General features: G+C 51.5%; 1 protein-coding gene and 1 long non-coding RNA gene across 3 annotated transcripts; one reads left to right on the top strand and one right to left on the bottom strand.

The window, feature by feature from the left end:
• Nucleotides 1-9,850: 9,850 nt before the first annotated feature.
• TGFBI (transforming growth factor beta induced) lies at nucleotides 9,851-47,692 on the bottom strand. Of its 2 annotated transcripts, none has more exons than XM_025860994.2 (17): nucleotides 47,460-47,692; nucleotides 36,941-37,039; nucleotides 27,989-28,053; nucleotides 26,181-26,341; nucleotides 25,719-25,883; nucleotides 25,313-25,459; nucleotides 23,131-23,272; nucleotides 20,174-20,386; nucleotides 19,206-19,343; nucleotides 18,528-18,673; nucleotides 17,502-17,638; nucleotides 16,620-16,750; nucleotides 14,082-14,206; nucleotides 12,736-12,838; nucleotides 12,091-12,170; nucleotides 10,983-11,007; nucleotides 9,851-10,481 (listed from the first exon to the last, which is right to left on the bottom strand). In XM_025860994.2, the coding sequence occupies exons 1-17, from the start codon at nucleotides 47,474-47,476 to the stop codon at nucleotides 10,441-10,443; spliced, it is 1,935 nt and encodes a 644-aa protein (XP_025716779.1). In that variant the 5' UTR covers nucleotides 47,477-47,692; the 3' UTR covers nucleotides 9,851-10,440. The 2 variants fall into 2 exon arrangements, with proteins under 2 accessions (XP_025716779.1, XP_025716778.1); XM_025860993.1 differs by lacking the exon at nucleotides 47,460-47,692 and adding an exon at nucleotides 41,657-41,825.
• LOC141370260 (uncharacterized) lies at nucleotides 41,715-46,945 on the top strand. The gene is made up of 3 exons (XR_012374160.1): nucleotides 41,715-41,843; nucleotides 42,108-42,260; nucleotides 46,489-46,945. It is a non-coding gene; the product is annotated as an uncharacterized lncRNA (long non-coding RNA).
• Nucleotides 47,693-69,018: the final 21,326 nt, after the last annotated feature.

The raw sequence follows: 69,018 nt of genomic DNA, 5'->3' as shown, positions 1-69,018 counted from the left end.
AATAAAACCAAATTCACAGGATCATTCCCCAAAGTGATTTTGGTAATATTGGAAATATAATTAGAAAAATGATAAATGTGTTTCTCTTTTTAGTCGTTTACTAGTTTAAAGGCCTATATTAAGGTCTATGGCCGTGTAAGAAGTTGCCACAAACCTAGTGGCTTAAAACAACATCAATTGCTTCCCAGTTTCATGACTGTCCTGGGTGGGCTTGACTGGGTTCCCTGCTCAGGGTCTCCCAGGCTGACATTATGCTGTCAGCGGAAACTCCGGAGAATATATCCATTTCCAACTCCTTTAGGTGGGTGGTAGAGTCTAGTTCTTTGGGGTTGTAGTTTCAAGGTCCCCATTTCCTTGCTGGCTCTCAGCGGACGATGCGCTCACTCCTAAAGGCTGCCTGCACTGCTTCCCACTTGACCGGCTCCAACTCCAAAGAACAACCCCGTGTCCAGCCCTTCTCAAACACCACCGTCTGCCTGACTTCCACTTCTGCCACCAGCTGGAGAAAATTCTGCTTTTAAAAAGCTGTGTGATTAGGTCGGTCCCACCTGGATTATCTCCTTTGGGCCAAAGAGGGAGTAACACTAGAGAGCCAAGGTCACGGAGGCCCCCTCCAAAATTCCATCTACCACAACACCTGTTTTGTTTTTGTTTTGAAACTTATTAATAATTTATTTTGGCAGAATAAAGGAAGTTTATGATACGTCATGTATGCTCACATTTGCCTCAAAAACAAAATCTGAAAGAATGTGCTCCAATCATTTGACAAATGTTGTCCCTGGTTGGTAGAGTTAACAGGCGATCTTTACTTTTTCTTTCTGCCTCTATTCTCTAAAACTTTTACAAGGAGAAAGTGTTAATTTGCAGAAAGAAAGAAGTTACCTTCAAAAGCAAAGAAATCTGAGATGTTAAAAGACGTTAAATTAACACCAATTTGAGGGGTGTGGTACAGGCGTGAGCACAGATAATGTAGATCAAAGGAACAGAAAATGAGAAAATATGGCCCCGAGACACAAGCTGATACAAATAAAAATCAAATGTATCTCGGAGAAGGCAAAACAATATAACGGGGCAGGAAGTAACAGTTGAATTCCTGGTGCTGGGATAAACATTGGGAGGCGCCGTTGGTCATGAAGACCCTGAATTGTTGTCTTAGAGTAACTCAAATTCAAATCGAATTTAAACATTAACAAGAAAATGATGGGTGCGTTCGGAAATAAAACTAAATTCACAAGTAAGAGTTTCCTAAAGCTAAGAATGGGGTTAGAAAGATGACAAAAGGGCTTTTATCTTTAATCAATTACTGGTGTAAATTCTGTGATTTCCAAAAAAGGCATAGGCTATTGAGAAATACCTTCAAAGATTTACTTTCCCTAGGGGCTGTTCCTCCTGGTGGAACTGTCACAACTGTCTATAAACCACAGATAAAAGTGTTCCCATGTCACTCGAGGGCCCGGGGGGTTCCCATCCGTGTGGACTCTGTCATGTTGAAAACGTTTTGAGTTTGGAGCGAAGGTCTTCGCACGCTCCTGCCGGCCGCGGGGCTGCTCACCGGTCATGTTTGCCCCCCATGTGGGCCGCCCCGAGAGCCCCTGGAAGGCCTCTCCACCTCAGGCCCGTGGCAGTGTTCCCTCTCCTCTCTTGCTATCGTGTGCAGGCTGCCACTGTGCCACTGAGGGGCCGCCTCTGTGCACTGTTACAGGCTTAGAAAGCGGGTTCCTGGGGCCAGTCCACTCATTTTATATTTATCAACGTCTTTTTATTGACTGTGTGTCTGAGTGGGATGCTTTGGCGGCAGAGGACCTGCTGCGCCCCAGAAGCTCGCAGCGCTATAGAATTCAGGTCTGTATGAAATGTAGGTAGAGTGGGGCTCAAGGGGGAGTGGTCCTCAAAACTGTGGTACAAAGACCACCCACCCACCTTTCCCGAGGACAGGGGCCCAGCCCAAATCCAGAGCTCCTGGCTCAAGGAAGATCAGGAACCCCTGCTCTAGGCCGGAAGTTAATAGGATCTGAATGGTGGTGTTTCCTATCAGAGGAGGGCTGGGATTGGAGGCTGCATCTTGGCAGTTCAGAGACCGTTCTTGCTTTGCTCTCGGACATGTCCTGAGGAGCTGTGCCTGTATGTTGGAAGAACTGAGGATACGGTGTGTGTGTGTGTGTCTGTGGTATGTGGTATGTGGTGTGTGTGTCTGTGTGTGTGTGGTATGTGTGTGTCTCTGTACACCCTAGCCCCATGTTGTTCCCCTCCCTGACCATGGTGTGACCAGGCCACCCCCAGGGCTGTCTCCCTCACCCTCCACTTCTTGGAGCCAGACTGAGAGCTGTCACCGGGGAAAGGTCCCCGCATGCAGATGGCTTCCTTGAGCTCTAATTACTTATGGGCTGTTGCCAGGAAGCCATAGGGACTTACAGGTCCCACTGACAGGGGAGAGAGTGGTTTTTCCATCTGTTCACTCAAAAACTCATTTCCGCCCAAATGAGGATATTTAATCAAAAGTCTTTCCCCTCTGTCTCTGCTGCTCCCAAACCTCAGACCTTCTTCCTTCAATACAACTGGAAGATGGTGATCCTAGGAGTGGGGAAAACTACGTAAGCGCGAAATTTCCTCCCCAGGGGAGTAAGAGGGCCAGACCACCTGCTCCGGATGAAGTCACCTGCTCCGTGGTGTGATTAACCAGCCTTTTGTCTGTTCTCAGGACCAGATGCTCTCCTTCTCCCGGGGCCTGCTGGCCCACAGGTGCCCTCTCTCAGTTGGGGGGGGGGGTGCGTCTCAGCCAAAGTGACCGAAGCAGAGCAGAGCGGGCTACCTTCTGCTTTCCCGGGTCAGAGCTGAGGAGAGCACTGGAGCCAGGCTTCCTCCAATCCTCATGCCTAACAGCCTTCCGGAAGGATGCCCTCAGTGTCTGGGAATTCGCCCCTTCCTTTTCAGAGAGCAACAGGGGCCCGAGACCACCTTGTTGAATAAAGGGGCTATTGCCTGTCTGGAAACGAGGCTCTGCGGAAACTCCTTTTGAACTCTTACTGTGGGCCAGGCCCTGTGCTAGATGCTCACACCCTCGCAAGGGAAGCAAGAAAGCAAGTGGAAAATGACTCTAAATAAGTTATCAAGACGATGGTAATAGATGCACAAGGGATGGTGGAAGGGGCTTCGGAACCAGGTGTGAAGGATGAAACTGAACGAGTGGACAATTTCCAGGTTTTCTTTTACCTGCAGGGTTCTCATTCTCTGAAACACTCAGACCACAGAGTGTATCCATCTCGTCCTTGTTTCCTCCACTCCAGACGCAGTCCCCTTGTCTCCACTGACCACGGGCTTGCCGAGACTCCTGATGACATTGAGGCGGCCGAATCCAGGGGGCATACCAATAACCTAACACGGCTGGCACTCCATCCCCCTTGGAAGGCTCTACTCCCTGGACATCCAGGGCTCCACACACAAGTTCTCGGGTCTTTCTGCAGCTTTCTCTTCCTCTCCCAAGCCTCTGGATGCTGGAGGAGGAGCCCAAGGCACTCCTCTTTATCTGTGCCCTCTCGCTAGGTGATCTCACCCAGGCGCTGCGTGTGAATAATCCTTGTAGGCAATGACTCCCCAACACTTCAACTCAGTCCTGACCTCTTCCCTGAGCTCTAGACTTGGATGTCGAAAAGCCTCTCTGACATCCCACTCGGACGTTTAACTGGCTTCCCCAACTTCAAATATGTTTAGTAGAGCCATTAGTTTTCTCCTCCTGACATCTTCTCCCTCACTCCTCTGCATTTTAGAAAAATGGGCACATCTTTTAGCCCGCTGTTTGAGGTAGAAACATTAGCACCTTTGAATTCTCCTTTTCTTCCACACCACTCCTCTAACCCAATTCCAAAACCCGTCTGTCCCACCTCCAGGTTAGACCTCATCCCTCCACGTCCTTCTGTCTCTAGTGACCACCCTCGTCCTCCATCATCTCTTGCCTACATGGCTGTGCCAGCCTCCTGACTGGTTTCCCAGCTTCCGTTCCTTCCCTCCACCCTGAAGCCAAAGCAATCTTCCAAACACAAACTGGGAAATTAAGAAAGCAATGCCATTTACAATAGCATCAAAAAATTAAACACTCAGGAATTAATTTAACCAAGGTTCTATGAAGGACTTATATGTAGAAAAGAGCCAGAAATGAAAGAAGACAAAAATAAACCAAAGGCATCCTGTGTTCATGGGTTGGAAGACTTAACAACACAAAGACGTCTATACTATACCACAAAGTGATCTACAGAGTCCCTGAAATCTCTACCAAAATCTCAATGATGTCTTTTTGCAGAAATAGAAAAATCCATCCTAAAATTCATAGGGAATCTCAAGGGACTCTGTATAGCCAAAAAAAAAAAAAAAAAAATCCTGAAAAAGAACAAAGTCAGACAACTCATAATTCTTGATTTTCTTTTTTTTTTTAAAAGATTTATTTGTTTATTTGAGAGAGCGAGAATGTACATGAGAGGGGGGAGGGTTAGAGGGAGGAACAGGCTCCCCGCCGAGCAGGGAGCCCGACGCGGGACTCGATCCAGGGACTCCAGGATCATGACCTGAGCCGAAGGCAGTCGCTTAACCAACTGAGCCACCCAGGCACCCCATAATTCTTGATTTTCAAAACTCACTACAAAGCTACAGTAATCAAAACAGTGTGGTTTTGACATAAAAACTGACCTATAGACCAATAGAAACAGAGTGCAGGCATAAAACCTTGCACATATGGCCATGATTTGCAACAATAGTGGCAAGACCATTCAATGGGAAGGGGACAGTCTTTCCAACAAATGTTACTGACAAAACTGGATGCCTGCATGAAATGAATGCAGACCCTTATACCACACACAAAAACTAACTCAAAATGGGTCAAAGATCTAAATGTAAAAGTTAAAACTATAAAACTTTTAGAAGAAAACATAGGGGAAAATCTTTACGACACTGGATTTGGCAGTGATCTCTTGCATATGACACCAAAAGTATAGGGAACAAAAGAAAAACAGATAAATTGGACTTAATAAAAATTAAACATTTTTATTCATCAAAGGGAACTATCAACAAAGTAAAAAGGCAACCCACAGAAAGGCAGAAAATATTTGCAAGTCATATATTTCATGAGAGATTAATATCCAGAATATATAAAGAACTTCTCTAACATATAAGAAGCCAACAACCTGATTCAAAAATGGGCAAAAACTTGAATAGATATGTCTCCAAAGACGTACAAATGGCTGATAAGCACATGAAAAGATGCACAACATTGCTCATCATGAGGGAATGAAATGAAATCAAAACGACATCCATTAGAATGGTTGTTATAAAAACAGAAAACAGCAGGGCAAGGATGACATGGAGAAACCGGACCCTTGTGCACAGTTGGCGGGAAATAAAATAGCACAACCGCTGTGGAAGCGGGGGGTAGCAGTTCCTCAAAACCTTAAGGACTTTAGTTATTTATTTGAGAGAGAGAGTGCGCGGGAGGAGGAGGAGCGGCAGAGGGAGAGGGACAAGCAGACTCCCTGCTGAGCGCAGAGTCCAACGCGAGGGGGCTCCATCCCAGGACCCTGAGATCACGACCTGAGCCCGAATCAAGAGTCAGGTGCTCAACCGACTGAGCCACCCAGGCGCCCCATTTCCTCAAAAAATTAAGGATAGGATTACCTTATGATCAAGCAATTCCATTTTTGTGTGTATACCCAAAATGGACTCAAATATTTGTACACCCACGTTCATAGCAGCATTATTCACAATGGCCTGAAAGTGGGAGCAACCCATCCTCTATCGATGGAGAAATCCATGAACAAAATGTGGCATAGGTGCAAAGGAATATTCCTCAGCCTTGAAAAAGAAGGACATTCTGACGCATGCTATCACATGGATGAACCCAGAAGGCATCCTAATGAAAAAAGCCAGTCACCAAAGAACAAATACTGTACGATTTCATTTATATGAGGTACCTGGAGTGGTCAAGTTCATAGGGACAGAAGGTCGAACAGTGGTGACCAAGGCCCCGTAGAGCAGGGGGAGTGAGAACGCAGAGCTTGTGCTTGGTGGATTTCGGTGTTGCCCAGTGAGATGAAAAGAATCCCGGAGACGATTGCACAACAATGTGAATGTACTTAATGCCACTGAACTCTACACTTTTATTTATTTATTTTTTTTCTACACTTTTAAAAATGGTTGAAAAGGGGCGCCTGGGTGGCTCAGTCACTTGAGGGCCTGGCTCTTGGTTTCAGCTCAGGTCGTGATCTCATGGGTCATGGGATCGAGCCCTGCATGGGGCTCCCCACTCAGCGCAGAGTCTGCTTGAGAGTTTCCCCTCTGCCCCTCCCCCCACTCATGTACGCTTGCTCTCTCTCTCTCTCTCTCAAATAAATAATCTTTAAAAAATGATCACAAAGGTAAATTCCATGCTATGTGTGTTTTACCGCAATGAAAATCTGATCAGGGTACACCCCTCCTCACCCCTATCCCTCGGGTAAACCCTCCAGTGGCTTCTTGTCCTGGGGATAATGCCTCAACGTCTCACCACGGCCTCCGAGGCCAGGTGGGCTGGCTCCCCGAATCTCCCTCGCTGGAGGAATTTTCTCTGCTCTCCCACTGCAGGCACAGGACTCTAGCACGTGCCTCAGAGACTTCACGCACACCCTTCTTTCAGCCCAGAACCCCCTCCCCAGCCCCCCGCATTCTTCAGGTCTCGGGGTGCTCCCTCCACCACCTCTCTCACCAATGACCAGCTCTGGGATGGCAGGGGCAGCACAGTCACAGCCTCCTGCCCTGGATGGCCCGTGTGGCCTGCCTCCAACAAGCCTGAGGCCACAGCCAGAAGGTTCCTAGGGGGCAACCGTGGCCCTACCTTCCTCTTCCAGGACTCAGAGTCCTCTCCCCACCAGAAGTTACCTACGCCTGAGGCTCTGTCTGGGGCCCTTTAGGCCTGCACAGGGGTGTGTGTGGGAGCAGGGGGTGTGCGTGTGAATGTGTGACTGTGTGAGAGTGTGTGCATGTGAGTGTGTGAGCCCTTGTGTGTGTGTGTGTACTTCCCTGAACCACCTCGGCCCAAGATTTGGCCACGGGATCCCACAGAACGGACGTGTTTCTTTCCTTGCCAAGCAGGCCTGGCCAGAAGTGGCCTCATTTGACTTCTTGGGAGAGGGCACTGGGCCCATCCTTCATTCCATGGCCTTCTCTCCTGGCTTTGGAAAGATTTCCGAGCACAACATTCCGGGCAGCTCTTCTCAGACCGTGACACTGAATTATGGCTTCGAGCACAGAGGCATTTTCCGCCGCTTGAGAAATCCCCTTCCTCTCTCCTATCCTGACGTCCATGCGGCCGGGACATCCGAGGCTGTCGCTGATCCCCTCCCGGCCACCAGCGGCACGTAAACAAGTTATGGCCTAGGCAGTGCACACAGAGACCAGGCCTGCCGGGGCTTCTCAGAAGCGGCGGGGGTCTCATGCCCTTTCTGGCCGCCCTGGTGCCCGAGTCCGACTGCCCAGGCACGCTGCTGGGCGTGGGGCAGAAGGAGTGGAACGCTTAAGAGTGTGGGGTCTGGAGTCCCATGGGCCCGGCTTCCGTGCCAGCGTCTGCCTGTTTCTTCTGTGGCCTGGCAAACTACCTCTTGAAGCTTCCACAGCAGTAAAATGAAATCTATTCACACCTACCTATTAAAGAGGACTGTAAGGAAAAGAAAAGACGGTGCATTTCGGAGCACAGCCCAAGGCAGTGGCCCCTCCTCTGGCCCCAGAACCCAACTGGCCTGTGGGCGGGCCAGTAAGGCCAGGTCCAGAAAGCCTCGGCCTCTGCTGGGAGAGGCCCAGCCCAGCCCCACAGGAGCCGGGGCCCCCGTGCTCAGGGTCTTCGCGGTGCTCTCTACCCCAAAGGCCTGGCAGCCGAGTGGCAGCAGAGACGGAAGGGAACCAGCAGAACGCCTGGCCCTTCTCCCTCTCCTTGCTTTGCCTCGCTGGTGCTCGGCGGGCGGGGGTGGGCCCGGGCCTGCACAACCTCCTGGCTTGGGCTGCCCTCTGGCCTTCTGTTGGAGGGGGACACAGGACAGGCACACACCTCCCTCCAGGAGCCCCCCCCCCAAACATCCAGGCCCTGGACATCCATTCCCAGATAGGAGCCCCTAATGCTCAGCCCGGGGTCTCCCAAGAAAAACACAGGCAGGGGTGAGGGGTAATCAGGACCCCAAAGACGAGAGCTCGATCCTTTTTGGCTGGGAAGGGAAGGCAGGGCCAGGCAGGCTGTGTGTGGTGCTCAGTCTACAAGGAGGACGGTCCGGCTGAAAGAGCGGAGCCCCCTTGTTGGGGAGGCTGGGATGGAGGCAGGGCAGGGATCGCAGGCACAGAGGGAGGGGTTTTGGCATTTTTAAGGAACTTGTGTTGGTTTTTATTTTAAATGAAGGGATCTCTAAAAGTGAAACTAACCACTTCTTAGGGTTCCCACGTTTTCTTGGAAAGCCAGGGCTGTGCATTTCGGGTGCTTAAATGAAGCAGAGCTGCAGCATATCCAGCAAGAACTAGCTGGCACGGGCTGCCGAAGGCTGTGTCACCTCTCAGGACACCCTCCTGTGAGCCCTTCACCTCCAGGTGAGCTCCTGCACCTGCTCTCATCTCCCTCCTCCCACTTCTGAGAGGTCCCTGCATCCCTTCCTCTGCCCCTCCTTCCTCAGATTCTTCCTCATCTGTCGCGCCCGAAGCGAGGGCGGTAGTGCCACGAACGGATTCCCAGTTCCCTGCCCCATGCGCGCGGAAGCATCCCGAGATCGCGGCCTCACCCAGTTATCTGTGGAGCGACCGATGAGTGCCGTGGAGCAGTGGATGAGGGACTGTAGGTATGACAGGTAGTGTCTGTCTTCCCTAGACTGGGCGGGAGGGGCCCCCTCTGTGCCTCCACTGGCTCTAATCCCAGCAGTGGCTCTGAGTTCCAAGGGTCTCTGCGTCCTGTAGGTGGAATGAGCGCCACCTGCTGGAGGCGGCAGGTAAGGGGGCGCTGTCTCCAGGTAAGGGGGCGGCCTCTGGCCGAGGCACCGAAGAGGGCTCTCAGCTGCACTGATCCTGAGCAATCCCAGATAGCAGGATAGGAATCAGGCTACCTAATGCCGTGCTAGGCATCTTATGAGGATCATCTCGTTTCTTCCGCCAGACAGACCTAGGAGAGAGATGCTCTGGGCAGCCCCCTGGTACAGTTGAGGGAACAGGGCCTCAGAGTTCAAGGCCATACTGCCTGCGCCTGGGAGCAGTGATGCCCCGGCTGCACTACCCTGTCAGTGCCGAGGACATTTCAAAATGGAGAAGACAAGGAGCCGGGGAAAGGATTTGCGTGCAGGTTGGCACAGGGGCTATGGGCCTGGAAAACCCAGACTGGCTCCCATGCTGAATGGGGGTCCCTGGGAGGCAGGAGGCTTGCGTGCCAGTCCCGGCTCAGCTATCTGCTATGCTGCCAGGGGGCTCTCCCTCTCCTGAGGAAACCCTCAGTCTCCTCATCTGTATAATGGGACCGTGCAGGAACCTCTTCACAGGGTAGTGCCGAGCATTCTAAAGTCCAAAAAAAGGCAGGGGGGTCACAAGGCTGGAAGGGAGATGGGCACTTCTGGCCAATAAGAGGAGTCCAGGGAGCACAGAGGACTCCAGCCCCCAGGGCCCATGGAGGCTGAAAGGAAAGTGAGTTCAACAAAGACAGAGCATGTCCCACAGATGGTCCCCTCGGGGCTCCTTGCCATGCTGCTCCTGGCTGCAGTCTCGGTAGGAAGGACCAGCACAGCCCCAAGAAACAGAGAGCATCCCCCCCCACCCCAGCGCCCCCTGCGAATACCCAGGCCAGGCCATCACGCAGTTCCCATCCACACGGGCATACATTTCTTTGGTTTTATTATTACAAACACACGATGGCTCTGCCACACCTGGGAAATCCTGGGCTCGGCATGCTCTACCTACCCTCCCTTTTCTACCCGGACAGGGCCACCAAGAAGCGTCCAAGCCACACGCAGGCACAGAGCAGTTCAACCCATAGCTTATAATGATGCCATTTCTCCAGTTGTAAAAGAGCTTTACAAGAACTGTGTCAGAATCCCCGCCCCCATCATGCTAGACTGCCTGATTCGTGTTTGGTGAGTGCCACAAAACTTCAGCCCCCCTTTCCAGAGCACTTGGCATGGGTGGGAAATTCCACGTTCGGAACAGGTCCTTTTTAGGAGCGACTATCAGGCAGTGATATCCAGGTCTCCGCATGCAGTGGGTTAACAGCCATGTTTGGGGGGAAAACCAAATAAAAGGACATCTCCTTCCCTCCTCCCTCCACCCACCCAGGGCTCAGATCTCATTCCGGTGCAGCCCAGGCACACTGAAGTGTGACATTTGGTTTCAAAAACATTCAGTCTCTTTGGTAAACTCAGAGAAAGTGGTGGTGAGCTGCCGAAGTGCGTTCCTCCCGCATCCTCCGCGCTAATGCTTCATCCTCTCTAATAACCGCTGATACACGGGGGCTGGAAGAGAGAGGTTTCAAGGTGAAGAGGAATCGGGCCACCCTGTATCTGTCTAGGACACCATCAGAGTCACGAGGGCAGGGCCCGCGGCCCCCTCCCACCACTCCCCTGCCCCCTACAGGTGCTTTTTGGTTTGGGAGACTTCCTGTCTTAATGATACAACGAAGATCATGATGTCTCACTCCATGATGTAACAGGAACTGGGATTTCCTCCATCCACCAGCTTCGAACCAAGCCACTGTATGCTTCTGCCAAGTCACCGTGCAATATTCCCAGGTTCCCAAAGCCCCAAACTCACAGCAACCTTAAAAGGTTGGTACTTTTACTATCTCCAGCTTATAGAGAAGGGAATTGGGTATTCTGTGTCTGACCCCAAAGGCCATGCTTGTTTTATTGCACCATGATGTTGTGATCTATATACAGCAGAGGGCAGGTTTGGGCCTGCTTGGGGGAAAGGCCCAAGCACACATACAAAGGGCTTTAAACCCAGGCCAGACTCACCTAGTTTCACAGAGGTCTGGGCGGCCTGAAAGAAAACACCAAGAGTCAGGTTTCTAGTGAAAGTTGCACCTGCCCCTGCTCATGGCAGTGGCTTTGCCCACGGCCACCCCAGAAAAAAATGCTGGGGGTGAGGAAGAAGAAGGGGGACATGTAATTGCTGGGTCCTAGGGAGCCCCTCAGTTGGTCATGGCAGCCCCAAGCGAAGTGTAAGCCCCAACCAAGTGGAGTCTGGGGTAGATAATTCTGGGAGACTCCAGAGTCAGGCTTCCACTGAGTCCACAGCCTAGAGCTTGGGGAGCTGGGACGGCACAGCAGGTGGCCCTCAAGTGTAGGAGCTCAAGGCCAAGAACCCTCCTCAAGGGGCACAAAGGAAACCCCTCTATCCAAAAGTAAAGGACATATTCCAGCTCCAAGACTCTGGGTAAGAACTACCTCCAGCAGCCTCTTCTCTTCAAACGCAAACTTTCTATAAGGTGCCCAGGTTCCCAAGAGGCTCCACCTCATGCGAAGCTGCAAAGGAGCCTGAGTGGGGCTTCTAGGCCCCGGGGCAAGCCAGGGAGCAGGAAGAGAAGTGCAGGAAGAATCAGAGAGGTTCTAAGGGGAAAGCAGAGCAGAGGCGAGGAAGGGAGAGATGCCCCCCCGCCCCCACACCTGCCCTGTATCCAGGACCCACACCACTGCCTTGAAGAGCCCCAGCATTCCCCAAGACGGGCCATGTCATGAAAAACAGAGGGTGACTTAGAGGCCCAGGCTCAGGCCCGGCAAGGCCACAGTAAGGCAAATTTGGGATGCGCTGCCTTCCTTGGACAGATGGATTCCAGAGCTTTATCTGTCCTCACCAGCAGTGGCTTCCTCATGGAATGAGGCTCAGAGGCCTTGGTTTAAAGGCCTGGGTTTTTGCTCACAAAGGAAGTGGGGGCTGCCTGGGTTCTTTCCCCAGAACTCCACTCAGGCTGGCACTGAGGATACCTGCATGGCAGTGGGGAAAGTCTCACGGGAGCCCTGGGAGTGCTGCCAAGGAAGACAGGGACCCGGGGAGTCCTCTGCCTGGGCCCAGGCAGAGGACCCAAGGCTGCTCAGGCCACGGGCAAACCTAGCAGCATCTTACCCTGGAATATGCTGACGCCTGTTTGAAGATTTCAAGGGCAGAGTCTGCAAGTTCATCCCCTCGCTCCTGAGGTCTGTTGGCTGGAGACGAAAGAAAATGCAACATTGGTGAGAGCATGGCATTCACAGCAAGCACGACCGAGGGGCACTGTTGTGCCTGCTGGCTCACATTCTCCCATGAATTTTTCCTTCGTAACTTTTCCTAACTCACGGTGGAATTTGGCCCATGGGGAAAGAAGGCAAAAAAAGGTGAATGCACAGTGCAGGCAGCGGCTGGACTCAAGTTCAACCCTGCTGGAGGTAAAGAGAACTCCCATGAGGCGCGATGCTGTCAGATGTGTGCTCGGAGCCACGTTCACCGCATCCACGTGTGACAAGTAAGTGGGCCATGTCTGAGTGGGGCTTAGACAGGCAATTCAGCAAAAAGAAATGTGTCCTTGAGTTTCTGGTGTAGCGCATTTAAAACCAACAGTTCCTAATTCACTTTTCAATCGGCCACAGCGACGCTGTCCATAAAGGCTCAGATGGCATGTTGCGCACTATTCTTATCTTTGCATCGAACAGTTTTCCCGTCGAGCACCGACTGCCGTGCGTGGAGAAGGGTCAGCTGCAGGCTGAGCGGGGCTGGGATACTTTAGGGCCTTACCTGGAGGCTGCAGGACACTGGAGATGGCATAGACCACCCCATTGGTGGCCATGATGTCAGCTTCCGCAACCAGCTCCTTATTGACATTCACTACGTTGTTTTTCTGGGAGAAAAAGAGACGACATAGACCATATGTATCTTACTCACTCAGTAAGTGTTTACTGAGCGCTTCCAGAGGCCAGATACTGGGTTAGGTGTGAGGGAAACGCTGGGGAACGGAACGGCCCCCGCCAGCCACACGCCTTTAGCCCGGTGGACGCCTTCTAACGCCGGCGGGTGGCTCAGTGCGGTGTCATCTACAGAAGAGCCTCGCGCACCTCTCACTTCGTCCTTACAGCAGTGTGTGCTGAAGAGGCGGTGTCATTGCCCCACTTAGCAGAAGAGGAAACCGAGACCCAGGACAGGCCCGGTGCCTCCTTTAGTGGGTGGGATGGCGGGGAACAGAAGCCAGGCTTCCAGCCCCGGGTGTAGGGCTCCTTCCACTTGTCCTCAGCGGCCCGCCTTTCTCACAGGAAGTGCACCCAGGCGTCTACCTCAGTCCTTCCCGAACGGCTCATGGATCAGACCCAAGGGGGAAGGGGGGACGGACGCCTGTGATGGGACCCCAACACCCAAAACTAGAAGTCAACAAGTCATCACATTCTGGCTCCCTCCGTGGTTCCTCAGGCTCCGGAGGGAAAGTGATATGCAAAGGGATGGCTGAAGGTCAGGAGAGAGGAGCCCCGAGCAGAGGCTGAGCCAGCCACATTCTGGAAGAGTGGTGGCTCCACAGGGGAGCCCAGGGAGCCTGGCCAGTGCAGCCAGGAGGCCACGGCAGCTTCACTGAGCTCAGCTGCCTGTCTGTTCTCTCTCTTCAGTGAGGGAATCCCCCGAGGCAGCTTCAAAGCGGAATGTGTGTCCTCAAGGTGCAGAGCAAGGGAAGGCTCGCAGACCACGCCTCTGCAGAAAAAGCCTCGTGGGATGGTCTGGCTCATGGTGGAGCTCGGTGAGCCCCAGATTTGAAGGGATGGGGTAGGAAGGGGACTGGGGATCGATCCCTCAAGCTGCATGAGTAATTGCCTATCATCTCCTTAAGGGAAGGAAGATCTAACGGCCTCTCCCCCACACCAGTCAGATGCTTGATTCCCCAGCAAATCTGGAAGTTCTTATTCGTGTCTAACCACAATCTCGCCTCATTTCCCCAAGACCCTTTCCTCTTTTCTGTCTTTGGACAGAATGCACTCAGAGATGCAAGGTGCATCTTCAAGACTGTGTGTGAGTGTCTAACACTGGCCCGGGGGCTGAGAGGTGCCCTGGAACCCCAGTGGCAGTACATGGCTGGCCTTTTAGTTCTTAGGCACACTCACTGAGCTGACTTCCAGCTTGTCCCCCTGGAGAGACTTCAGCCGCACCAGGGCCCCGATGCCCCCGCTGACCAGGATCTCATCGCCAATGTGGTATTTCAGGATGTTGGCCAGCTCTTTGGCATTGCCTGCAGGTTTGTGGCAAAGAAAGGAGGGCAGAGTTCATCGCAAGGCTGGTAACCGGCACGGTCGAGAAGGGCCGAGACGGGGATGCAAGTGGTGATGCCTGAGACGGAGCCCCCCCCCCCCCCCCCGCCGACCAGGTGAGCAGCACACAGCTGGTGCGCTCAGCCCTCTGACCTGGAGCCTGCAGGAGAGGCTCAGGGGATGGAGGCCCGTGTCTGCCTCTACAGTCGGGGGGCTGCTAGGTTAAGCAAGAGCTCTCTGTGCTGCCGAGAAGGAGTTAATCCATACTCCTCTGTGAGCATGACTCATTTTTCCATGAGCTAAATATTTGCTTGGAAAGCCAGGAACCTTTCCAGCACCAGCATCTGGGACATTTCATCAGCAGCGTGGCTCCTGATGGTTATAACACAGTAGTGAAATATTTACACGTTCTGCCCTCAAATGCATATTCTGGGGCGGCCGTTTCCTGCAGGGAGAGCTTAAAAGAGTCAACAGCTGCCATCTGGGGGGGGGTTGGGCAGCCGATGAGGTCAGGGCTGAGGGGGGCACTCCCTCCGCAGCATCCCGCTCGTCACGTCTGGGCATTCCTTCCAGCCCACACCAGCTTCTCCACCGACTGGGGAGAGCACCCGATTGCTCATAAAGGTGCCCAGGCATTTTCCAAATGGAGTGTGGGAGGCGATCCTTAAAGCCACCGGCCGCGCTCTCATCCGTCATGCGCCCTCCACCGGGCCCCGTGCTCACATTCCCAGTCAAGCGGCTCGATAGCCCCAGGGCTTCTGGGTGACTATTTCTAGCCTTTCGACACGGAGAATGGAGGAAGTTTTAAAGCTTTCTGGAGAGTTCACTTGGGTACAGACAAATCCACAGTAGTGCCACGGGATGCAGCCACCAGGTACCAAGTGGTTTCCAAACATCCACAACTTGGAGGATGGGAATTCCCATTCCACAGAAATCCTGCCTGGAAGTGCCGAGCCACGCCAGCCCCCAGGGTGCCAGAGGGCTCCCTCTGCCAAGACGTCTAATACCTGGATTGACCTCTTACACCTGGCCAGCCCCCCATCTCCCAGGAGCGCTGGGGGCTCCTCCTGCCTGCAGGCCTGGCCGAGGGTGCGTTTGGGAGACTTGGCCCAAGCCTCCCCCGACCTGTACAACTGAAAACGAGAGGGGAACTGAGAAGGCTCAAGGCCATCTGGGGAATATTCCACTCCTGCTGGATGGGGGGGCGGGGTGGAAAGTTTATGTTCAGAATGAACATACGTCAGCATCAGAGACACAGGCGTTCGCTTGGCCATAAAGAATATTCAACAAGACACAAATTCAGCCCACAGCTGCCTGCAGCCTGAACTTTCTGAATAGAAAATTCCTTCCTGCTCTGGAACGGGAAGGAAGGTGTAGATGATGTGGGCCCCAGGGTGTGGCCAAGGTCCTTCCTCCTCCCCTATTTTCTCTTCCCTGCCCCTCCTCCTCCTCAGGCCCACCTTTTTGTGAGCATGGAAGTGTGGGTCACGGGCGAGCACCAGGGCTCAACGCTGCATCCCCGCCCCCACTCCCCATCACGGCAGCCAAAACTGGGGGAGGATGTGTGCCCGGCGCTGCAAGCAACACCTCACTTACTCCACACGACACACAGCAAGGCACTCTCATTTTTCTAAGGGGAACCCTGAGGCTCAGAGAGGTTAAACAACTTGCTAGAGGTCACTCAGCCGGTGAACGCCAGAGCCAAGAACTGAAACTGCTTTTAGGTCATCCAGCAGTCCAAGCCCTTAACCACTGGGATTCTCTCTCAAACATCCTCCGCTAAATTTCTCAGGGCCAGGAATAGCTCCTCGGTAAAGCTTTTGCCCTGAGAGACATTTCACACAGGTAAAATGGCTTCATTGTCGCTGTCCTCATAGGTCCTCATGGGGAAGACACGGCTCAGGGACGGGGCTGGTTGTTCCGCACTCCATGCCTCTCTACTCTTCTCAGCCTTGTGTAGCACCTTGTGTAGCACCCGGGGAGACTGACCGCTGTGAAGCACATCACCCGGCCTCCTTTGCCCCCGTCTCAGAGCTGACAGGGGGCCCACGCAATGGGCCTGTGCGAGGACAGTGAGGCTAAGGAGGCCTGGCCCCCTGGCCTTGGTTCTGCCAGCAGGCGCCTGAGGCTCTGGCCCCTCCTCCGAGCTCCGGTTCTCCCTGTCCACTTCTCAGCCCGGCCTCCCCATCCCCTGGCCTGTGGTGGGAAATACTTTTCCCCGGGTGCCATCATCCTTTGCTGGTCCCTTACTCCTGCCCACACTTCCAGAAACAGGCTCCTCGTTAAGTTCCTTTCAGTCAAACCCTGGGTAACATGCCCCCCCTTTCCTGCTGGTCCCCTGACCGCTCCAGTCACGTTAGAAACCATGCAAAATACACGTCGCTTGGTCTTTACCCAAGAGTTTGTTCAGCTCTTCCTGTGGCATGGCTTGGAAGGCCTCATTCGTAGGAGCAAAGACTGTGTAGACGCCTTCCCTGTTGAGCACCTCCGTCAGCCCGGCAGACTGGATGGCGGCCACCAGCATGCTGGGGAGATGCACAGAGAAAATGTCACCTGCCTGTGGCGGGGAGAGGGTGCCCACCTTCCCAAATACCTCCCCGCTGCGGGTAGGTGGAGCCCAGAGCTAGAATTCACACCCCTTGCTGGTTTTCACCCCCTGATCATGCACAAAGAGGGAAGATTCCAGTCTGCATCTTCTCTCCATAAATGCTCAGCTCCGTCAAACAGCCAGAGGTCAGAGGCCACAGGGGGAAGGAGGAAGGAAGGGGCCAAGCCATCAGACCCCGGGGATGTGATTCAGGGGAGTGCAGAATGTGGGGGGTCTCCCAGGGATGAGCGAGAAGTCAGAAATGGAGAGAGAGGGGCAAGACAACAGAGTGACACAGGGAGCCCGAGAAGGAGCAGCAAGGAGTCTTCAGGGGCCCTAAGGAGATATTGTGCAGACTGAGACTCATCCCACACTCAAAACCAGGTGCTCTCGGCTTACTTGGACTTTAAGATGACAGCGTGGTATCTTTCTTGCACTTCATATGAAAATGCAGCCCCCTCCCTGTTCCCAAGGATGTGGGGATTACAGTCCCAGAAATAACCCTTCTTCTCAACATAGGCTTCCAGCATGACCCCCACCCCAGATCCCCAGCATGGAAGGTCGCCAGGGCACTGCCAGTGTTAATTGGACCCCTGAGGAAGCGGGGAGCTTGACAGACAGCTGAGACCCAGCATCCTGACCCGGCGGGACCACTTGGCAGAAATCTTCCCTGGGATGAGGCTGGTTACCTGAAGCGATTGTCCCCCTTCAGGATGTCCATGACAGTCCCCATCGGGGGGGTGAGCATTCGGTCCATGGTAAAGAGTGTCCCATACCTCCCCCTCTTGTCATGGGCGGCAATGCAGCTGTTCTCGATGCACAGGCTCTGTGCCAAAGAGGGGCAGACACAGGACAGGTCACCTACCTGTAGGCGGGCCTCCTGATCCGCTCAGGGCACACACTGGTGTCTTCATCCACAAAGATCAGTGACTATACACTGGAGTGGGTCATTACAACTAGGATAAAATGTTGTGTTTTCTCCAGGAAAGGAAAAATAAAAATAGTGTTCCCTAAGGAGAAAGGGCCATTGGGCCCCACTAGAGTTAGAGAGAGGCCCCAGGATGAGACTATCCCATTACATGTGAGGTTCATCGATAATGATCAAATCAATAGATCAACTCTACTGGCTTATTTGTTTAACAGATGACAACCATCTTTAGTTAATAGTACTGGCTGGTCCCAAGGAATGGCTGTGTTGTATTGTGCTTTCTGGTTGATATTCCAGAGTAACTATTAGGTTTGAAGACAGAAAAGGACAGCAGAAGAGAGAAGAGAACCTTCTGGACCAGGGAGAGCTGTGCTTCAGTTCAGAGGACTTGTCTTTGCATAAGGTAAGGATTCAAAATCTCCATCCCTCCTCCCCTGTTAATCACGCTGAGCTCGACGTGGACCGCTGCCTACCTACCGGCTCAAAAAGCTGTGTGGTATATTCCCAAAGGCCTCCAGCAAAGGAGATTCTAATCCCTCTGCAGGATCCCATTTCAAATCAGATTTCCAGAAATCCCTTCCTTTCTTACTAGAAACCAGTTCTCAGGCAAGCTTCTGCTTATTGAAGATTTATATATAAGATATAAAGATATAAAGATATACATAATAGCTATCTATCTATCTATCTATCTATCTATCTATCTATCTATCTATAGATTTCACTAATACAGTTTCCAATTCTTAGAGCTGAGACAAAGAAAGAGCATGATTTAGGAGCCAGAACTTACATTGCGATAAACAAAAACTCTCAGTTTTTTGCCACCCAGAGTGTCCAGGGTCTGCCCATGATACAGATACTTGGAGGCTAGCTGGTCTTTAACCATGTGATTCAGAAGCAAATTCTTTGTATATGCATCAATGTTAGGGGTTCCATCTGCAAGAGAAGGTGTGGTCAGGTCCAGAGGCCCGCTCCAGAAAGAAAGACAATGAGAGACAAATGCGTTTGGAAATGGGGGATTGAGAAATCCAGTGAGGCTGCCAATATTCCTTAACATCTGGCATCTTCTGCAAATCAACCAAACAAAAGAAGGTCTAGATAACCGAGGGCGTCTGGAGTTTTGCCCGTGGAGGGAGGGAAAGTCACGGACGCCACTCGGCCCCCTCCTCCGCCTTCCCTGCAGCCAAGGCTCAGCTGTACCCTCACTCTGACCTCCTGTCTACCACATGAGCAGTTGATTCTGCAAATAAAAAGGCAAGAGAGCGCTCTGCTCTCCGGCCAGGGGCAAACTCTTGAGTTCTGAGGACCAGAGCCCCGAATGCATTCTCTGCTCTGCCAAAGGATACAGCAGAGCCCCTGGGGTTTTGGTTGAGCCGGGTGGAAGTGCTAATGTTCCACGGGGTGCTGTCCATCAGGGAGGGTGCCGTGGAGGTGACCGGCTCCCAGGGGGCTGCCTTCACCACGTTACCTTTGAATACGGAATTCAGGGGGGCCAAGAGGGTCAACCGCTCCTTTCCGGAGAGATGAGTGCCGAGGCCAGCCTGTCTGAAAAGGTCAACGGCTGTGGAAACATCAGACTCTGCAGCCAACTCAAACAGCGTCTTGGCTGCAAGGAAAGAGAATGCAGGTTCAAAAGTTACAAGTGCTGTTTTCATTTATCCTCCGTCCACCCCACAGCATGACGCACACCAGCAGGAATGTCATCTCATGAGTCAACGGCCCTCTCAGCCCCGCTGGGGCACGCCGGGCTCGTGCCATCGGGCCACCGGGCCCCCAGGCCTCCCTGGGCAGGGGAGAGAGGTGAGGCTCCGGAGGCAGAGGTTGGCCTCTGTCCCCGCCCCCGGTCAGGGCGCCTTCTAAGGCCTGTGGCAAGGCAGCGCCATCTGCGTGGTGGCTTGAGGAGCAGGTAATGCCAGCAACCACCCCCACAGAAACTTGTCTTCCGGTCTGGTTTTCTCCTGGGAAACTGCTTCACTCCTGCGCAACCGACCTCCTTGGAATTCCAGAATGAGGCTAGCCTGCTGAAGGAAGCCCAAGCCAAAGCCTACTCAGTCACTTCTCCCAGGGTCCCTGCGATGCTTGGGCACCATCTAGAAGGCAGATGCTCAGAGGTCAGCAAATGGCCCTCTGTCCCCAACCAGAGCAGGCAGATCTCCTGAATGGCTTCTGCGACTGAGTCGCTCCCTCGCCAGCCCCCCTCAACAGCTCTCCACTGCCTCCAAAGTGATGCCTAGACTCCCAGGCCTGCAGCTCAAGATTCTTCACAGTCTGGCTGCAACCTGCCAGGGGCCCAGGCCCCCTCTCCTGAGAGGCTGTGAGCTGGGTGCAGGCAAGGAAATGGCCCCCAAGGTCCCTGAATTCCCCAAGGGCCCCCACCATGGATGGCAGAGGGGCCAGCAGGCCTGGCAGGATCATGGCCCCAGAGGCCTGGCTCACCTGAGTCTGGGATGAGCAGCTCATCGATGAAGTGGATCACACCATTGGTGGCCAGGATGTCTTTATTGGAGATGATGGCCTTCCCGTTGATGGTGAGCATGTCCCCGCTGCAGCCCACCTCCAGCGTAGTGCCCTCCAGGGTCTCCATGGACATCCCTGCCACGATGGCTTCTGCACACATGGCCGACTTCAAGATGTGGTTGTTGAGCAGGTCTGGGGTCGAAGAGGACACAGGTCAAGGCTGATCTCAGAGGCCAGCTCGCAGCCTCCAGGGCCGTGAGGATTCTATTCTCTCTGACGCTGACCCTCAGATGAGGCTGGGGCACCGTGCACCCCGGGGCCTCCTTTCCTCCTGCTGCTGCCCCCCGACATGGGCCACGCTCAGCAGGCAGACTACCTGAGTCTGAATCCCAGCTCAGCCTCCTACACGCTGTGGGACCCTGGGCAAGGCATGGAGCCTCTGGGAGCCTCAGCTTCCTCCTCAGGCAGAGATAAGCCTAGCATTCATCTCCTGGGGATGGTGTAAGGAGAACATGAAGCTCAGAATGTTAAGCACCCAGCACAGTGCCCGACAACAGGGTAAACGCCCAACAAATATTAGTGGCTAGCTTATTAGCACCTCAACTTGAGCTTGAATTCTCTTACGAGTACCTGAACCTCAAAATGAGTTTACCCTGGGATTTTTTATCTACTGACCTTCTAGAAAAGTATAAAATGTAGGAGGGAAAGACAGAAACTACAGCCAATGAGAGTTCTAGATTGTTTGCACATTTTACCTGTTTTTGTTCATTTTACCCAAGGGTCCACTAGCTGCCAGGATCTTTCTTCGGGCTGGGGAAGGGTAATCAATAAGACATGGTCTTTGCCACTCCCTTCACCCCACCCGTAAATCATAAATAGAATCATTTATTTCCTTGTCCAAGTGGCCTGCAGGGACAGGGCAGAGGTTGGGGGTCCTGAAGAAGCTGCAAGGAGCAGCAGGGGGGGATGTGACCCCAGCCAGGCAGGGCAGGTTCCCGGATGGCCGCTCCCCAAGGTCACCAGGGCCCTTTGTCCTACAGCCTCACCGCAGGGGCAAGTTTCAATCTGTGCAGAGTGTGGGAACCCAAACTGCCCTGTCACGGACAGGAGGAAGCTCGGAGGGCCTGCAGAGGCACGGGGCTCCCGCAGGGGTCTCAGGGGACTTGAAAGCCATTCAGCTGGCAGGAAGGGAAAGGACAGCCAGGCTGCCATGGGAACGAGGTCTCGGGGATTTAGCTTCTAAGGGAAGGAAAGTGAAGGCTGGGTGGGGAAAGGGTAACCTGCTAGGGCCATGGGGAGGGAGAGCAAGGCCAGGGCTGGAAGCCAGTCTTCAAATAAGGCAAGCCAGCCTAAGGCTGCTGCTTGCCTGTCTGCCAAGCCACTAGAAACGGCTGAGCCTCTCAGGCTGGCCTCCTGTCTCTCTGCCTTTGAGCCAGCCAGCTACAGCCCGGCACTGAGGGCCTGTGCTTCCAGCACACGGGCTACCAGGCAGGAAAAGGCCGATGTGCACAAGGAATAAATTAGGGCTGTCTTTTTCTTACATCAAGACTTCTGATATCTTCAAAGATGAGAATGTGCTCTGTGCAAAACTGGTTTTAGGGCGCCTGGGTGGCTCAGTCGGTTAAGCATCTGCCTTTGGCTCAGGTTATGATCCTGGAGTCCCAGGATCAAGTCCCACATTGGGCTCCCTGCTCGGTGGGAAGCCTGCTTCTCCCTCTGACCTTCCCCCTTCATGTGCTCTCTCTCTCTCTCTCACTGTATCTCTCTCTCTAATAAATAAATAAATAAAATCTTAAAAACCAAACAAACAAACTGGTTTTAGGGAGAATACAGCTCTAAAAAGAAAGTTCAGTATGCTGACATGCGCCCAAGCCTCAGCTCCTTCAGGAAGCCTCGGGACCCCTTTGGCTGCATGTGCCCCAGCCCCACCCCCATGCCCACCACCGTGGGGGCATCTGTGTCATAGTGCTCACCACTTCAGATCCCATGACCTATTTTTAATCCCAACCAGGCTTAAGCTTCCTTGAAGACAAGTCTGTACCACGTTCCCTTTTGGAGCCTCGGTTCCTGCCACAGGCCAGGCACAGAGGCGCTGCAACATCTGGACACAAGAGATCCCCATCTGTGCTTTCAGAAATGTGCCCTTGCCAGCCCTGCGTGGCTGCAGGGAGAACATTTTACGTTTATCAGGCATCTGAAATGCAGTAGGTATTCCAGATCGTACATTATGAAGGTGGGTTTAATAGCCTCCAAAGAAACGAAGTCATCCCTGGATTGTATTTGGGAGGAATAAGTATGTTTGGGGTCCACAGGGGACCAGGGGGCTACTCCTCTCTGCAGGAGACTCAGGGGTCAGTGGCCAAGCCCGGCCTTTGCTCCCTTCCCCTCTCATACATGCTGGGTCCTTCCCTCTCCTCCAGCAATAATCAATGCACCCCTAACCAAGCAGCTCATTGAGGAGGCATGGAAGGACCCAGCTATGAAGGGTCAAGGGTCGACTGTAACCGGTTATTAACTGTAACTTTGGGTTATCCATGAGGTCCCTGGCCAGACGGGAAGAGTTCAAGGGTCAGCATGCTGGCCCCATTCCAGGGACGCCAGGCCCTGCCATCTCCTCGCCACTCCTCCAAGCTGCTGCCTGCTTGGCAGCCTTGCTCTGGCTTGGGGAGCATCTTTAGCTCCTCCTGCATCTGGCCGGCACCTGCTCTGGACCTCCGGCCCTGCCTTGCTCCTCAGCACAGCTGCTGCTAGACAAAGGCTGCCGGGCGCTCTCCTTGCCCCTCTGACCAGGGCTCTGCTCTGGCCTCTGCAGGGCCACGGCCAGGTGAGGCGATGAGACAGGACAGCAGGCGGCATGTCTGTCTCGTACAAGAGCAGGCCTCGGGCTCAGTCTGGCTGCTCCGGTGAGGCAGCAGCAGGAGCTGAGGGGTGCTCACCTCTCAGGGCTTCTGGGTCACCCAGGATCCTGTTCAGGGTTTCAGCGGGGATCTTCTCGAAGGCCTCATTGGTAGGGGCCAAGAGCGTGAACTGGCCGTCACCTTCAAGCACGGTGTTGAGCCCGGATGCGGCCACGGCAGCCTGCAGCGGGGGGAAGAGAATGAAGGGTTCCCTGAAGGCTCTGGGATGCTCTGCAGACGGCCTCGCCAGGCCTCCCCCAAAGGCTCCAGACTCTTGTAGGACCCAGGATGAGAGGACAAGAAACCAAAGCTCACCTCCCACCTTGGTCTCCTGGGACCTTGCCAGGCCTGAGCGCCCACCACTCTGGTCATCTCTCAATTACTTCCCGTGCCTTTGGCCTTCCCGCCCCCAGGCTGCACCATTCCCTCTGCCCTTCCTCCTTCCTTTGCTTCTCTCACTCCTGTCCCTTCACTGGGACTTGACTACAGTGTCGCTTCTCTAGGCAGACAACGTGGTGTTGCCCCCATGACCACCCCTCCCACCTGCCACTGCCCGCCAGATGAAAATGAGTCTGTTGTACTGTATTTTCACAGCTTGCATCCTCCTCGTGTTATACTTAAATAGCTCCTGCCAATGCTACCTGTGTGAGCTCCAGGAGCGGAAGGATCGCACCACCCGTTTCTATAGAGCAGCCCCCGAGGGTCTTCTAGGAGCAGAAAGGGGCTCCTGCTGCCGCAGGGACAGGGACACACCCCCCTGCCCAGCCTGCGGCCCCGCAGGGGCCGCCCCCACCTCACCTGCTGTGCGGGTCTTCATTCTGGTCCTGCCCACCTCCCTCTTGCTGCTCTTGCTCCTGAGCCTTCGCTCTTGCTCTCCCCTCAGCCTGCTGTGCTCTGACCCCTGCATTTCATGTAGCTGGCCATTTTCATCCTTCAGTCCTCAGATCCAAAGTCACCTCTTCCAGAGAGACCTTCCCTGACCACCTGGTGCCAACTGGCCCCCTCGGCTCACCACTCCCTGACTTCACGATGCCCAGCCCTGTCCACGGCTACCTCGTGTGCATCTGGCCTGTCTTCCCAGGAAGAACAGAAGTGCCACGGAGGACAGAAATTTGTCTGTCTCGTTCACCTCTATACCCCCGGCACGGAGAACAATACCTGGTAGGGAGCAGGTGTTAGTAAGTATGTATTAGCGGAAGGAAAGATGGGTGTTAGGGAGACCCAAAGGGGAGGAGGAGAAGAGGGAACATTTGTCAAGCCTAAACAGTAAGAGCGGGTCGCTCAGTGTGGATCAACTGCTGTCAATCAAGAGGTGCCACCAACTTTGTGGGGACATCATTCCTTCGCAGACCCCGGACCTCAAGGTGACCCAGAAGGAAAGCAGGGGAAGAGCTTAGAGAGGAGGGTCCCCCGCAGAGCCACTTCCTGAGGCCACCTCCGTGCCAGTCCAGCCCAAGGGTGTTTGTCTCTCTGTGTTGGAGATCTCCAGGGGAGGAACCATCCCACTCCCCTTTGGTACCCTTTGTGGTCAGGAAGTTCTCCTTGAATCAGGGCGAAAACCCTGACGGCGCAGCCTGTGTTCACTTCCTCTGAGCAGCCCCTGCCAAGAGCAATGCCTGCTTGCTGCTCCAGTTCAAAGACCAACGCCTGCTGGGCAGGGCCGAAGGAATGGTATTCTGCGGCCATGGAGTAGGCAGAAGCCTGGGCAGAAGTCAAACCCGGACTTCCGTGGCCTCTCTGCTGGTCTGGGCTCCAAGGAAACATGGGGATGGCTGAAGCAGGGGCCCCTGGCAGAGACATGCGGTCCAGAAGATGGTGAAGCCTGACATTATTCTAGTCCCGCATATGGGAACTGGCCCCCGGGGGGAAGGGCCCTCTCACCTCTGGGGTCCACGGTGCAGGCCCAGGCAGCCTAGGGCTCCAAGGGACCCACCGTGCTGCAGCTGCAGACTACTGAACTTTCCAGGGGAGTCACAAAAGGACAGCTTTACAAAGGAGAGGACGGGCAGAGGGAATTTCCCAGCAGAGAATTAGGATGTTTCGATGTGGTCAAGCTCAGTGTCTGATGAGTGGACCCTCCATGTTCATGGGCTCTTAGAAGAACTTGCTCTAACACCCGCTAAATGCCCATGAAGCATTTAGCTTCTGCTGCAGAAGAAGGCCCTTTTGAGAGGGGGTGTGTCCCCAGGCCAGCCGCCCCCCTCCCACGGCAGTCCCTCACCCGAAGGGTCTCGAAGGTGTCTTCGATCTCGATGATCTGCTGGATGTTGTTGGTGACGGTGGAGATGACCTTATCAATGAGGTGCACCACACCGTTGGTGGCGTGGTGGTCGGCTTTCAGCAGCCGAGCGCAGTTCACGGTCACGATCTGTCCAGAGAAGAAAGGCAGATGAGCGGTTCACCTACCAGAGGCGCAGGCTCGAAGCCCCAGCAAAGGAAAACAGTGCAGCACCTGGGTTCCACAGCTGTGGAACCAAAGGGTCTAGGGAGAAGCAGTGCCAGAGGCGGGGGTGACCTCCAGCATACCTAACCCGCAGAACGAAACCCCAGAGACCAGCCCCATGTGCAGCCCGGGCGTGGGCTCAGGGTGGACACAGGGTAGTGCTGTGTCACTGGGGACTCCCTACCCCGTTGGGATAGTGGTGGATTTGGATGCCCGAATTCTGGTACATGGAGGTGAGGGCCATGCCGTGTTTCAGCTCATCTGTCAGGACCCGTCTGTTGACCATGTGGTAGCGAAGGGCATTGAGCAGCTCGATGTTGACATTGCTCACCAGGGAGTCCAGCACTTCCTAGAAAGAAGGCCAGAGCAGCAGTTAGGGGGCTGCAGACCACAAAGGGCAAGAGAGGTGGCTTCTTGCTACCCTGGGGAAGGTGCTCTGGAAACCAAGGATGCCTCCTCCATGACCACCAAAGTCTGTCTGCTCAGTTGGACAGGGTGGGGCCCGCACTGGAAGCCGTCTAGTGGGGTATATTTTAACTCAAGCTCCCCGACTTCATCTGAGGGCTCAAGGAAAGTTTCCTGCGACAGTGGGAAGTCACCAGAGGCTGCCCACCAGCCACCCCTCAGGGAAGTAAGGTCATCTCACGGCTGGCAAGGAAGCCCAAGCCTCGTTGCTCGGAGCGAAGATGGTGAAGCTGCCGGGCCCTTCCATCTCGGGTCTCAGCTTCTCCGTGCGGTCCGTGTACAGCTGAGTAGTGGTGGACCCAACGACACCCAGGGTCTCGTAAAGGTTTGAGAGAGGCAGGGCTGCAGGGGCAGAGGGCAGAGGAGGGACGGACCTGTGGGGCCCACCGCAACCAGACCACATCTTCCCTGGTCTGCAGAGACCGCGGTACCTCTGCAGGACAGGGATGTGGGAAAGCACAGGGACGGCCACCACGGGCCAGCCTAAAGCCTACTCCTTTTTTTAAAAAAAATATTTTATTTATTTATTTGACAGGGAGAGACCAAGCACAAGCAGGGGGAGCAGCAGAGAGAGAGGGAGAAGCAGGGTCCCTGCCGAGCAGGGAGCCCGATGCGGGACTCGATCCCAGGACCATGAGACCATGACCTGAGCCGAAGGCAGATGCCCAACCAACTGAGCCACCCAGGCGCCCTTGTCACATACTCCTTAAAGCAGCTCTGGAGGTCCAACACCTCCTTGCTCAGATTCTATTAACTGGTCATTTTTCATCATTTTAGCCACAGGAAAATGAAGCTTCTGTTCACATTTAAACATTTGTTTATTTATCTGAGAAAGAGAGAAAGAGAGAGTGCAAGCAGGGGGAGGGGCAGAGAGGATCCCAAGCAGACTCCCCTGAGCGCTCAACGCTCGCTCTCAGGGCCCTGAGATCATGACCTGAGCTGAAATCAAGAGTCAGATGCTTAACCGACTGAGCCACCCAGGCGCCCCTGCTCATAGACATTTACATAATAGCAGTAGGAATACACACCCAAAATAGATACCCTAGTTACAAACTGGGCTTTCAGATTTATCTAGTTGTTGAAACTGGTTTCCTAATGGCCTCTGCTGGAATGAAAGAACCTTACAAATCTTCCAGGTTCTTTGTCTATTTACAAGCAATAAAATGTTATTTCCTAAAAGCCCAAAAGAGGCCTGAAGCTTAGGAGGCCTTCCCCTCCCAAAGGGCTTGAGCTGCCCTGCTAAGGCCATTCTCCTCTCCCCACTGCCTAATTCCCACTTGCCCTTCCACCTAAGCCCCCCACCCCCATGCCAACCACACCCCCTTGTGACCTTGGCACCAAACTGCCCCTTCCTTTTAAGTCCATCCCACATTCTCAAGGAATAAATGGCAAATATTTGAAAGTTAAAACTCCCCCCTCTGCACAGTCCCTGGGGGGTATGCTTGAAGGAGGGCCTCTGATAAAATTCTCAGGTGCCAGTCTTCGGCCCCTGTGGCCAGGCATGGTTCCCTGTGCTGCTTCTAAGGTGAGCCTTCCTGGTCTGCCACCTTCCTCCCAGTGGACCCCAAAGGACCAAGTTCCCGCAGAGGGAGGAGGAGGTGGCTTAGTGCTCCAGCCTGGCTCTCCAGCTGAGCCAATCAGAAATGTTGGGTGTGGTTAGAATCCCTCCCAGCCAGAGATAACAAGGCCAGCAGCCCAGGTCTGGGATGCAAGCAGGGGCGGGTTGGAGTTGGAGTCTGTTGCACCAGCCTGGTAAGGAGGTCAGCTTGCAAAGGAAAGAGCAGGGCAGGAAGCTCCCTGCTCCCAGCTTCCACACTCTGGCCCCGCCTGGAGCCAGAGAGCATGCGGGGAGGATGTCCATGCCGCCCTGTGGCTCAGAATCGCCCCCCCTCCCCCGCCCCCGTGCTTGGACTCTGCTGCTTGTTACGTGGGGGCTCCTCCCTCCCGGTCTCCCTCTCCATCCCAGCACCAACGTGCCAGGTCACCCACCTGCAGGACACCCCTTCTCGCCTGGCACCTTTTCGTATCCAGGACAGCACTCATAGCTGATGACCCTGCAGTGAGACAGACACACATGTGAGGCGACGCGGGGCTTCCCCCCTCCTGGCTGTCGTCGCAAGAGGGGCCTCCACAGACAGAAGAAAGGAAGGGACGGTAAAACATCCCGCTCTCGGAGGAGACCTTTCACTCAGCCGTAACAGTGTATCAGTGCGTTTTGGAGCAAGGAGCTTGTCACTCCTCCTCAGGTTTGGAGAATGTTCCCAAGGGTTGCCATCCCTACAGCAATCCCGCTGGGACCGCGGCAGCACGTTCCATAGGCGGATTAGAAAACACACCCACCAGGAATTTGTCTCTAGCGTCACTCATGGCGAACCCCATGGTTAGCATTCTCGAGAGGCAGAGGGGGAGGAAGGGGGGGTGCCCTGGACCTGTTCTGGCTGACTCTGCCGCTAACCGCCTGGGACCTCTGCTGCCAGTCCTGTCTCCTCCCTGGGTCTCCGTTCCCCGCTCTGTACAACCTGTGTGTGTGTATCCTGCAATGGTCATCGGACTAAATCTCTCGTGCTCATCTAGCTCTCTGATTTAATAACTAAGAAGCATAGCGTAGAGATGCTCATCAAGTTTTTCTGTCTTTACAATCAAACTGTAAAACTTTTAAAATTAAAACAAAGCTCCTTTGTTTTTTTTCCCATTTGTTTAAATTGAAACCCAAATCCCAGTAACAACATGGATATGGTTTCAAATCGAAAATGTACAAAGGATCATAGAGCAGAGTGTGCCCCATCTAACCTTGTCCCTCAACCACCCCCTTGTCCTTCCAGGAGGCAAGAGCACCTCCCTCTTTGCCCTCCTCCCTCCCTGCTCCCGCCTGCCTCAACCTCCTTCTGGCCAGCCTTCCCCCTATGCTGCTCCTTTCTAACCTTTCAGCCCCACACCCTTAAGGGCTCTACTTATACGAGCTAAACAGACTCAAGACTTGCCTTGACTGACCCACAATTTTATTTTCAGAAACTAAAGTCATCTTCTGCAATGAAAGAAGATTTGACTGATATGCAACCTTTCAAAGGCAGCGTGGTGTTATAGAAACAGTACAAGAATTAAGGGACCTGGCTTGCGACCCATCGGTAACTAGCAGGGTGACCTTGAAGGTCCGCTTTTCTCTCAGGGTCTCCGTTGCCTCATCTATGAAACGAGGTGAGGTTAAACTGGATGGTCCCCAAGGTTTGTTCCAATTTCACACTCATGGTCCTAGTCACTGGGATTATTCCTAGGGGGCAGAGAAGCTGTCTTTCAAAAGGAGAGTGTCTGCCGGCTTCTCCCAGCTAAATCTAGGGAGAGCTCCAGGCCTTAGGCCCATAGATCCAGGGGACACCCGTGCACGGGATCCCGGGGCTTCTCTGATAAACACCACGGCTCTGTGGCTAGGGTTAGAGAGGTGAAATTAAGATCAAGCCCGCCAAAGCTTAGCTTCTTTCTAAAAGTGCTTGGGTGACACTCCATGGAACTGGAGAAGCACAGTTGGAGGATGGGTCTTCTCCTCAAAGCTCTCCTCATCCCAGGGCCCGCCCCCCCCATGCATATGGGTGCTGCACACTCCACGCCTTGGGACCTCCAGCTGTTCTGGCCAACAATTCTTCTTCCAGGTTGTTGGCTGGACACGAGAGCGCTCCACAGCTCATGCGGCCTCACCAGAATTTCACTGAGGACTGAGAAAGCCAACTCGCCAAGTGTGAACTTCGCAGTTCTGTGGCTGCATGTATATGTGTGTGTGTGTGTGTGTGTGTAGCGGGGCGGGGGGGTGGTGGTGTGGGGAGAAAAGGGGCTGAGGGGTCGGGAGGAGAGACCAGACCTAAGCAGACAAGTCTCACTGTAGAGAAGAATATCTGGGATGGAATTAGAAAGCTGCAAGGGCTCTCAGGGGCAGAAGGGTTTCTTAAGATCACAGCTGGGTAGGGGCAGATCTAGGACCCCCTGGGATTTCATCAAGTCTCATCCCTTTTCCATGGCTCTTGGCAACATACAGACTGGTGGCAAGCAGACTGATCTGACGCTGAGAGGACGCAGGTGCACTCTTCAATGTGGACAGAGCCCCCACTTCGTCAGCACCCGCCTCGTCAGCCCCCTTTCCGTGTGGGCTCTGCACCCGCGTCCCAGCAGTGGCTGGACATGGGGGGCACAGTGCCGCCAGCAGAGGTCAGTCTGCCAGCCGAGGGCTTTTTCCTGGTTAACCAAGTGGCTCTGCCAGGAGGCTTTCTCCTTGTCCTCCTGCCCTGCTGGCCTCTCCCTCTTCTGCCTTCCTGCTGCCATAGTCCGGCATCCTTGGCACTCCCTCGGTGCGCAGCTGTGAGCCATGCCTCTCACCCCCGGCCTGGCTGAGATGCTTCCTCAGCTGGCAGTTTCCCTATTCCCAACTCTCCCCACAATACCAGCTCTGCTCAGAACTGGTCTGCGTGGCCCCAGAGAAGCAGAGGCAGCTGGAAATGGCAGACTGAGAAGACAGCCCAATGAGACAATCTTGATCAAACCTTTCTGGACTAGCAGTGCCTGTTCTCAGCCCAGTACGCCATTGCCCTTGGGCTCTGGCCCGGAGGAGATGGGGCTGGGGGCCATGAGAGGGTTGTGGGTCTGATACCTTCTCTCTAGGAGGAAGGCAGGAAGGATGGAAACCACAGGAGCTTCCATCTGTGTCTCCCCAGTTCCTTGGCCTCCCTGTGTAGAGAGGATCAATCTACTGGTCTCCGAAGCACATCTCATCAGGGAAAGCTGCTCTAATGAGAGGCTCCCGGCTTCTCCTTGACCTAACACAGTCCAATAAGTAAAAACCTCAGTCAGAAAAAGAATATCTCTAGGATGATGAGACATGAATATTCTTGTTCCAGTTTCCCTGGTCAGAAGAACCATTTGAGGAAGGTGAGGAAAGGTACCCAAACAAGAAGGGCATTTAAAGGAGGCGGGCAGAGACAGCGTCTATCCAAGGTCTAAGGAGAGAGGTGGTTGGGAGGCTCTCCACCATTCCCCTCCAGAGTGTTACTCATGATCAGATACAGACAGAAGCATTGCTAGTTCTTTCCCCACAATGATTTTCCAAGAAGTTAATATAATAAGTTAAAACAATCACTCTCTCCAAGTGCACTTCAAAGTTCTAGCTGGTTGTCATGGCTGTAAATGGCCAGGGACTAACCAGCCTCTGGAAGTAGGTGGGGTGAGGAATGCAGTGCGAGCGCCAGTTTCCCGCGACAGAAGGTAAACCACTCGGCGTGTCATGATTTCCAAGCAGAATCACAGAGCAAATACAGCCCGATATTGTCTAGACATGAAGCCATCCCCCACGGACTGCTCGCCTGGAGTGGCTCCATTTCTGCTCTCCTGGCCTGGGAAACCCAGCGGAGCTTTCCTGAGCCTCCAGCAGAAAATCAAAATCTTGAGCTCCCTGATGAAAAAGGGCTCACTTGGACCTAATGGCCACTGAGAAAGGCCCCATCACTAACCAGGGTCCGGCTTGGTTCGTGAGGAGGACAGAGCCTTTAAAAAAATGTACGTATGTGTTTGGTGACAATCTGTGTGTGTGCAGTGGGTGAGGGCAGTGTGGGGGCTCCCGGACACCGACTGTGTCTCTTCAGTTCCCATGCCCTTTATCTGACCAGGGAGTCCCCTTACAGCAGGGGAGCAAAATGATCACCAGCCCGGGGGTGAGCAACCAGAAGAAGGCTGGTGACTCTGGGCCAAAGAGCCTCTGCTGCCCCTCAGGCTTGGTCTCTGGGACCTTCAGGCAGAGATTTTAGGGCTGTAGAGAGCAATGTGGGGCAGGTTACTCAGGCCCTACAGGGCTGCCCACTTGTGGGTCTTCCCACATGACTGACATTAGCTGCTGGGTTTAACTCTCCCTAGAGGAAGCACAGCAGAGTAGCTAGACCTGTCCCCCTTTCCCATCAGCCGACTTTGAACACACTGATTAGGCTTTCTGAGCCTCAGTCTCCCCATCTGTAAATGGGCTAATAATCATACTGTTCTCATAGGGTGACTATGGGAAGTCTATGGGCTCACATATGAAAAGAACTTCACAAATGCTTGATACTTACTAAGTGCTCAGTTGTTGGGCTTTTTTTTTTTTTTCTAAACTTCAGGTATAAAGTTGAAAATTGTAGTTAGGTTAATAACTTCATTGAAAGCAACGTCCTGCATGAGACAACTGATCAAGTCACAGTGTGATAAACGAATCCCCCATAAAATGCAACCTACAGAATGCAACAGACAGGGCCTGCACCGGTTTCCCACTGCTGCAATAACAAATAATCCCAGAGTTAGTGGCTTAAAACAACACAAAGTTATCACCTTAAAACCCTGGATGTCAGAGCCAGAAAGCAGCCTTATAAGGCTAAAATGAAAGGCTGCGTTCCTTTTAGAGGCTCTAGGGGAGAATGTATCCATTGTCTCTTCCAGCTTCTGGAGGCTTGTGTGCACTTCTTGGCCTGTGGTCACATCACTCCAACTTCATCTTCTTCTCTGACTCTGACCTGCCTGCCTCCCTCTTATAAGGACCCTCAGGATGACACAGAGCTCACCAGATAACCCGGGATAATCTTCCCGTCCCAAGATCCTTAACCTAATCCTATCAGCAAAGGCTCGTTTTCCTTTAGTTACAGGTTCAGGGATTAGGATGTGGACATCTTTAGGGAGCTGTTATTCTGCTCACCACAGGGCAGGACCCTAGATGCTACAGGGATCCATGGAAATACTCACCAGAACAAAATCCCCTGTCAGCTAAGCTGCCTCCTTGGAAGTTACAGAGTGGGACAGAACCTTCAGGAAATCCTGTACCACAAAACCTGGCGATCAGGCTATGCCAAATCTCAGTTATTTTGAAACACATTATTCATGGGGTCCCAGGCGGCTGCACAAGGAATATGAAACAGGGAAGGAAGTGCTGCTCCAGGTGGCATCCCTGGCTGGCTTCTCACCCTCCTTGTGGGACCAAGGTTGTGGGAGAGGGGACAGCTTCACAGCAGATGTCCCTGGGTGCCCTGCCGGCATGAGACGCTGGAAAGAGCTGTGCCGGCTGAGGGACAGGTTCAGCCATACCCCAGCTGCCTTCGCTAAAAGTTGAATCTCCAAGCTCTAACGCGGGGCTGAAGAAGTATTAATAGCTCAGCCCTTGGGCAGAGCAAGGCTGGCTCCTAGAGAAAGGGGTGTGTGCTACCAGCTCATCTTGGCTTCGCAGAATGGCTACAGGGCTCATGTTTCTGTTGCTGCTCATGAAATAACCCCAAAACTTCCGGAATGGACAGCTACCGCCCCTACCTGCTCGCTCGTCTGCCACGTTATGATGTCTGAGCTCCAGCTATGACTATTACCTCCCCGTGATGTCAACTCCGACCTGACTTGGCTGTGAGGCAGGCCTCCCTCTCGTGGGGTTCACACAAAGGAGGCCTGTCAGGAGGCAGCAAGGCTTCCTGACCACAATTTCCTGCCCTGTCGCTCAAGCTGCTGCACATAAAGTTTTTATGGTGACGGATCAGACTGGGGCCTGGAATCACAGAGTGGGATGCAATCTCCCGCCAGGCCATCTTTGCTTGATTAGCTCTTGTATCACTCTGGTGCTCTTTAGGATCTGGAATAAAAGCCAGTGTGTATTTCCAAGTAATAAAATTCACTCAAGTCGCTAAAGAGGGGCCCACTGGTAACCACTTCCTGTAATAAAATCTATATGGCAGCCTTGACAAGTAGCACCAAAGACTCTGGTTCTTCTCTCTTTGGAACTGCAGAAAAGCCACTGTCTAAGGACAATGTAGTGTCCTCGGACCAAAGTGCAGGGTGTGGCCAGTCCCCTCCCTTCCTCCATGGAGTTGGGAATCCAGGGCCTCACAGAAGCGGACAAATGGGTCCAGGACCCTGGGTCTCTGTGGGACTGGACACTGCAAAGTCTTCCCCCCGTGGCCCTGGGCTTGGTGCCACTTGTCTGCTTTCAAATTTAAATTCTTCTTCCAGACCTGGGCCCTTAGGGGACCTGTGCTGTCTCCTGCCCTATGACACTTTGCTTCCTTGCACCCCAACACACACCTCTGCTCCAGCCTCTTCCCTAGAGTTGTTGAGAAAGTTCTCACTGCTCAGTTGGCCCCATGAAGAGATGGTCCTGTTTGCTTCAACCAGAACTATGCTCCCCATTTCCCAGTCTGGTCTTCACCCCAGTAAATGCACCTCGGGACCCATTCTCATGAGGGTGATGTCAACTCCAGCCAACACAGCCCCCCCCCCCCACACTCCCTTCCTGACCATCTATGGCACTGAATTTCTGGGGGACAGATCTCAGCGCTCTCAATGGGCCTTGGGCCCTGTCCACGAGTGAAGTGCAAGGCTGCTCCATCTCAGTTCAACAGTGAGGATGGGTTCCCCTTTCCCTCCCTGAGTCCTCCGGACCCCTTCCAAGTCAGCTCCACCTTCCCAATATTGCATGTGATGTTCCAGGAAGGGACCCTCTTGTCCTGGATCATGAAGTTTTCTATCAACTCATGCTTTCCTAGCCTCATTTCCTCTTTTTTTGAAGTTGCCCAAAGCAATGGCCACACGAAGAGTTGAATGTGCACACCATGCCCCTGAGGCTTTCTCAGACCAGCTCAGAGGCTGCGACAAGGCTCTGGGAGCTACCTGACCCCACACTACCCCTCTACTCCCCACCCACAGCCCACCCACCTGCTCACTTCTCTCCCGGGCTCCCCCTGCTCTCACCCGTGTGAGGCTGCCCCCCCACCACATCAGCACGCTCTCAAAGCCAAGCCTGCCCAGAGGGAAGAATGGGTCATCAAGAACATTTGCCAACACACAGCTCTGCGGCCTGTGCCCCGTCCTGACACACAGACGGGGAAGGGTTTAGGTACTGGGAGCCAGGAAGCCAAGATGACTCATCACTGACAGCGGTCTCAGCCGGGGGAACTGCCGAGGAATGTTAGCAAGCTACTGTTAACCGGTCAGGCAAATGCTTCCACACAAGGCCACCCAAAATGCCATAGCCAATGCCACCCCGACGTCACAAGCAGGACTCATTTTTAGGGAAACCAGGAGTAACAAAAACGTGCAACTCTTGAAACCCAGGACTCTGAGATGGAGAAGAGCTGTTTGCTTGGCACAGGTCTTTGGTTACCTTCCGAGAAGCAATTAGGTGCGGCCTATGTTTCATTAAGTAATTAGTTAACTGTTTGAGTAGATAATATACACACAGGGGAAAAAATCAAACAGTACTAGAAACTGTTTTTTTGTTTGTTTAACTGCGGGCACCAAGGAAGAATGCATGGTATAGAATTTGCATAATCTCTTTTATTTTTATTTTTTTTTAATTTTTTATTGTTATGTTAATCACCATATATTACATCATTAGTTTTTGATGCAGTGTTCCATGATTCATTGTTTGTTCAAAACACCCAGTGCACCATGCAAAACGTGCCCTCCTCAATACCCATCACCAGGCTAACCCATCCCCCCACCCCCCTACCCTCTAGAAGCATAATCTCTTTTTGTCCACAGCAGCAAAAATTACTGCTGGTGGAAAAATTACTGCTGGTTCAGCAAAAATTATTACTGAACCCAAAAGGTGTGTCATGTTAGCTCACTCAGCCCTCACCTTTGAGGTTGGGCATGGTCAAGCGGGAGCCAGCAGTCACGCATCTGCCCGACACAAGCTCCCAGGGGGCCGCTTGATCCCATGATCCCCAATTTCTCTTGATTCGTGCCAGGATCCCTAACCGCCCAAGACAATCAGGGTCACAGGTTGGGCTGTTTATTTTCTACATCCATTTTCAGGAAAGAGCATTTTCCCTTCCTTCGGCAGGTCATGGAGTGGGAAGAGAGGTCTACTCAAAAGTCATGACCCAGGCAATACATTTAAAAAATCCCTAACGTGGGAACGAGTTGGAGACAGTGGCTTAGAGACTCTTAACCCCCCCTATTCTGCACCCAAGGGGAAGGTCAGGCCCTCCCAAGTGGCTCAGGAGGTTTCTCATAGCACTTCTTCCTTTCTACAGCAGAGAGCCATTGGTTGACTCTTGGTGCCAAAACAGAACTAGGTCGCCCAGGAATTCTGTGAGAACACACATGCCACGCTGTTTCCACTGGGCAGCAGGGCCTCTGGGGCGAATGCCACCTCCCCGGATGCAGCCAGAGGCACCAGCGAGGCCTGCGGGAGGCACCCGGGGCCCCACACCATTGGCACTCTCACTTCTGTCTGCACGGCCCAGATCTGTAAGAACAGCACGTAGTACCTACTAAGCACTTACTACGTGCAGGGCACCTCATCCGGCCTCATGTCTGGGTCACTGCATTCAGTCCTCGTGATGATCCTGGATCCCGGAAGGAAGTCCTTTATCATCCCCATCTGGCAGATGAGGCAGGGAGGGTTGCGGCTGTGAAGCAACCTGCCCAGCTAAGGGCAGAGCCAGCCTTGGAATCAGAAGGCTGAGCCGATGCTTTGCCGCCTCCTAACGTGCTTATTTCTAGGCACTCTGTCTTTTGGGGGTGTTTGCCCTCTGATGGCAGAGCAGAGTGGTGTGTAAGGTCACCAACGGGCCTTTCTTAGAGATACAGGCCAGGGGCACCTCCACTTACTTGGTACCACTTAGTGAGGATGAAGAAGCGCGTGCGCACACACACACAAACACACACACACACACACACACACACACACACACCCATATTTCATGCTTCTTATAATCCCACATCAGCCCTGAAAAACGCATCCAAGTCTTGTCAGGAGCCTTGAAAATACAAACCCACACTGGCCGGCTTACTCAAAACGCCACTCCCAAGCACACAGCTCCCCGACACGTCTGCACAGGCACCTTCATGACTCCTGCCGAGGCCTAACCTTTCAGAAGGCCGGCCCAGGCCCAGGGGCCCCACGGCTGCCCTAGGCATGGGATGGCCTCGCAGTCTCGAGCAGCCACAGACACTCACGTGGATTTGCCACAGATTTTCCTCTGGTACCACTGCTTGCAGTTGGTGAAGTACTTCTTGTTGGTGCCGATGAGCTTCTGCACAGCACACACGTTGGGCCTGAGATGAAAGCAGCCATGTTAGAAAGATGGGCAGCATGGCTACCCCACCACCATGCCCTTCCCCCCACGTGGGCCCTCCCAGGTCATGAGAATGTTCTAGACGTGGAGAAGTTATACAGTCACTTCAGTGATGGTTTCAGGGGGGTCGTTCAGGGGTGGAAACTGTCTCTAGCAATTTCTATCCCCCTGCAAGTTTCCTACCACATTAAATATTGTCAAAGTGTATCTCACATGCTGACATCATTTCACGTAAGGATCCTTCTTTGACACAGGTATTTGGTATGCATAGATCAAAGTGTCTCAAAATGTTTAGATCACATGCTACAGATTGAGACAATGAGCCAAGGAGTATGTTTGCTAAGCAAGGCAGATTTGAGAGAAGCTCCCAGCCTTTCTCTGTACCCCCAGCCCCCACTGAGCCAAAATGTCCACAGGTCCACAGGCTCTAACCCAGCCTCCCGGGGCACAGAGCCAGCCCCACTGTCACGAGGGGAGGCCAACGTCTGGACCTGGCACCTCCCAGGCAGGTTCACACAGACATACTCTGCATCCCCAGGCCAGGAGCTTGGCTCTGAACACAGCCATGCTGACTGTGGTCAGGACCTCGTTAGGAGATGCTCTCCCCCTGGACTCTCCGTTATTCACTATTTAGACCCCAGCCTGAGTCCACTGTCCCCAGAAAGCCTTCCTTAAGGCCCCCGGTGACACTCTTCCGTGCACCTCTGACCTGGAATATGGCCCTCGTTTGATGCTTGGTACCAAACAGGATCTAACACTGATCAGAGGACGTATCTCTCTTCTCTCCGATGACCCTCCAAAGAACAAGGTTCCCCGCTTGTTCTTTCTTTTATGTCCCAGATGGGGCCTAGCACTGGGTCGGGGTGAAGAAAGAGTTTGGAATGACCTTGCTGAAAATACTGCTCCCAGGACCACCCACTCAGAGGAGTTCTCGGGAACTCTGGAAAAGCCGATTGCAATCCCACGGTTCTGCTGAGAAGCCTTCCTTCCCACAGCCATGCGGGTTTGTTTCTTTGTTTTTTAATCAATGTACCAAGTCATGATCCAGACCACACTAAGGCCGTGCGGCGGCAGGATCGCCCTTAGGAGCCCGTGGGGAAAGGAGCTAGCTGTGGCTGTGTGGTGACACTGGAAGGGGGTCTTCCTGACCTGAGGCAGGAAGTTCATTGGCCGAAACACAAGTCAGAGGAAAGCAAAGCAAAGAGCACACACAAAACCTCTGTGTCCTGAGAAATTCAGGTGTCACTGAATTTTACATCTCCGCTCCTCTGCTACTTTAAAAATGCACTCTGTAGCCATCACTGGCTGCCAGGAAGACAGGGCTACTTCAGAAAGAGCTGTGCCCACCATCCCCAGCCTGCTGGCTGTGGGAACGTGCACAGTTCTCAAATACTCAGAGTCGGGTTATTGGGTAGGAGGGCGCACTGACACTTCGCTTCTCTGCCCTCTCTCTTCTCCCACATGGATGTCACCTCTTGCCCAGTTGGTGGCTCAGGAGGCACAGATGAGTGGCCCAAGGAGGCACACTATGTATCAGTGAGTCGGTGTAGGAAGCGGAGGGCAAGGGAAGTTAGGGGTAAGACCCGTGTCCCCTTAGCCCTAGCTGGGTCTGCCCAGATGCCCACAGCCTCCAGAGGATGCTAACGGAAGCTCCTTTGCTCCTCTGTTGGCTGCCTGGGATTCACAGATTACAGCCGTCCCCAAATAACCCCGGTGAGTCCCCACTGGCCACGCTCCAGCCCTAGGTACTGTTTGTTGCTGTACAATCTCAGAAGCTCTTCTATGAGACCGAGCAGGAAACAATTACTGTCGATGAATTCCCTGCAACTTTCTGTAGGCGGTTGGCGAATCTTCAGTGAGCCTCTTGTGGATGTGGCTCCAACATTCCTCTGTGGAGTGTTTCCACTGCTTCGGCCCTTTGAGACAGGAGCAAAGGCTGGGGGCAGGGGTGGGGGTGGGGGGCTCGCTCTCACAGCAGGGGTGGGAGGGGCGGGCTGTAGGCACAGGAAATCTGGGCTGAAGTTTAATGGAGATGACCTAGCCATTTCTGGGCCTTCTGCCTCCAGCACAACAGCTCTGCTGTTCAACTTGGATTTGAGAATCAAGCGCTTCAGGAAATCCAGTCCAGTTTGGGAGGCAGACAGATAGTCAGAAGTGCAAATGCATTTTTATTTCTCTGTCAGTACTTTTTTCCCCTCTCTAGAGCAACACGGGTGCAGCCGGGAGTCGGGAGAGCACATCACAGTCTCTACTCTCCCAACAGCTCTCTGCACTGGAACTAAGTCACTCCATCCCCCTAAGCTGAGGTTTCTCCATCTGTAAAATGGGGACACGAACAGCAGATCTTCCAGGTGGTGGTGAAGACACAAGCAAACGGGGTGTGGGGTCATGGAGCGCCGTGCGCACGTGCATGGGCAAGGCACGCTTACTGGCTCTGCCTCAGGTCTTGGAGCACACTGCATGGCCTTAAAACAGCAGAGATTTTTCTTCCCTTTTCACCACTTCTCACTGTGAATGGAGGGTTGGAGCTTGAACAAGGTCATGCCTTTTGCACAGGGCACTACACCCATGTGCAAGGCCGGGCAGTCCCGTGGTACTTTTGGGGACACTGAGGTCACAGTAAAATGCAACCATGCCTACAACCATTTTGTCACAGTTCATCTGCCCGCGCACCCACACTTTACTGGGGAGGGGGTGCAGGCGTGATTTCTCAGACCATTCTGCCCATCACAGATCTCTACAGGCCTTTCCTACGGCACCCCAAGAAGCGCCACAACAGGATCAGCCTGCAGAGGCATGGGGAGGAGGGGTACAGAGGAAGTTGATCTAATATCTGAAATTCATAATAAAGAGCACTTGCTTTGCAAAAAAAAAAAATTAAATTAAATTTAAAAAAGCAGTATTTTCCAGGTGGTCAGTGTCTCTTCTGGGCTCTCAAGGGAAGGAGGTTTTCTGTAGAGATGATTCTTGGTGGAAGCCCAGCAACCCCTTTGGGGAAGCTTCACTGTGGTGTGCACAGAGACACCATTCTGGGTGACAGTACAGCAGGGCACACTATCCGGATCTTCTCCTGACTTAGTGGCTAAGATACAGAGGGAATAGAAACCTCCCAGGCAGACCGTGGCACCTGAGCAAAACATGCTTCTTTGGCAAGAAAGGCAGGAGGACAAAGGTGAGCTGGGCACAGACAATGAGAAAACCAGTGGCACACATTTGGACTTTTATGCCTCATAGGCCCCTCACCTTTCTGAGCCGGCCCCTCACCCTTCTGCACACACAGCCTAAGTCCAAGGTGATTCTCCCCCTGCCCTAAAGACCCCTGGGCATGCCGTAGTTCTACTCTTTCCAGGAGGGCACCGAGGCTGCGGCTCACCCTGCCTTCGTTCCACTCAGGAGAAATCCCCCTCCCTGCAGCCCCGTACACCTGACGGGCCAAGGAAGCCCATATGTAAGGTCACAGGCAGAGGGCACAAGGACAACTACTCCCGATGAGGGGCAGTCTGCACCCACCCCCAGGGTCCTCCTCAGGGTGGGGAGCCAAGGCTTGGTAAGGCCTCTGAAGTCAACTCTAGTCACCCCTAACAGTGAGTTTGACTTGAGTACACATCGGTCCAGTCGTGTGGCAGTCTGGGCACTGTTGGGTTCCAATGCCAGACCCAATGGCATCTGAGCTCCTGCTAAGGCCCAGGGGCATGTGGGCTACCACGTGACGTTATCCACATACAGTTTTACCTCGTTGTGAAAAAAGAGTTGGTGCAACCAGGTCTGCTGGAAGCTATGGCCAAGCCTGGTTAAGTGTGAGGCACAATGGCTTAGTTTGGGATGTAGAAGTACTAGCCATCCCCGTCTGGATCTGGGCCAGGGTCTTTACCGGGCCAGACCCTCTGCCTGGGTTTACCACCTAAAGCCAACACATTGTCAGTGTCTCAGAGGAATATCCACAATGATAATGTCCCACATTTATAATCCCAGCTATTGTTTTAAGGCAGATTCCAATCTTGGCTGCAGGACTGTAGGAAAGTGATATGTCCTCTCCGGACTCAGTTTCCCAGTCTGTACCGCGGTGGCGGGGGGGGGGGGGGACAGAATTCTGCTCTTCATCTGGCAGGAGAGGAGATGAGGTGCGTGGTGGTGGGTGCAGAGCCTGGCCAGGTGAGTAGGATCCTATGGGCTTTGAATGCTGCCAGCTTGTGTGGCCCAGTGCCACCTGTGGAGACACTCTCCGGACAAGGCCCTGGCCCCACTGGAATATGTGCCCTGCTGGGTGGGCTTCCCCTCTGCCCTGGCCACCTTTCCACAGTTATTCTGGGCAGAGCCGCCAACTCCCCCTTCCTCCTCCTGGGAGGGGAAGCTGAAAGCCCTGGCCATCCACCGCTCTTGGCCGGATGGGGAGTGTTGCTGGTCAGCTGTCCTATCCCTTCCTTTACAAAGCCTCCCCTGCGGACATGCCCTCCCGGTCCCCCCCCACCCCCCGGTCCACCCCGTGCGGGGCCGGTCCCTCCGGGGCGCCCGTGCTGCCTGCTTTGCGTTTGCGCTTTGTCCCGCGCGCTCCGCCAGCCCGGCCCGCGGCCACCCCCCAGCGCGGCGGCCGGCTTACCCGTGCTGGCGGCCCCGGAGCCGGCTGTGCTGCAGCACCAGCTGGTAGGGCGACTTGGCGGGGCCCGCCAGGGTGGCGGCGGGGCCCAGGGCCAGCGCCAGGGCGAGGGGCAGCAGCTGCACGAGGAGCGCCATGGACCGAGACGCCGCGGACCTCGGGAAGTGAGAGCGCCACCGCCGCGGGCCAGGTTAAGTAGGCGGCGAGCGGGAGGGAGCGGCCACGCGGGGCGGGGAAGCCGGGCGCCCGCCGCCCCCGCCTCCGGCCCCGCCGGCCCCCCCCCCCCGCGCCCCCGCTGCGCGGCACCCACGCGCGGCTCCCACAGCTCCCGGCCCGCGCTTCCCCCCGCGGCGCCCTCCCCAGGGGCCACGGGCCCTCCGGTGGGGAAGAGGGGGTTGCTGGCAGCGGGTGGGGGGCGGCGGGGCTGGGCTCCTCACACCTCTCTCTCCTCCAGGCCTGCAGCGCCCCAGCCCAGAGATCCCTCCCTGGCCTCTGGCTACAAAACTCTGGGGGAGAGGGGCACTGGCGATGCCCACCGCACTCCTTTCACACTTGCCTCTGCGTTTCGGGAACAGCCCTCACCCCTGGCTTGCTAACTGAAAGTTAGGTAAGGGGTAAACCTTAGGATTGACCGAAGCCAAAAATATGTGCGGCAGGTTTTGTTGGACGCTAAGCTACCCTCGGAACCCCCGGAGACGGGTGGGGTCGCTCACCTTGGTGCACACTCCTTGTCTTTCGGTAAACCTCTCTGCAATACTCTGTGCCTGACAGATGCTGCAAAGAGAAGGAAGGGGCAAGATTTCTGCCCTGGAGGGGCTCTGAGCACCTCTGCAAATCCTCACATGGGAAGGGCCGTCAGTATTCGCCCAAGCACCTATTAATCACCTACCAGGTTCCCGGGGCTGTTAGCCCTGGGGAGACAATGATGGCTTGGTGAATGACATCTAGGCTCTTTCTGAAAAAGCTCACAGTTCGGACAGCCACCAGCCAACAATATGCCATGGAGAGGGACAGCTGGGGCCTTGGGAGCCCTAAGGAGGCACCTGGCCCTATGGAAGTGACACCTGCTCTTAGGCCTGAGGGTGAGAAAGAGTTGATTAGCAAAATGAGGCATGTGTTCAGGGAACCCGAGTTGTCCTGTTGGCTGAAGCATGGGGAGGCTGGAAGGTGTATCGCAGGGCCCAGACCCAAGCTAAGAGTTGTGCTGGTGATGGAAAAGCAGGAAAATGACATGATCAGTGTCAGGAACAGGCTACAGGCTAAGAGACGCTCAGATAAAGCAGGGCCAGACTGGAGGCAGGAAGGTCAGGTGACTAGGAGAGCGGCCACATGAGAGCGGGACCATCAGTGGTGGAGGTGGGCAGGCAGAGAGGTGGGCAGACTCGAGGAGTGTGTAGGAGGTAACAGACTCAGCAGGACTTGGAGGCTGTAAGAAGGAGGGGAGAAGGCACAGTGACTAAGGTGCTCTTGGCATGGGCATCTTGGTGGGTGGCCATACCATTTTTACAATAAGGGACATGAATGGGGTTGCGGGTTTGCCAGGAGAGGGTAAGTAGTTTTGGACACAGAGTTTGACGTGCTTGTGATTCATCCAGGTGGAGTGTCCCACAGACAGCTGGACGTAGGATGTGGCTCTCCAGGAGGGAGGCGGTGGAGATTCACATGTGGGAGTCACCCTGGGCACACGTGAAGCCAAAGCTGTGGGAGTGCATGAACTCTTGGGGAGGGCAGACAGAGCAGGAGATGGGTGATGGCTGTGATGGTGAGGACGCAGGGCACAGAGCAGCCACAAAGCAGGTGACGGAGCTGACAGGGGAGCAGAAGGAGATGGGGAGTGTGCAGCTGTCACTGGGGAGGGGGGCCCATAAGGAGGGGCTGTTCGCAGTTATGTTGCCCACGTGACAGACCCAAAGAGCCTGCTGTGTTGCAAACAGAGAGCCCCTGGGGACTTGGCTGTGGGCAGCAGGATGGCTGAAGCCAGACTGTGGTGGTTTGACAGAGGGTGGGCAGGGTGGAGACGCAAGGACAGAGTATAGACGATTCTTTCAAGAATCTTGTCTGGGAAGGGAAGGGGAAGGGGAAAGTCAGGGGAAGACAAAATCAAGAGAGGCTTGGACATGTTAGAACGCTGATGGAAAAGAAGAAAAAGAGGGATAATCAGAGTGGGGGGTACAGGGAGAGTCATGGAGCAGAGCAGTTGAGGGGATGGGGGCAGGGGCACCTCCTATTTATAGGGCAGTAAAAGCTATTGGGGGCCTGAGTTGGGGGAACAGAGGGAGTAGGGAGGAGAGGACAGGTTTTAGGGAGATTGCAGGGTAGCCTCGACTAGACTTGGGAATCCCGTGGGCATTGGAGAGTAAGGGAGTGAGGCCGGTGGTAAGAGACAACCAAGGCTTGCAGCTGGGATGACTGGATGCGCGATGAGCACACTGGGAAGGCGCACATTGGGGTGCCAGTGGGGGGTGAGGTGTGACTCCGGGTGTGTTCACATCATTGCCTGCTGAGCCACCTGCATTTCCAGGTGGAGAGGTCCTGGAAGGAGCTGCCTTTACAGAGCTGGAGTCCAGGGGAGGCATGAGGACTGGAGATACAGATTTGAGTCACCACACTAGCATGTGTGGTGGACTAGACAAGGTCTCTGGGGCACCTCTGTTGGAAAAGAGAAGGAGGAAAAGCAAGGAGAAGGGGGAAGAGGAAGCAGGTCCAGGCCCTGGGGAGGATCCATCTGAGAGGCTGAGGGGCAGGCGGAGAAGGAACCCTGCAGAGAAGCCAATGGAGAGGAGGATTTCAGTGAGCCACCACCATTGCCAGGTGGGGCAGAGAGTTCCAGCTGGATCCTATCACTGAGTGGGTGCTAGCCTCTGGTTGGCACTTGGGAAACCAAAGACCAGAAGGCTGTAGAGAGTTTTCTGGAACCCCGGCTTGTATCTTCTGCGTTGAAGACTAGGGGATAATGTGGGATGGCCTTGACCATGGGGAGAGCCAGGTCCTTCCCTGATGGCCTCCCTATCTCCCGACCCCCCAACTCCCCAGAAGGAAGGGGTGGGACATTCACTCTCCTGGAGAGCTGTGGGGGCCTCTGCCACTTTGGGGAAACTATTCCCTTTGCCTGTCTCTATCCAGATAGGGTTCATTCTGCCCGCTGGTGAGCACTATCAAGCACATACCTCAGCCTGGAATAAATGAACTTTCTCAAAAACAACTTTCCGAGAGAGGAGAATGTCTCTCCTGCTGCCTCGGGTTCTGGGTTCGAGTGTCTGGGATTTAGCTCCACTTGATCTGTGAATTCTTTTCCTCATTGTGGGGTTTATTATCAATTTCCTTTTTTTCTGGAGCCTCTGGGAGAAAATCCAGAGAACAGGATAGGAAGAATGATTTTGATGATTTCCACACCAAAAAATCCTATCCGTTGACTTTCTGCTCAGCCAGGGTCACACAAAGAGTGAGGTGTCTTTGGCAATGACCCCACTCAGTGAGTCAGTCTGGATGGCTGCTCAGATCACCAGCTGGGAAGGCTGCATTGGCTGGACTGAGGTCTGAGCACACAGCAGCCTCCAGGGACAGGCATCTGAGCCTGAGCTGCTTTAAAATAACTCCTTTATAAATGTGGGGTGGTTTTGACAACAACGGTAGGGTAAGAAACAATAGGAAGTTTCTGGGAAGGAAAGGCGGGAAGTGGCCCTTGGCGATTTTGCTTGATGGTTCACCTTTATCGAGGGAGTGCCCACACCAGGGACCACCCGGTAGATAGCCAGCCTTGCCTAAGTAACGGCATTGGTAGAGCAGAGCTGTGGACTCCAGGTGCTGGAGGCAGGTGGCCTGAGTTTAAATCCCAGTCCTCCTACTTATAAGCTGTGTGGCCTTGGGCAAGTTGTTCAACTCCTCTGAACTTCCGTTGCTACTTATCTCATAGACATGCTAATGAAACCTACCTCACAGGACTTTAGGGTAGATTACATTATGTAACTCAAGTAAAGCGGGCAATAAGTATGAATTGCTTGCTTCTCCCCGGTAATGGTTCTATATAATAGAAGTCACTGATTAGCAAGAACAGAAGCAATCATGTGAAAATGATCATTTAATTAATTTCAAGCAGAACATTTCTCTGTTTCAACATGACTGCTTGGCCGAGGACATGAGAAAGCCCTCAGAGAGATCCAAGCTCAGGCTTGAAATTTTCCCCTGGGGCCAGAGCACGGGATGCATCTCAACTGTAGGGAAGATGCCTCTTGTGTGTCAGAGCCCCGGGAGCCCCGCCTTCCCGGCCCAGCTCTCCCTGTAGCAAGATTTATGGGCTTTGGAGCAAGTCAGGTAATCTCTCTGTAAAACTTCCCTCATCTGTAAAGCTAACATTCAATGACTTGAGTTTTTCCATGAGCTCAGTAAGAGATTACAGCGATATTTCATTTACTGTTTAGATGTAAGAAAAAAAAAATTCACCTTCATGCCCACCACAGTCCCCTCTCGAAAACCGTAAAACACAGAGCCCGGCGAATGTAAACATGTTCTCCCACCAGAGATAGCTGCTCTGAGGGGCGTTTTTGTTCTTCGGGACAAGATGCAGCTGGTGGAAAAAGCAGGGGTCCTCCATCCCCCACTGACCTGGAGCCAGCCAGGGCTGGCACAGCTCACTAAGAGACCGCTCACTTGGAAAGGATTTTCTTTTTCTTTCCATGTCAGACAAACTGAAGAGAAAGAGCGACTTGTTTGGAACAATAATTACTAGGCTTTTTCAGGCACTTTATAAAAATGACTACTTTCACATTCTGTGGCTCATGTAAAATCCCCCCAAACAGTTTAGTTTTTGAAAATCACCATGTTGTGCTTGACAACAGGCCTTAAACATCAGGATGAATCCGTGGTTCCAACAAGTTCTCCGCAAAGGAGACCGACAGAAACTGGTTTGGGGTCTACCGGTAGGAAAGCCGGCCTTTGCGGCCCAGCCACCTCCATGTCTGCCTCTTGCCATCCTCCCCAGAGTCCCTGGAGATGTCCGCGCATCAGTGAGGACAGACGAAATGGTCAACATAATTCGCAGAGGGCACTCGGCCTTTCTCACCTGCCACCATGCAGCAAATTAGCTCTTAAAATTCAGCACCCTCAGAAGGAGCGCCTGGGTGGCTCAGTCGGTTAAGCGGCTGCCTTCGGCCCAGGTCATGACTCCAGGGTCCTGGGGTCGAGCCCCACGTCGGGCTCCCTGCTGAGCGGGGAGCCTGCTTCTCCCTCTCCCTCTACCTGCCGCTCCCCCTGCTTGTACTCTCCCTCTCTAATAAAAAATAAAAAATAAAAAAATTCAGTACCCTCAGACTTGCTGGGGAGAAAAAAGGATGGGTTTTAGCACGAGGTATCTCACTTAAAAGAGTACATGGATCAGTTTGAGGAAAGTCTCCATTCTTTGTACAATACTCAGCCTTTAGAACAGTACTTCACACACGGCAATTATCCATCCCCCTAACAAACAAACGCACAAAACAGCCCTGTTGATGAATGTGAAGGGGTGACTGTAGCGCCATTTAGGGAATTCGGATTTGGGTTGCCAAGGGTCTTCCATAACCTTGCCTCTGAAAATGTGTGCAGCTTGTTGGTATAGCAGGATCTTAGACAACCTCTCCCCACCCCCCCACCCCCCATCAGACTCTGCATTTTAACAAGATCACCAGGTCATTTGTGTGCACAGCCAAGTCTGAGAAGCACAGGCCTACAGGGTTTTAGTTGAAATAGGGAAAGCTCAGATGAGTTTCAACTACACTTCAATGTATGGAAAGCTTTTCAAGAAGTACATAGAAAGACACCTGAAAATGCTTACCAGTGACACGAGCCCATGGGAAATGTGGTCAGCGGCTGCACGGAGGCCCAGCTGGCTTTGTGAATGAGAGTCAAGATGCCCTGGTGACTAGCAGGTGTGCCCCCCCACCTCCATCCAGTGGTTGGACATTCAGTATCTTCCACACACTGAACAGGGAAAGGAAACTGGGTTCAGTTGGGGTCACTTTCAATCCTTCTCGCCTTTCAGAGCCTGCACAGGGGTACTGGGTGGTCCACGGGTTTGCAACAGCCAACACTGAAAACAAACCTGCAGTGTCAGGCTCTACATTTGATGGGGACAGAAGAGCTGTCACAGCCCTAAACTGGCATGAGCCCCCCCCCCCCGGTGTTTACTTTCCTAAACGACTTGCTGTTTTCACAACTTCTCCAAACACTGGCTTTCTTCATCAGGGCTTGCCAAACGCTACTTGTTGCTTAGAACCCAACTTCATTTTCCAGGGAAATGGATTTTTCACAAGAGAGTTGCACTGATTTGGCTCAGATAAAATGTCCTAGAAGAATAATCCACAGGCACTTGTGAGGTTGCTCCCATCACCTGACCCAAAATACTTTTAAGGAGTGATGCCCACAGTAGCGAACTTGAGACACAAAGCGGACTCACGCCTTTCCCCTGCTTCCCTCAAGTTTTTCTGCTTGGAGGGCAAAGACCTCAAAGAAACAGACACCACCCAGTGGCGATGCATTCCAAACTCCAGCGAGCCCCAAGGACTCCGGCTTCTCTTCACTACTATACCCTTGCCAAGGGCACTGCTCCGGGCTGGAAGCCCCGCAGCCGGCTCTGCCTCTCTCCCCATCCTGCCACTCCACGTGCAAACAGTCCCCAAGACCCTCTGAGCCCTCCTTCCACACCTCTCCCAGGTGTTTCTATTCTGCCCCCCCGCTCCATTTAGCACTCAAATACCCCACTGCCTCACCTCCCACCAGCAGCAGCCCCCAGCCAGCCACGCCAGCCACCGTCTTTCCCAACACTGCCTGTCTTATCTTCCCCAAACGCCCCTTCTCCCAAAGCACTGCTCTCCTAGGACACTCCCAATGGCTTCTAGTGTTTATGAGAGAAACTACAGACTTCTCTGCCTGTTTTCTTTCATTTTAATGGGCATTTTTTTCTTTCATTTTAATGGCCCTTTTTTTTTTTTTCTGGTTAAAAAAAGAATGCATGCAGATGATACAAAGCTTGGAAAATACTGAAAAGGCTAGGTCATAGAATAAAATGGATCCATCCATAATCTCCACACCGGAAGAGACTTTCCATGCATTGCCCTTCTTCTACTGTGCCTGGCCTCTACAGACCTCTATAGAATTCCTTTTGCTGGGCCTCACCTGCTTTCCCAGCCGTCTCGGTGTGAGCCCTGGCTCCTGCGGGGCACGCAGCCCACACAGCCCCACGTCTGCTTTCCCTAGGCAGAGCACTGGGCTCTTCCTGGCCCCCGCTTTCCAGTACCTGCAGCAGTACTTATACTCCTCTCCCTTTAAGAACAGCATTGCAATTGCCAAACTGTGGAAAGAGCTGAGATGCCATTCAACAGACGAATGGATAAAGAAGATGTGGTCCATGAGGAATTCTTAATCTCAGGAAACAAACTGAGGGTTGCTGGAGTGGTGGGGGGGTGGGAGGGATGGGGTGGCTGGGTGATAGACGTTGGGGAGGGTGTGTGCTATGGTGAGCGCTGTGAAGTGTGCAAGACTGCTGATTCACAGATCTGTACCTCTGAAACAAATAATACATTATATGTTAAAAAAAAAAGATAGCAGGAGGGGAAGAATGAAGGGGGAGAAATTGGAGGGGAAAATGAACCATGAGGGGAAAATGTCCATGAGAGATGATGGACTCTGAGAAACAAACTGAGGGTCCTAGAGAGAAGGGGGTTGGGGGGATGGGTTAGCCTGGTGATGGGTATTAAAGAGGGCACGTTCCGCGTGGAGCACTGGGCGTTGTGCGCAAACAATGAATCATGGAACACTACATCAAAAACTAATGATGTATGGTGATTAACATAAGATAATAATAAAAAAAGAAGAAAAAGGAAGATGTGGTCCATATATACAATGGAATATGACTCAGCCATCAGAAAGGATGAATACCCAACTTTTGCATCCACATGGATGTGACTGGAGATTATGGTAAGTGAAATAAGTCAAGCAGAGAAAGCCAATTATCATATGGTTTCACTTATTTGTAGAACATGAGGAATAGCATGGAGGACATTAGGAGAAGGAAGGGAAAAAGGAAGGGGGGGAATCGGAGGGGGAGACGAACCATGAGAGACGATGGACTCTGAGAAACAAACTGAGGGTTCTAGAGGGGAGGGGGGTGGGGGGATGGGTTAGCCCGGTGATGGGTATTAAAGAGGGCACGTTCTGCATGGAGCACTGCGTGTTATAGGAAAACAATGAATCATGGATCACTACATCAAAAACTAATGATGTATGGTGACTAACATAACATAATAAAATTAAATTAAATTAAAGAAAAAGGAAAGAACAGCATTGTGACTAAGAAGCTGTGTGCCCTCAGGCAAATTCCTTAACCTTTCTGAGCTGCTGTGTGATCATCCGGTCTTCCTTCCTTGGCCTTCCCACTTGAGGGAGGCTCTCCTTTCCCACGTCCACCGGCCATTAGCCCTTGGGTCTGCCGTGACAGTTGTTAGCCCAAGTGTCGACACACGTGCTTCTTTTAGAACTTCATAAGAACTCGGCACGGTTAACATTTACAGATTCATTAATTGACTGCGGTCTGTGTTTGGGAAAGTCCAGCCTGAATCCCTCCCGGTGCACTTCCCACCCACTGCAGGGGCTGGTCTGGGGGGGACGGGGACTGACAGGGCTTCAGGTGGCGGCTCCACCCCACACCTGGGACTCCCCGCCTTCTGTGGCCCTCTGGGTCAGGCGGAGACCCAAGGGGCTTACAGAACTGTGGTCCTGGCTCCCCTCCCCATCTTCCCTTGTGGAGGTGTTCAGTCCCCACAGGAAGAAGCCCGCGTCTCTGGGGCTGGGTGCTCCCAACATCACATCCTGATTCTCTGACTGCTCCCCCCCCCGGGGCCCACAGCCCCCCACTCCCACCTCCCCACTGAGTGCAAAGAAAGCCTCCACTTCCTCAGCCCCATGCTGTGCAAGTGTCAGAGAACAGAAAGGGGAAGAGGCTAGAGCCATGGAGGGACGAGGGACGTGTCTCCACAGCAGCCATTCTGAGAGCATGTTAAAAGTGCCCAAGAAATGCTCTGATCCTGATACCACCCTGCCTCACTGAAAATGACTCTGGACCTTTGAATCTGTGGTATACAGGGTGATGTGTGCAGGCCAGACAGCTTGAGAGATGAGAGACACCACATTCGGCCTGCTGGTTTGCACAATTTGGATCATGCCCATTCTCTAGATCAGCACCTTTACCCTGGCATGAAAGGGCAAAATTTCCCCCCACGATACACACCCTGACTTCCCTGGACCCTCCACTCCCCTTCATGCAGCAGTCGTACCTGTCAGCCCGAGCCATCCCTCTCTGCGGCTGACTGCCCCCCTACCCCCCAGCCTTCCCCCAGCATTTCCTCCTCAGCCTTCCACCCTGGGGCCCCCTGACCTTTCCCTGGGATGGGCTGGCCTAAATGCTGTGATAAGAGGAGCCACGGAAAGGGGCTTGGATTGCTGCTTCTAAAGACAGCAAAAGCAGGGATGAGCCCGGGGTTCCTCCAGATGAGGCTGTGTCTGGGAAAGGCCGTGAACTTCAGAGTGACAGGGAGGCAGTCCGAGGAGGAAAGCCGACCTGTGCACGCATGCGCACACACGGAACCCTAGCCCACTGAAGAACACTTACAGCTTACCGAGGGCAAGTACTGCTGTAATTACTTTCCACGCATGAAGTCATTTCATCCTTAAAATAATCCTACAGGTTGGGTATTTTTCCTGTTTACCGAGGAGGAAGGCAAGGCTGGGAGATGTGAAGGAACTTGCAGGAGAAGTGATGGACCCAGTCAGCATTTGAACAGAGGCGCCCAGTTCCTAGCACCAGCCCTGCCCTGCCTACACCACTGTATGCTGCCCCTCGGCAGGCAGGGTGGGTGCACACTTTCTGAGAGCCCTAGAACTTTCTCTCCCTTGCACAGATGTTCATTGAGCAAACCCCTGCAAGTCCCCTGCAGACTTTCTGGTGAATGAGGCTGTTTTCGTGAGGAGAGTGGTGACCCCCGGCCATTTCCCCTCCTGCCACAGAGACGCGGGGGCCTGAGATGCTGGTGCTACCATTTACTTTCACCATGACATCAGTGTTCCTTTGAGTGGATTGGCTAGAATAGCCATCCTCAACAACCTTCCCGTTAGGGCACTCCCAGCCTACAAAAAGAACCATCTGTATTTACTGCTGGGTGAATCTAAATGAGCACATCCCCATCTTTTCCCCAGGGTCTAGACCTGTCTGCAGCACTGACATTGGGCTGCCCGTGGCCTGGAACCTCCCTGATGGAACATTCTCCAACCGTACCCCAGTTGGGTATCCTCTAGGCTCCCAGTGACAACTTAGGGCCTCAGCTCATGTGGATTCTTAAACATACTGCAGCAAGCACTGGCAAGGCCTCACCATTCCGCTTTAATTATCCAGACCCCTCTTTGCAGCCTTCCGTACTTCGGCAATGACCTCTGCCTGACTCTTTGGTTGGCAAGACGGATCATTTTCTTTCCTAATAAATTTTACACTGGGGATGGACTGTGTATACTGAGCAGTCATTGTTTCTCTTAAAGCACTGTTGAAGTCTGTAAAATAAGAAGTGAAAGGTAATTTTGGGGGGTTCTCGGCACAACCCCCCATGTGACAGCACTTCAGCCAGGCTCACTGGAAAAAAAAAAAACCCAAACTTTCCTTTGATACCTTTTTAAATTACTGCTCAAACACCAGTTATCCGTGCCTGAGAATTCTTCAGACTAATGGCACAGTCCCTTGAATTAACATTTAATACAACAAAATCCCAGGACAACAAAAGAATTAAAATGACCCTGGAGTCTGTAGAAAAGATTTGTCTAGATTAATGAGCACTTTTCTGAAGTCACAGTTGAATCACAGTTTGAGAAAGTCCCGTCATTCTACCTCATTTACAAAAAATGCTACCATCAGTGTACGGACAACCGTCTTGCTCCAGAAAATGGTTTGGGATTGATTCTCCAAACACTTACAGAACTCAGCCTACAAGTTCAGCAACAGGCTGCGTGTGGCAGTTCCAGAAATGACTCAGTCATTCTCTGTCCATGAGGCACTCAGTCTGGTGGGGGAGCCAGGCGCATATACAATGAAATAAGTGCTTAATACATGGCTCCATGGAAAGGAGCTCCAAAGGAAAGTACCCAACCACACGGGGTGCGGAGGGGGGGGCGGCTAGTCGGGGGTGAGGGGAGTAGGGGGGGGGGGGTTGGGACTTTTCCCAGAAGAGGTGATTCATCATTTTGTTGGGAGGAAAGCCAAGTCAGCAAGGTAGACTGCAACTCATCAAACCAAAAACCAGAGACAGGGTTAGTACCAGAGAACTACATATTGCTAGCCTGGGTTTCTGGTTCTCATTAGGGCTCTACAGTTCCCAGGACATACAGGAGCCTGGAAGAGTTGCTTTTCCATGCATCCATTCTTAATGGCCAAGGAAAAGGCTTTCTTGATTATTCTATTTAAAACCATCCTCCCCGCCTCCTCCACTATATAGAAATCTACTAAATATCCTAAGGCTTGATTTTTCTGGTCCTTTTCAAAAAACCCATCTTCTGTATGGGCGCTTTCCAAACTTCACAACCAATCAGCACTCTGGAATGGGCCCCTGGGCCTTGGGGACTATTTGGTCTTCAGGGCCCCATCCACAACTAATGGCACAATGCGCTGGGTTCATGCAAACACAGGTCAGTTGCCTTTTCAACATTTTACTTACAGTTTAAAGGAGGCACGCGAGGGAGGCAACAAGCGTGTCCCTGTGTGTGAGTGTGTGTGTCTGTGTGATGTGCAAACAGCAGATTCTATCTGTGTGTCTAAATCCGATGAGCACAAATCCTAGCGAGCCCCGGAGACAGATGTGGCCCGGTGCGGCCAAGCTGGGGAGGAGCGCGAAGCTCGAGGCAGAGCTTAGAAAGTCTTGGCTTGCTGATTAAAGTCCAACACACTATGCAACTTCAAAACATGTTTATTTAGACGTAAAGTTCCTCCAAGACCCCATAAATAAGATCTTGGCCTGTTTTCAGAGCATACTGTGACTGTCGTGGCCTCTTTTTAACTTTGGTGCCTATAATTTATGCTGGGGACCTGAGTGGATCACTCCACGCCAGTAAATTAATAAATAAAGCAGCAGAAAGGAAGACGGCAGGGTCATGAGTCCCGGGCTTTCATGCCTCTTCTTTCTTCATAACTGTTTCCAGATGTGGGGATTGGCGCCGTGTCAGCTCAGTGACAAGAAGGAATGAAAGTCCCCCCCACCCCCCAACTAACAGCAGGCGGCTACCAGTCCCGGCAGGATGGCCTGTTTGTGTTTGCATTTCAGAGGGACTCCCTTGGCTGGAAGCATGGCCCCTGTTGAGTGTGTCGCTGGCACGGGCCATGGGCTTGCCTGCGGCCAAACACAAGCACCGTGGTGCAAGGTGTCTCCTGAAAAAGGTGGCTGGGGAAAACCCCATACTTAGAAGAGCAGTCCTGGACCATGGAGAGAGACAGGGCCTGGATTTGGGGTCCTGCATCCCAGCAGTAAAGAAATGGCACACGCGTGCTTGGTAGCACAGGACCCCGTCTTTACCATTGATGAAATGCTTCCCCTGGAGCCGCCAAGAGGATAGTCAGGAGATGCTGCACTCCCGACTTCTGAGGGCTTACTGCCTGAGATGGGGCACACACCCACCCATGAAGCCAAACCAAAGGAGTGACCCTGGCCAGAGGAGATTTGTCAGGAGAGATGTCCTGGAATACATGCACATTCAAGATCTCATAAAGGACAGCCAGGGCTACTTTTGGGAGCAAGAAGAAGGGACCTCCTAGAAGATGGCAGGCTCTAGCGTGGTTCAAGTGGCCAGTCTCCATGCGTGGGGGAACTTCGCCCTCAACTTCAGACCTTGGTCAATGGAGCAGTCAGGCTGCCAGGGGCCCAAGGTCCAGAGGCCAGGCCAGCAGAGCCGAGGGCTCTCTCATTCTGCTTCAGTCTTCTGACTTTTGGGGAAGTCTCCTTCTACTGATTTTTATTTGCCAGCCAACCTGCTCATCACAATCACCGGGAAAATAAACTCTGAATTCTTCAAACTGGAAACATATAAATTAGTTGGACATCAATGTGGCCTTCTCTAGCAGACAGCTAGGGAGTCTGTTTGCCTGTGTGGTCATATCATTGACCACCCCAGAGCCAACCGTAAGAATGAATTTCATTGTTTCTAGAATACAAGTAGCACTTTACTTGTGGATTTCCAAGAAAATCTCGCAACTGGGAATGCTCTGAAAAATCACAGAAAATCTTTGCTTTCATGCCTCAAAGGACATCTGATCTCAGTTGGTTTTGCCTTGCAGGGAGCAGAGCTTGCTTCTTGTTTCATTTGCAGGAGTTCATTTTGCAAACTGGAACAGAAAGCCGCAGAAAGTGTGAGGGCGAGGGGGTGGCCAGGGCCAGTTTGGGGAAGCAACAAGGCTGCGTCTGTCTGCTGGTGACAGGATCTGACCTTCGGTCACAGAGCGAGAGCGTAAATGGACAATCCTGCTCTCCCGCCCCTGCAGCTGACTCTGTGCCCTTCTCTGGTCTTGGAATGGAAAGGCAGGCTGAGACAAGCCACACATTTCCTCCATCCTACAGGCCCAAAGCCCCAGCCCCAGGGCTACTGGGTGTGTATGCCACTTGCAGGTGAAAAGCTCCTTACATAATCCAGATTTGGGAACAATGCATAAAATATTTTAGAGCATGGCTTCCTGGGTACTCGTGTCTTAGGGGCCAGCAGATGGGGTTCTGTTAACCCCTTTCCTGGCCCTGGCTCGACTGGGTTCCATGCAGTGCTGCCCAGACCCAGGGATGCATGAGATGAGCTCCAAGAGGCAAGAAATGAGCAAATATGGGGGTAAATACAAAAAATGTAGAAAATTCTTTGTGTTTTCTAGAAGCATACCATGATCTGGGAGGGCCAACAAAAGGCAAATCAAGCTTAGGACTGGGAAATCCTCATCTCTGTGGTCAAGTTTACTAAGTCTTTCCTATTCTCAAAGCTCAGCACACTCTTCCTTACCTCCAGGACAATGGACACACTGCTCCTGCCATCTGGCTTCTACTTGTCCATTTGATTTTAGCTTAGATGATACTTCCTCCTGGAAGCCTTCCCTTTCTTAATGCCCCTTCTCTGGGCTTGCACTGGCCCCTATTTCTTCTCCTACAATGGCATATTTCAGTGTTGCAATTGTCTGGTGATATCTAGACTGCAAGTTTGGTGAAGGCAAAGAAGTGCCTGCCTCACTCACTACCCTATTCCCAGAATTCGTTCACCGATTCACAGATCTCTTCATGGAGACCTGGTGTGAGCCAGTCAAATGATCAAAGAAAAGAGATGTCATTGTGTGGTTTCTTTACTCAGAGGAGGCGTGGTGGAGGAGGTGCACTGTGATGTCTTCTTTGAGGAAGCTGGGACAGGGAAGACAACAGGAGGCACGGAACCTCACTGCATCAGGCTACCACCCCCACGGGGTGTTCTGTTCCAAGGGAATAAAATCTGGGAATCATTAATAAGGCGGAAGGGCGCTTATATTCAGGGAGCTCCCACCACATGCCAAGATGGTTTTCCAGATGCCAGCCATGTTAATAATATCTGCCATTCATCCAGAACTGGCTGCAGGCCGGGCCACTTCTTGGGCTCTCTCATTTGCTCTTTCAACAACCCTGCTGAGCAGAGACGGCTGTTCCGTTTTTGCAGATGAGGGACTGAACCTCACAAAGGTGGGATGGGGCCAATGCTGCATGGCCACTGAGCCAAATTTTAAAGGTGATATTTAAAGATTTTAATTGTACATTTAAACAACTGCCAAAGATGCCAGAGTACCGTATTTTGAATATGGACATCCCATTATATTTTTGTCAAAAGATTGGAACTATAGATTTAGTTCATGCAATTTATAAAAAATGTCTGCTTCCTATCAACTCTACCCCTTACCAGCCATGTGACCTTGGGCTAGTTACTTAACCTCTTCTAAGTCAGGACTCTCTATAAATTGGGAATAAAAGTAGTACCTAATTATAGGGCTGTTGGGAGAATGAAAATAAGCTAACTCACGTAATAAGGTGTTTGGAATAAGGACTGGTCCATACTGTTAAATAAGTGTTTGCTATCGTTATTACTATTATTTAAAATTTTTATATGATCTAATTGCAAAGTCAGCCCTCATTGTCAATATTAATCAAAGCTGGCTTACTTTTGGACAGAAAAGTGTCATTTCATTTTTTTTTTTTTTAAAGAGAGAGCATGCATCTGAGGTGGGGGAGGAGCAGAGGGAGAGGGAGAAGCAGACTCCCTGCTGAGCAGGGAGCCCGATGCTGGGCTCCATCCCAGGACCCTGAGACCATGACCTGAGCTGAAGTCAGACACTTAATGGACTAAGCCACCCAGGCTCCCCTGATTTCACTTTTTTAATTCAAATAAACACATTGCTACGGGCCCTTCTGAGAACCATCTCCCTTACAGGTTCTGAGTCTAGCAGAGACAGAGAAGAATCTGTGTCCATGAAGCCATGCACAGTATCTTCACTACTTCTTGCTTTAATCCTGAGAACCTGCATTTTCTAGTTGCCCTTCGGTAGGTATCCGGGGGACTTTGTATCCGGCCTCAATGCCCCATGGCAAGCCTGATGAGAGGGAAATCTTGCCTTTGCAAAGTGTGAGGGAAGAGACTGGGAAGGAGAGGGAGGAGGGCTAGGCAGGTCTGCATGGAGGAGGGTAAACTCAGGCAGATCTGTTGTGGGAGAGGACACTTGGGAAGCTGAGCAAACAGAATCTGGTAAAACCTGTGCATGCCCACACAACCCCTGGGAGATCTTCTTCTAGCCCTGGGGGTATGTGTGCTTCATTTTTTATTTATTTATTATTTATTTATGTATTATTTATTTATTTATATTTATTTATTTATTTATTATTTATTTATTTATTTATTTATTTATTTATTTAGAGCATGAGCAGGGAGGGGCAAGGGAGAAGGAGAGAATCCCAAGCAGGCTCCACACTCAGTGCCGAGCTGGACACGGGGCTCGATCTCACGACCCCGAGATCATGACCTGAGCCCAATCAAGGGCTGGAAAGTTCAGGCAGGGCCTGAGAACCCTTCAGTCCTGCAGACCGTCTCCACCCCCACTGGGGACTATTTGGCATGGCAATTTGTTTCATTAAATTAAAGCTCTTTTAAAATTATTCCTCTAAGGGGAGTGGGCAAAACCCACATCAGGCAAGTTGCTTTGGTCTCTGCAACATAAAAGCTGTCTGGAAATACAAAATTTTCTATCATTTGTAGTAAAGTTAATACAGACCTTCAAATGTGGGCCCCCTCCCTTCTAAATAATAGCCTTACTCTTTGGTGGGATAAGATAGGTTCACTACCACCGCCAGCAGAAACCTGACCACCAACTTCAAAGGACGCATTCTCCCATCTCTCCTTCCAGCTCCCTCTAGCAGCCTGAGCCTGGCCTCAGTTCAAATCCATAATAAATGTTGTTTTTTAATGCAGAGACGTGCACTAGCATTTAGGCTTGGACTCCTTCTCTGTTTCCCTCCATGCTATGAAAATCATTCAGTGATTTGCTCAGGCAATGAACCAGATACTTAATGTCTAGAAACAAAATGCAGGGAGGAGGGCTCCCCCCACCATCAGGTGCCTTTAAGCAGGGCTGACCTGTGTCTTCCTCCCCAGGGACCTGAGGCCCAAGCTCCTTTAGTGTTGGGAAGCCTTCTTCACTTTCACCTTTTGCCCTTGTCAGGCACCCACCCACCTTTTTTTTTTTTAAATTGAGGTATAATTGACATATAACCTTGCATTAGTTTTATTTGTACAACATAATGATTTGATACATCTCTGAAAATGATTACCCTAGTAAGTCTAGTCAACATGCATCACCATACATAGTTAACAGTTATTTTTCTCTTCTGATGAGAACTTTTAAGATCTACTCTCTTAGCAACCTTCCAATTTGCAATTCAGTATTAACTGTAGTCACAATGTTGTACTTACACCCTCAGGACTTTCTAAGGGGAGGTTTGTAACTTTCTACCTCCTTTACCCATTTTGCCCACTACACCTATCTTCCACTCCCCCGCCCCCAGTCTGGCAACCACCAATCTGTTTTTTTTAGGATTTCACATATAGATGAAATCATACAGTATTTGTCTTCCTCTGTCAACTTGTTTCATTTTGCATAACACCTTCAAGGTCCATCCATGTTCTGACAAATGGCAGGATTTCCTTCTTTTTTTCTGATAATTTTTTTCTAATATTCCATTGTGTGTGTGTGTATGTGTGTGTGTGTGTACACCTCCCGTTTTCCTTTATCCACTCATCCATCAATGGCACATTAGGCTGCTTCCATATCTTGGCTATTATAAATAATGCTGTAATGAACACGGGGGTGGAGGTATATTTTCAAGTTTGTGATTTGGTACCTACTTTCTGTAAGGCTCTGCCAGCCTATTTTTTAGACAGGGTTCTGATAAGCATCAGTGTGGATCACATTCAAAGTTCATTTCTCCTCTGAGATCAGCATTTGTACTGACAAGGTTGCAGGAGTATGGCAGGATTTACTGAAGAGCCAGAAATGTCTGCCTTCTTAATCTTCTTAGCACCAAACCATAGGTCTCAAGAGAAATTTGAGAAGGTGTTCCTTCCTTAGTACACATGACTTAAGAGGGAGAATATTTAACAGAGATAGAAGTGAGTCCGTCTCTCCATGTCTCACCTAGCCTTGCTGTGTTAAGGCAGCGCCCCCACAAGGCCCCCGATTAGAGCAGGGCAAATTTACATTACACATTTAAAGGATTCGCTCGAGTGTTAGGCTTGGAACAGGTTACAGAAGCTGCTGGGAGGTGTCCAAGATCTTTAGGGACACACAGCCTTGGATCACATTTGGCTGAGGACAAGCCCTGCGGAGAGGGAAGGGGTAGGGGAATGGGCCTCTGAAAGCTGCTCCTTCCCTGGGACTTTGTGAGGAGGGCCGCCTGCCTCATCCTGAGTCAGAAGAAGCTGCCCATCCTTCTCCAACTTTTGCCTAAGTGTCCGTATTTCCATGGATGTTTCCAGCACGCCCCACTGCAAGGCCTCACTCTCACACAGAAACTGCAGCCCAGGGTAGGAAACACGTGAGCTCTCTGCGCCAAACACCAACAGGCTTTCTTTTGCACCTGCCTGTACATTCGTCTCGTCACAGATAACAGCACCACCGTCGAAGCTCTAAATTCTAAACGGCCCCTCGCTTCCAAAAACTCTTTGAGAAAAATGCCACCTCAAAGTCAACCAAGCCCTCAGAGATTTCTATTTCAACCTCAGAATTTCTGATGAGAACTGCAATTTTGCTAGTTACTGGGAAAAGCATGAATTAGACACTTGTAGTAAGAAGAGGAAACGGCTTACCAAATATCAGCATTAATTCTCCAGATTCCGTTTAATTACGCAACATGTTCTTCCTCTTCCTCAGCGAACATGAACAAGCAATTGTCTGAAATATTAAATAGACAAAACCAGAGTGAATACTAACTAATAAATCCTAAAATTATATGTGTGTGCTCTTCACGGGCAAAGATAAGCATATCTTTGGCGGGATTCCTGCCCCCAGGTCCTTGGGAGACTCCAGGAAATCATTTTCCAAGTTCGTCTCTTGAGTTACAAAACCACAGGCCGATAACAATAAATAGTTAGCTTTTAAATTGTTGGCTGTAACCAGAGAGAGTAAATGATGCCCTTATTCACCTAGGGAGAATAATCATCAGGTGAAAGATCTTCTCTTGTTCTTCAGCCATGATTTGTTTCAAATGCATGTATTCAGCCCACATTCAATGTTCTCACATATGTGAACACTTAGACATTAGGAGACATTTCCTGTTAGCTGTCATCGTGCACTGCTCTTCACTTAAAAAAAAAGATTTAAAAGATTATCGAATAAAAAATATTTCAAAGCTTAGAACTAATCTTCTTATTGTGTTCATAACTCCTTTCTATCTCTTATTGTAAGGTTAGATCAAGCAATACTTTTGGCTTTTTCCCCAAACACTCAGACCTATTTTATGTGAGGTATGAGTCACAGTGGCATGACTTTTCATGGTTCAGGACAGACTCCTGCAGTGAAGACTAAATTGGTTCTGAAGTTATTGGTGATGATGGGACTGGAAATGAGACATTTATCCAAGTGAAGGAAAACAAAATAGGAAAGTGTTGCCTGCCAATTTTAAATAAAAAGAGCTAATTGTCTTATATGAATGTGTCACTAAGAAGTAGGGAATCGTGGCAGGGCCTGGGAAGAACAGACACTAGCGAGGAGTTCCGTTGCGAATGAAATAATTTAAGCTCTAGGGTAAAATGTGGACTTGTGTTTCATGTCTTTCCTCCATTCAATGTTGTTTTCTGTGTGGTAAACTTTATGATGGCAATTTCAATAGACAGTGAAGTCAGTGATTTCCTAAAATGTCTATTTGAATGCAAACATGATTTAACATATGTGGAAGGAGACAGAAATGATTGACGTATTTCTATCTAGAGCCTTTGCCCTCTGATACCCCCATCTGAGGAGAGCTTCGTTTCTGCCGGACCACTTACTGGAAATTTTGTGTTTTCAAATCAGGATATCAGGGCAAGGAAGAAAGAACCAGGAAGGAATGAGGAAGAAGCAGGAGGAGAAGGAGAAAATTGCGAAGTCTTTGTTGATCTGACTCAGCACTGTGCACCAGAAATACAACATGAGTTACATATGTCCTTTTAAATTTTCTAGTAGCCATATTAAAAGAGCAAAAGTAAACAAGTAACATTAATTTTAAGTACATGTTTTATTTAACCCAATATATTTAAAACATTATTTCAACATATAATGAATATAAAAAATTAGTCAGATATTTTAAATTTCCTAATTTTTCCTCTTTTAAGTAGGCTCCATGCCCAATGTGGAGCCCAGTGCAGGGCTTGAACTCACAACCTCGAGATCAAGACCTGAGCTGAGATCAAGAACCAGATGCTTAACCAAATGAGCCACCCAGGTGCCCCTAAATTTCCTTTTTTAATTTCATACTATGTTTTTGAAATCCAGTGTGTATTTTACACCTAGTGCCCATCTCTATTCAGCCCAGCCATACTCTAGGTGCGTAACGGCCACACGTGGACAGCGGCCACCATGCTGGACAGCGCAGATCTGGTAATGAAATACGAAGAGGCGGAGTAAAAGTAAAGAAGAAAGGCCACATGGGCTGTGGGGGGTTAGGCGCTTTGGCAAGGGTAAGGATTTTGAAGAAATCTGTGCTGGAGCAGCTGTGAACTGTCAGGTGTAAATGAACAGAACTGCCATGAAGCATGTACTTAGATCCCCTTCAGAATTTTCAAAAAGTAAAAATGAAAAAACTTGAGCAGCTTTGAGATTCATTTGGATAGATAGTCTCTTTCTTGAAACCGGACTATTGGTCCTGGCTTTATCAAGGTTTCATATCCAATCATAAATGGAAGAGAGGTAAAGGAAAATGTAGGGTAGAAAGATGCGGGAGGTTGAGGGCAGAAGCCAGAGCTGTATTTTTATCTTGATCTGCACAAAAAAGTCCTGTCCCTTGTCTGGCCTGGGTCCCAACCCACACAGGAGGCCACAAAGTCAGCACGTCGGTCAGCCGCAAGAGAGAGCTTCGGTTTGATAGCGCACTGGGGTTGTGGAGCAGTGGTCTCAAATCCCTTGCGGGAGATGGGCATGGCCATGTGGCAGAGAGCCTGACATGCAGGTGTGGTGTGGGTGGTGCAGTAGCAGGGAACAGGGTAAAGGATGCCTGCCACGAGCCTGCTGCCCTTGGGTGTCACACACTATAGGCTCACTGCAGCTAGGAGATGAACAGGACAGACTGATGCTCAGGCCTTCACAGGTGGGCACAGCCCCAGAGTCTGGGGAGCCTGGAGATCTGAACCCATCCCATGTCACAGGAGAGTCAAAGTCATCCCAAATCAGCAGGTCAGTGCCATTCTGGTGGCCATTTTGTGAGATCCTGTGAAAGAAACACCAGGCTGCTCTGGGAGAGTGGACTCCTACTCATCAGACCATCATCCTGGAATTGGACCCTGTCCATAGGGCCCCAGGATAACCCCATGGATGTGAGTCCTCGAGTTCCTCAGAGCATCTGATGGACTCCATGTAGGTGAAAGAGGCTCAGAGGCCCTAAAGGGAAGAGAAGAGGACCAGAGCTCATACGGACGGGACTGATCCCTCCAGCTCCAGTAATTTCAAGGAAGTTACTCCAAAGCATGGGGCCCCCTGAGGCATGGGCCCAGGACAGAGACTCCACTTTGCAGGACTAAGGGCATTTGGGAGGAAGCTCTGCTAGAGTAAGAGAAAACAAAGTCAATACAAAGAAACAGAGGGAGGAAAGCCAAGCGACGAAGACAGTCCTGCTGACGCGGAGCCCTTCAGGTGAGTTCAACCACTGTGATTCTCAGTTTTGGCAGTCAGCAAATTCCCTTTCTGACTCTAGCTCCGTCGCATGGTGTCTCTGTCATTTACAACTAAAAGAGGCCTTCAGCGCTTTCAAGCCCGAAGTTGTGGTTTCCATCCTCAGGGGAGCCAGTCCATTTCCTCTCCAGGTCCCAACATGCCCCGGAGGGGTAAAGCAAGCAAGGTTAGAGCAAAAGTGCAGCGGAAGTCATCTCCCTCCCTTTAAAAGAAGCATGAGAGCGTGAAGGGTCATCCCCATGGAAGGAGGAGACCCTGGTTTTATCACGAGGTGTTCTCAAAATGCCTCCATGAACAGATTTGTGCCACCCTCCTCCTCCCAGCTCCAAGCACCCAGTGGCTTCACAATGCATGCAGACTGATCCGTGCCATCTGGCCCCAGCCCACTCGTTTCTTTAATCCCACGCCACCCACTCCCCACTTTCACACTGCACTCCTCAGCCATCTGGACTTCTTCCCGTTTCTTTAACATGCCCAGTTTAGTTCCTGCCTCAGGGCCTTTGCACTAGCTGTCTCGTCCATCTGGAATGCTTTTTCCTCTGCCTTACTTCTCTTTGTCTTCAGATCTCACTTTAAAGGACACAAATCTTCCCTGACCCCTAGCACTCTCTGTCATCCTATTTTCATTCCTTTAACTACTGCTGCTATTTGATCTGTTTTGTTGATTGTTTATTATCTGTCTCCTCATTATAGTTAAACCCCTTGTGGGCAGGAATCTTATTTGTCTTGTTCACTGCTATATCCTCGGGATCTACCTGGCACATAGTAGATGCTCAGTAAATATGAATCGGTCACAGAAACTGAATGCACACAGGCTGGTTGGGTGGACAGGCACAGCTTGTCTTCCTAGGAATGTTGTCCTCTCAGCTCCTTAGCGGAGTCTGGAGCTGATTTATTTATTCGGCTTAGCCAGTCACTGCTGAGCACGCACTCTGCACAGGCTCCGTCTGAGGTGAGAAGTGCATACGGTTCTCAACCTGCAGGAGCACAGACTGATGGACAGATAGACAGACCCACGGACAAACACGAGACAGTATGAAAAATGCTGTGATTCAGCTGCGGAAACAAAGAGAAGGCCACGATCTTTCCGTTGGGTGCAAGCCCTTCAGGCAGCCAAGTCAGGGAAAGCCACAGAGAAGGAGCCTTTGGGATGTGTGCATTTCCCTCTCTTGCAACATCTTGAGGCTATGAATTATAAAAACAATTCTCCCCACTCTTGTCTTTCCCTCAAATATGGGTATAGGTGAGAGGTACCAGTGTGAGCTGTAGGTCCTCGAAGAAATACACCAAATACTAGGACAGCTTCTTATTATCTCTTCTGTTTGCATGTCAACAACCAATTTTATTATTTATGCCCCACAAGTAAATTTCACGTTAACCTGAATATCTGGTTTTGGTGGTGTTTTCTAATCTGCTAAATTAGTTAATGGCCCCTCCATTCCTGGCTGGGGCTAGGGAGATCTCACAGGAGACATGGTGGAGAGAACCTGGGCCTCCTGCTCAGGGGACAGCCAGCCAGCAATGTCCCCATGGGGAGGACAGTCCCTGAGGCCCCAGGTCTTCATCCCACTGTCCCAACGTGGTGGTGGGGGGGTCACCCCTAAGACCAGCCTCCTCAGACAATAGGCTCCCCCCCCCCCCCCGCTCCTTACCATGGGTGCTGACTCACCTCAGCCTGTCAGACACTCAGAGAGAGTACAGAATTCTGACTACAGGAAGGAAATCTACCTGGAGCAGAGGAGGCTCCAGGACAGGTCCTGAGGTCTTTGCACACCCTAATGTATCAGAGGTTACTCACTTGAGCCTGAGATCCCTTGTCTAAACACGGCCTGACAAAAGGGTCATGGCTCACTGTCAGAATGAAGCAATGCCCAACTCTTGATGGCTAATTATGAATTGGTCATAAAAGGGAGAATGGACTGCTCACTTTTCAAAAGTGGCCTGACATCCATTTTCTGCTACACTGAACACACACATGCACACAGGCAGGATGATTCAAATAGACAAGATCTTTGTAAACTGCACACTCATATCATTTACAGGCCATTTTTGTGTAAGGAAATCTAGCAGACAAGGAGACAAGCAGGAGAGGCTAGAGCTGAACACTCCTGGTGGACTGCAGGGCACTCCCAGCATGGAGGCTGGACTCCAGAAGATGTCTGTAGTTTCTGCTTCTTTGGCCCTTAGAGGTGGTCCATCAGCCCAAGGACAGCCCATCCCTCCTTTCTACAGAATGCCCACTGAATCACAGCAGCTGAAAAAGAGGATGAACATTGGAGCTGGAGGCATATTGGAAACTCTCTAGACCAATCCCCTCATCTGTAAACAAGACAAGAGAGTTCCAGAAGGGTACCCTGCCTTGTCTGAGGTCACACAGCACGTCCGGGCTGGAGGTGGGACCCAGAAGCCAGAGTGCCTGAGCCCTGGCCCACTGCACTCCCAGTGCACCCGTCAAAACACACCGTCTGGGTTGTGGCTTATTTTCCATGTGTATCTGTTCTAGCTCCTTCATGAGACTCTAATCTCCATTGGCTACTTACAGTGCTTTATTCTTTGTGAGCCCCGATAGCCCCTTAATTAGAAGGTTCCTTAGAACTTGAGTTTTTAAATGATTCTCGGTTAATAGCTCCCTCCTGATCCCTTCCCAGCTTCTCATGAAAATACCTAAGATGACACTGGAAACAGTAAAAACATCATTGTGTGAATTAGGGTCAATATTCAACCAAATGCCAGGCAAGAAACTGGATTAAAAATGCCATTTCAGGGGTGCCTGAGTGGCTCAGTCGGTTAAGCATCTGCCTTTGGCTCGAGTCATGATCCCAGAGTCCTGGATCGAGCCCCACTCCCTCTGCTGCTCCCCTTGCTTGTGCTCTCTCTCTGTCAAATAAATAAATAAAATCTTCTTTTAAAAAAATGCCATTTCAGGACCTCCCATTCTGTGAGCCAGGGAGTCAGTCCCTAAAAACCAGAACCACAGGGCTGACCTATCCAAAACATCAGGACACTGTCCAGAGTGTTCTCTGCATCCACAGGCACCCCTCTCCTCGTGTCCTGGGAAATGTGGATGGAGAGGAACGAGGCTCCACAGTAGCCAGGAGGGGAGTCGTCACAGACATGACACAAAAGTCACAGCCTACAGATGACACAATCTGGAGGCAGGCATGCCAGGGCACCGTTCTTTCCACGATCCCCATTTCTTCCCAGTGTCAGATAGCTCTCCAGTGGGGTAGGAGAAGAAGGATTTCAGTTAATGGATGTTCAATCAGTGCAAACCTGCTGGTCACTAGGAACCACAATCTATGACTCGACTACCGGACAGGGCTTTTGACAGACACCCCACGATGACAGAGGCAGCAATAAGCATAAGCCGCCATGAACTTCTCTCATGGAAATAATTGATCTAGACAGACCTATCACTGTGGAGGATGAGCAGAGGGGGAGAAACAATGATAAGAAAAGAACATTTGAAAAAAGGCACCCAGGTTTGCAGCTTAAATGTTTCTAACGTAATAGCAGGAAAAAAAAAAAAAAACAACCAGTCAACCCTCATTCAGTGCACAAGAAGCAGGGCTGATGCCATACTAAAGTGAATGAATAACATGGAGGACAAGCATGAAACTCAGAGAGAAGACAGAGGAGAAAGGCAAATTGATGGAAATGACAAGGAAGAAGAGGAGAGCTTGTGTCGCCTTCACTATTTTACCAAATCCAAGAAGTATGAAACAACCAATGGGGCACCTGGGTGGCTCAACTGGTTAAGTGTCTGACTCCTGATTTTGGCTGGGGTCGTGATCTCAGAGTCTTGGGATTGAGCCCCATGTCAGGATCCAAGCTCAGCACAGTCTGCCTGAGGACTCTCCCTCTCCCTCTACCCCTCCTCCAGCTTGCACACACACTCTCTCCCCCTCTCTAAAATAAATAAATAAATCTTAAAAAAAAAATTCTAGAACATCCTAAGGAAGAAACTTACACAACCGGAATGAAAGCAATGAAAGATATAATTGAAGAAAACTTTACTTAGTATGCAACTTGAAGGGGCTCATCACATTTGAAGGAAAAATAAACTTAAAGAGGGCTGTGCAGAACAGAGTTCATAAAGCAGGCCTGACAGTGCAACCCTTAGGGAGCCTTGCTGGCTGGTGTCTGGGAATTTGGCTGGTCAATACTTCCCTACACCTGACAGAAAACTTTGCCTAACTGGTAGGAGTGGCTCACGGTGCCTAAATTGTTTTTTTTTTTATAAATACTGTGGTTTATGCTGAACACCTGCTCTCCTTCTGGGAGTCTGGAATTTTGGTCCACGCTAAGTAGAATGCCTATATGATCAGACACCAATAAAAACTTGAGAATGGAGTCTCTAACAGGCTTCCCTGGGCAGACACATCACACATATGTTGTTCTGTTTTCCTTGCCACGGGAAGCGTGAGCTCTGTGCGACCCCTCACAGGAGGGAGAGAGTAAAAAGAAGCCTGCACCTGTATTCTGCCAGACTCGCTTGTGCTTTTTCCCTTATAAGCTAGTGGCATATTTCCATGACTTTGCTGTAATGAATCTTACCCATGAGGACACTTCATGTAGAGTTTTGTGAGTCATTTTGGTGAATTTCCAAACCTAGTGACAGATGGCCTTCAGGACCCCTCACAGAGGGGCTTCACTTAAAATGCATTCTAATAAAATATTTGAATTTTAAGAATAATTTACTTTTACATCATAAGCATCAAGGAAGAAAACCGCAACTTCTTACAAAGAATATAAAAATTGGCTGGCTTCAGACTCCCTTCACCATTCTCTGTGGAGCAGCCTTGAGAGGATTTTGAAGGGAAAGAGTTGGGACCCAATAATTTTGCAGCCTTCAGAGTAAGGGCAATAGACAGACATTCTTAGGTATGCAAGCATGCAAAATAGACTTCCACTATTGACTGAGATCATAAACTCCAGAAATGTGAGAAGAGGGAATTCTGGATATGCACTTTTTCTTTTATGGAGATCCCAACCTCATAATCCAGGTGGGTTGCTCTACCAGAGAATTCTGCAACTTTGTCCTCACCTCTTCATATTTTCCCCTAGTGTTTTCCTGCCTCTGCAGTTCTGCTGAGACCAAGAAATGAATTTTTTGGTGTCATCTCCCTCACTTTAATTTTTAGGAGGAATCTTCTGCTCTGGTTGATGGCCACAGAAACTATCAGGCAGTATACTTCTAGTCTTAATGATTGCTAAACCTAAAGGACATCAATAGGCCCCAGTTTATGAGACTTACTGTACTAAGGATTGCTGTGTTGGGTAGCACCCTGAGCCACATGGGCACTCCATGGGAAAGAAGGAGGGATCAATGAGGAATGCTGGTCTTGAGGAAACAAAATGGAATACAGGGATAAATGTGTCACTCTTTGCCATCCCTGATCACATACTCAGGATACTGTGATTTAAAAATTAATGAAAAAAATCTTAATTTTGCCCACAAAAGAATAGTTGCACAGTATAAGAAAAAAGAGCATTTGAATTTCAATAAGCCTGAGCAATAGTTTTCTGCATTTGAAAAACAAACCGGGAAAAAAAATTCTCCCATTTAATGACTTGGGTCATTTTGTATATGTATGTATGTCTCTGTGTGTGTATATACTAGGAGAGTTAAAAAACCACTCAAATGCAATGATTATCTGTCATCAAACCTTTCCCTAAATAGTTTTTGATTTGGACCTCTAACTGTTCCCTGGTTAACTATGCTTTAAAAAACAACTATGTAGTAGATCTCAACTGTATAAAAGTCATGCATATTACAAAGTCATTGCAAACTTACCAAAGTGTTAATCAAGGTTACCTCTGGATGGTGGATTTTTTAAAAAGATTTTATTTATTTATTTATTTGAAAGAAGAAAGAGAGAGAGAGAGAATGGGCAGGGGGAGA

The sequence above is a fragment of the Callorhinus ursinus genome, unplaced genomic scaffold (genome assembly GCF_003265705.2).
Source record: "Callorhinus ursinus isolate GAN/ISIS: 27379988/994484 unplaced genomic scaffold, GSC_fseal_2.0 scaffold30, whole genome shotgun sequence".
Lineage (NCBI taxonomy): Eukaryota > Metazoa > Chordata > Mammalia > Carnivora > Otariidae > Callorhinus > Callorhinus ursinus.
Note: the sequence above shows the minus strand (reverse complement) of the source record. Positions and strands in the feature narration are given on the sequence as shown.

Coding starts and splice junctions, on each gene's coding strand:
- TGFBI (XM_025860993.1), bottom strand. CDS start 41,790: ATGGCGCTCCTCGTGCAGCTGCTGCCCCTCGCCCTGGCGCTGGCCCTG. Junction 37,040..41,656: donor CTCCGGGGCCGCCAGCACGG/GTAAGCCGGCCG, acceptor CTTTCATCTCAG/GCCCAACGTGTGTGCTGTGC. Junction 17,639..18,527: donor GAGTTTTTGTTTATCGCAAT/GTAAGTTCTGGC, acceptor TCTTTGGCACAG/AGCCTGTGCATCGAGAACAG.